Raw genomic sequence first — 72,089 nt, forward strand, 5'->3', positions numbered from 1 at the left:
GGTTTGGAGGAATCCTTTCCCACATTTTTCCTGTGTGCTGCTTGTGTTGTTAGTCAGCGCACACCCTTGTCAGTCCCTGTCAGTAGCAGCTTCACTTGTTCGTTAGGGGTGACCCCCTTTAGTCTCCAGTCCCTAGAGGTCTTATAGGGCATTCCTTCTCCCACTTCCCTCTAGGCCTACGGAATCAGTGAGAGAGGAGCTGTCGGGGTCAGGCTTAGCCTGAGTACAGCCGACCCACACCCGTGAGGCAGGGACCGGGATAGCTAGTGGGAGTAGTGCAGGGCGAGATTCCCTACTGCTATTCCTTAGCCCCGTTGCAGCTACCTGGACTGACATAACAAAATCTTGGAGACGGTTGTGTGAGGAGCGGATGAGAGCAGAGCGGAGTAGGAGGTCTTTGGATGATACTTTAATGTCTGTATAGCTATACTATAGTATACTAATAATATATATAGATATAGATGTTTCCATCATTAGGTCGAGCACTAAGACCCTGGGGCCGCTGCTTACGTTTGATGATACAGAATAACAGTGTTATTTGTGATCCTCTACTGCCATCTAGTGGTCACTGCTGATAATAATCCTTATCTTCTCTGCTGCACTTGTAGGATTTACCTTGTCCTGTAAAGTGAGAAATAATGAAACAATGGGACAATGAACCTGAGACTATATTACACTACCCTATACTATATTACTCTATACTATATTATACTACACCACACTACCCTTTCCTATACTATACTACCGTCTACTACACTCCCCTATACCATGCTACACATTACTATCTTATATATACTATACCACCCTACACTATAGTATTACTGCACTATACTATTCCATACCTCCCAACTTTGAAAGGACAAAAAAGGGACAGAATATGCAAATTTAACCCCACCCACTTCTAAATTGACTCCGCCCATTCCAATCCATTTCTCTTTGTGCTCCCCACACAGTAACTCTAATATTACCCCCACATTATAATGTTCTCCTGTAATTGACCCCACAGTTTAGTGTCCCCCTCCAGCTGACCCAGTTTATACTGGGGGCAACTAGTGTAATGTTTGTACAATTGGTAAATAAAGAATTTGCTAAAATTCCAGCACGAATAGGTGCACATTACATTACCCTAGAACAGAGGAAGGCTAGCCTTTACACCTCAATTGTTCACCAGAAGGGCCTAGTGGCGACTCGCACGCTTCTTGAGTCCTCAGGTAAATCTCCATCGACTATTGAGTACTGCACGGTTGTTTTAGAACTTATCCTTACTAACAATTATTTCCTTTTTCAGGATGATTATCTTCAAATCCAGGGTACTGCCATGGGGTCCAACGTGGCCCCCCCATATGCAAATGCCTACATGGCCCTTTTCGAAGTAAAATTTGTTTATACCAATAATCTGTTTAAAAGCCATTGCCGTTGTTGGAAACGGTATATCGATGACATCTTTTGCATATGAGAGGGCCCGTTGGATTCCTTGGAACAATGCCACTCTTTCTTACATTCCATTTGGACTGAATTACAGTTCACTATTCATTTTCACTCTCAACACATTGACTATTCTGGACAGCACAGTTATTAAACAAATGGACAGCTCTTTACAAACTGATCTCTTCTCAAAACCTAAGGATCGCAATAGTCTCCTTCACTACACAAGTTATCACCCATTAGCCACCAAGAGATCTCTTCCATTGTCCCAATATCAAAGGGTCAACCATATTGTCTCCAATAACATCCTTAAACAGAAACGACTCAGTGAGATGAGATCAAAATTTACTGAAAGAGGTTATCCTCAACACGAGACCACCTTTGACAAATCACATAAGTCTAGACCCTCACTTGACAACAAAGACCGCATACCTTTTATACACACATATCACCCGTTTTCCTATAAAATCCACAGGATCATCAGGATTATCCCTGCACGAAGAACTGCAGGCCCCTCTTTTTTTTTAATGGCCAGTTCTCCGTGCAGGGATAAGTGGGGAGCTGATTGTGACTGGTTACCAACGTATCCCGGCAAGGGAGGCCAAAAACACAATGTGAACACTCCTTTAAAGTGAAAGTCCCACCCCCAAACAGGCTGCGATGCTAGTAACATGGCAGCCTACATCATTATTCATACAAAGCACACATACCTTTGGAGGTATTGTGTGCTTTGTAGTTCTATGAAGCGTGGAGCTCCTCAGCGCTTGGAGTGGCAGTGCAGTTATGAAGTGGGGAGCCCCATTCACATGCACAAGTGCAGTCCTTGTGGTGCGGTCAGCACACAGACTCTGTTGCACGAACTGCACCTTTGTTTTGGCGCCAGCTGTTTGTTGCAATAGAGGTTGTACGTGATTTGAGTTGGTTGACTTTTTTTACACCTATGGTGGAGTTTACGTATAGTTTTAAACATTGTTGCGTATAATTTATCTTCTGGTTACCTGTTATTTATTGGTATTACAAAAAAGTTCAAAAAAAGCAGACACTGTCACTCACCATATAGTGGAAACCAAAGGGTGCACGACCTTCCAAATCTCTGGACTCCAAAGAGAAAAGCTTTCATGTGAAGGTAACAAATTGTTGAGGTCCGCAATACTTTGGTCCAATTAAAATTCAACTTTTAATAAATCTTCTTAAAAATCCATAATGATGTACATGATATAACAGAAGAAAAAATAACAAACAACAAGTAAAAAAAACGCCCGTTTTTTTTACTTGTTTGTTATTTTTTCTTCTGTTATATCATGTAAATCATTATGGATTTTTAAGAAGATTTATTAAAAGTTGAATTTTAATTGGACCAAAGTATTGCGGACCTCAACAATTTGTTACCTTCACATTTATTGGTATTATTGTAAAAACAAATATTTTTCGAGTGTGGTGCAGGAGTATTTTGTCTTTATCCTTTGTGCCATCTTATTGCTGCTTTTAATATTGTTGATGGCAAAATTAATAATATTTTGTTAATTTGGTGTATTTGCACTGTTCTGGTTATTTATATGTATGGAATATGTTGATGTGACTTGAATATATTTTCTGCGTTATTAACACATTGGTCAAAAACTGAGAGGCCACCGAAGAGACATGTGGAATCAGCGCGGCTTTACTACATTTTACTATACTATACTACCCTATACTATACAATGCTACACTTTACTATACTATACTACACTACCCTATACTACAATATACTATACTAACGCCATACTGCACTATACTATACTGCACTCCTCTATACTACACTATACTGCGCTATACTATACTTTTCTATACTACATCATACTGTGCTATACTATGTATATCAACATTCATTTTACATTCATGTCCTCAGATATTCCCGGTCATACCGTTCTCTCTGCTGCAGCTGCTATGTCCTCAGATACACCCCCAGCCATACTGCGCTCTGTGCTGCAGCAAATTTAGCTCCACCCACTTCTAATTGACTCCGCCCATTCCAATCCATTTCCCTTTGTGCTCCCCACACAATAACCCTAATATCACATTCCCCCACATTATAATGTTCTCCTCAAATTGACCCCACAGTATAAAGTCTCCTGGTGCACTCACAGTTTAATATCACCCTCCAGCTGCTCCATAATTTAATGTCTCCCTCATGTGCCCCCCAGTTTATTGTCCCCCCTCCATCTGCCCTCACAGTTTAATGTCCCTCTTCATCTGCAAACTTATAACATAAAACCCCCTGATACTTACCTCTCCTAGTACCCCGGCCGCTCTGTCTCTTGTGCCGCAGCATGTGATGCTTTTTCACTATCTTTTGTACTTGTCACATTTTTATTCATTTTACTTTCACGTTCATCATGTTTTTGATCATGTATTTTTCTATCCACTCCAATTCAGTTATGCACTTTGTCTCTTACCTATATCTTATACACTTGCCATATTCATGTATGATATGTAGACACATCTCTCACACATGTTGTCACTTATTTATTGAGCTGTGTAACTTTCATGACATTGCATGTCTCTTTAATTTAGCATTGGCCATCTTTGTGGTCTTCAATATACCATTTAGCGCTCATTCACATGTAGCGTTTGTTTTTACATGGACTCTAGATGTTATGGACACGATGATCCAGGGTTTTATACTGACAGCCAGATTGGAGTCGAGAGCAAATTTTTTCCTCTGAAATGGGGCCATTGGCAGGAGCCTCATGGGGTGTTTTGCCTTCCCCTGGATCAACACTGTAGGGGATTGTAGGGTTATAGGTTGGACTTAATGGACTGATGTCTTCATCCAACCTCATCTATGTAACATATTTTAGTGTTTTTTAACGCTTTTATACCTTCACATACACAGCAATTTTATTATATTTGGCTCATTATGTGCTCTACTAGGTAATATCATTTTGTGCTGGTGATAATTGTATTGCATGTTCTCCTCCTCTGGCAATCAAGTTCCCTGTTATACTCCATTGCACATGCGCGGTCTATGCTTCTTGAGCTATGCTCTTCTACTCCCGTGCATCTCTTTATCTTCTCTTCTTGTGCGCACTCGCTTTACCAGTATACTTACCGAGTTTTATGATCTTTATTGCGCGCATGCGCGCTTTGTTAATACATTGATGGTATCTCTTTCTTATTTTAATTTATTTTTTAAATGTAGATTGTGAGCCCCATATAGGAATCACAATGTACACATTTTTTTTCATTTAAGTACGTTTTTGTAGAATGGGAGGAAATCCACGCAAACACAGGGAGAACATACAAACTGCTTGCAGATGTTGTTCCTGGCGGGATTCGAACCCAGGACTCCAGCGCTGCAAGGCTGCAGTGCTAACCACTGAGCCACCTTGTTGCCCCGCAATGGTATCTCTTTCTTGTGTGCTCTGGGCTGTTCTCACGTTGCTTTACCGTTCCGCGCATGCACATTGGCACTACATCTTTTTCCCATGTCGGCATCTACAGGTATGCGTACTTTTGATTTTATGGCGTCCATTTCCTACTTGGATGTTTTGCATGATTGTTACTTATGCTCCCTACATATTCCCATGCCTTTACACTTGAGCCTTGTCCCCCTGACAAATCTAAGATGGCGAAATGCGCGTCGGGGCGCGTTTCCATGTGGTAGGTTCTTTTGTATGATTCTTATACATGTTTTCACCTATGTTTAGGGTTCTGGTTGGATTTATTATTTATATAATTGTGGCTGATCTCTTATTATGTTGAGACTTTGTCTCACTAATGCTTGTTTCTGACAGCTTCATGTGCATTACTGTTATCTATACCTCCAGTCGTTTGCATATTTATTACTATGTTTACCGTATCCTCCACGTGCTCTTTTTAGGAAGCATTGGTTCCCCTGTCATGTATTTTGTTGTTATTTTATGGTGAAGAGTTTAACTTACCGTATATCTTGCAATAAACGTTGCATTTTTTATCATTTATGGTGGTTCTATCTGATGACACTGTATTTCTTTATATTGCTTGAATTCACCTATGCAGTGCCTTTGTTTGCATTTGTATATATATTTTTCTTGTGCCACAGTGTTAAGGGAGCTGCAGGCATGATGTGAATCACGTCGTCACATTGCGCCTACAGCTCCTGAAACCGGAGCACATAGGTGTCCACTCCTGCTTCACCACTGTATTCAACTAATTTGTGCCCTCTCCGGATGTAGATGAGTTGAATCCGAGACAGACCTCCCGCTGACTGGGACCGTGGAACAGGACCCCTAATCCGGGACTGTCCCGCAGAATCCCAGACGGTTGGGAGGTATGGATACACCCCTGGCTATACTGTGCTCAGTATGAGGTGCAATTGGGTGAAAAAATGCATTTGCACCAATTTCATATGGGTTTAATTTTTACAGCGTTCACTGTTTGGTAAAAATGACGTTACCTGTATTCTGCGGGTCAGTACGAACCCGACAATACCATATTTATATAGTAGTAGCTTCTGCCTGCGACTTTCTCTGCAGGTTGTTGGAATCGATGATCCGCCTATATTCAGCAAATTGCTGCCGTCGATGGTTTGCCTTCTCTGGCATTGGCGTTTGGGCAGCTTTCAAGCTGGCCTGCCGCTGAACTCATTCCTCGAGCTGTGCCCATGATTGTTCCGGTATCTCAGCAGCTTGCTGGGATGCCATATAATGAGCGTGTTGTTGGTGTTGATGATCCCCATCAGCTTCGCTTGAGGAGAGCTCTGTGACTTCTGGATTCCTTCATAGCTCTCCTTGTTTGTGACAAATTAGAGTTTCTTTTTGCAGGCATGATGAAAATTGGCAAACTGCCAATTTGAATTAACGGTGTTTGCCCATGTCAGTTTGTCAGCAGTGCCTGGACCAGATCAGATAATATGCAAATGCATGAACACAAACCACTAAGGGTTAGCGTGTGTTTACACAGAGAGATAACAGCCCTGGCTTTCTCAGAAGCTGAGATAAGAGCAGTGTAATATAGTATATGAACATAAATTCATAACAGTTGTGAAGCCATGTCATTTACCGAGATAAAAAGTAGCCGATGTTTTAATCGAGGTTACAAACTATCTATGTTCCGAATTTCATTCAAATCCGTTCATGTGATTGAGGAACAAACACACAAACTTTCACCTTTATAATATTAGTAGGATAGGATAGGATTCGTAATGTTTTGATACCTTTTTAAAAATGAAAAACTTTGCAAAATAGAAAAAAAAAATTGTGTTGCCATGTTGTGACACCTGTACTTTTTCGTATTTACATGTGTGGAGCTGGGTGCGGTGTCTTTTTATGTTGGATAAGATTACGTTCTTATTGATACCATTTGGGGAAAGATCTGATGGTTTGATCACTTTTTATTCAATTTTTTTATAGGAGCAAAAGTGTTGAAAAAAACGCTATTAAGCTATATAGAATTTTTTCACTGCTATTCACAGTATGACATAAATATTTTCATATTTTGGGGGGATTTGGGGTGCGGGGATACCTAATCTGTTTATATTTACTTTTTGTTTATTTACTTTTATATCTGATCTAGGGAAAGGGGGTGATTTGAACTTTTTTATTTTTTTATACTTTAAAATTTTTTCTTCTTTTACTTGTATGATCAGACCCCCTAGGGACCTTGAAATCTAGAGGGTCTGATCACTCATATTATTCACTGCCATAATACTGCAGCCGCCATGTCCTCAGGTACACCCCGAGCCATACTGTGCTCCGTGCTGCAGTCACTATGTTCTCAGCTACACTTCTGACCATACTGTGCTCCGTGCTGCAGTCACTATGTTCTCAGATACACCCCGGGCCATACTGTGCTCTGTGCTGCAGCCGCCATGTCCTCAGCTACACTCCGGGCCATACTGTGCTCCATGCTGCAGTCACTATGTCCTCAGATACACCCCGGGCCATACTGTGCTCCGTGCTGCAGTCACTATGTTCTCAGCTACACTTCTGACCATACTGTGCTCCGTGCTGCAGTCACTATGTTCTCAGATACACCCCGGGCCATACTGTGCTCTGTGCTGCAGCCACCATGTCCTCAGCTACACTTCTGACCATACTGTGCTCCGTGCTGCAGTCACTATGTTCTCAGATACACCCCGAGCCATACTGTGCTCCGTGCTGCAGTCACTATGTGTTCAGATACACCCCGGGCCATACTGTGCTCTGTGCTGCAGTCACTATGTTCTCAGATACACCCCGGGCCATACTGTGCTCCGTGCTGCAGTCACTATGTTCTCAGATACACCCCGAGCCATACTGTGCTCCGTGCTGCAGTCACTATGTGTTCAGATACACCCCGGGCCATACTGTGCTCTGTGCTGCAGTCACTATGTTCTCAGATACACCCCGGGCCATACTGTGCTCCGTGCTGCAGTCACTATGTTCTCAGATACACCCCGGGCCATACTGTGCTCCGTGCTGCAGTCACTATGTTCTCAGATACACCCCGGGCCATACTGTGCTCCGTGCTGCAGTCACTATGTTGTCAGATACACCCCGGGCCATACTGTGCTCCGTGCTGCAGTCACTATGTTCTCAGATACACCCCGGGACATACTGTGCTCTGTGCTGCAGTCACTATGTGTTCAGATACACCCCGGGCCATACTGTGCTCTGTGCTGCAGTCACTATGTTCTCAGATACACCCCGGGCCATACTGTGCTCCGTGCTGCAGTCACTATGTTCTCAGATACACCCCGGGCCATACTGTGCTCCGTGCTGCAGTCACTATGTTCTCAGATACACCCCGGGACATACTGTGCTCTGTGCTGCAGTCACTATGTTCTCAGATACACCCCGGGCCATACTGTGCTCCATGCTGCAGTCACTATGTCCTCAGATACACCCCGGGCCATACTGTGCTCCGTGCTGCAGTCACTATGTTCTCAGATACACCCCGGGCCATACTGTGCTCCGTGCTGCAGTCACTATGTTGTCAGATACACCCCGGGCCATACTGTGCTCCGTGCTGCAGTCACTATGTTCTCAGATACACCCCGGGACATACTGTGCTCTGTGCTGCAGTCACTATGTGTTCAGATACACCCCGGGCCATACTGTGCTCTGTGCTGCAGTCACTATGTTCTCAGATACACCCCGGGCCATACTGTGCTCCGTGCTGCAGTCACTATGTTCTCAGATACACCCCGGGCCATACTGTGCTCCGTGCTGCAGTCACTATGTTCTCAGATACACCCCGGGACATACTGTGCTCTGTGCTGCAGTCACTATGTTCTCAGATACACCCCGGGCCATACTGTGCTCCGTGCTGCAGTCACTATGTTGTCAGATACACCCCGGGCCATACTGTGCTCCGTGCTGCAGTCACTATGTTCTCAGATACACCCCGGGACATACTGTGCTCTGTGCTGCAGTCACTATGTGTTCAGATACACCCCGGGCCATACTGTGCTCTGTGCTGCAGTCACTATGTTCTCAGATACACCCCGGGCCATACTGTGCTCCGTGCTGCAGTCACTATGTTCTCAGATACACCCCGGGCCATACTGTGCTCCGTGCTGCAGTCACTATGTTCTCAGATACACCCCGGGACATACTGTGCTCCGTGCTGCAGTCACTATGTTCTCAGATACACCCCGGGCCATACTGTGCTCCGTGCTGCAGTCACTATGTTCTCAGATACACCCCGGGCCATACTGTGCTCTGTGCTGCAGTCACTATGTTCTCAGATACACCCCGGGCCATACTGTGCTCCGTGCTGCAGTCACTATGTTCTCAGATACACCCCGGGCCATACTGTGCTCCGTGCTGCAGTCACTATGTTGTCAGATACACCCCGGGCCATACTGTGCTCCATGCTGCAGTCACTATGTTCTCAGATACATCCCGGGCCATACTGTGCTCTGTGCTGCAGCCGCCATGTCCTCAGCTACACTTCTAACCATACTGTGCTCTGCGCTGCACCTGTCATATATCCGGGGCTCAGGTGTCACATCTGATTATAATGCTTCTAGTCACTACAGTCACATGAAGCCTGCACCTACAGTTGATGTCCTCTATGGATGCAGTACCTGATAGTGTCCTCCAGGGGTCACTGTCCTCCACCTTATGATTAGAGGTCCTGTGTTTGGGCATGTGTTTGTGTATTAGGGAGAGTCATTGCAGGCCTCTGGCAGGGAGAGAGTTAACCCTTTGTGCTCTATTACCCCCCAACCCCCCCCCCCCCCCTCCCTTCTTGAACCCTGTTCCTACATTCCCTGTGGACTCTTCACCCCACATTAAGCATTATCAACATGTAACATGATGACTCTTCCACTGGTCCGGCCAGTTCTGCCGCTTTCCCAGCAGGAGGTTCTCAGGTGTATCGCTGGCCGGGCCGGGCAGTCAGTGGCAGCGACCGTCACTCTCTGGTCAGCTCTCTGATTAACGGACAGGTTATTGGTGCAAATGACAGTCTTGGCTTGTACTGATGGTGATCAGTAATGGTAGCGCCCCCCGCAGGACAGTACTGGACACAATATGGAGGCGCCAAACACCAACATGTGATGTATGCAGATATGGGGGGCATACCTTTTATCCACCATCTTGAATCAATCAGCTCAGAGTAAACTGTGGCCAATTTCTCGGACTCCACAGTGATGGGGTGCGTTCATAGAGTGGAGGCGCGCAGTTATTCAGTGTTGGGGACATCTTCCGTTCTCCTTAGTATTACGCTTTAACCTTTTCTACACAGGGGGCACTGTCCATAGGGATGCTCTGAGATTAGCATGGCTGCCACCTTAATGAGGCCAGTGGATCGTTCTCCCAGCTATCGGTTGGCACTTTGCAGCGTATTTCTGCTGATAATGGCTTCGTTGAGTGGAGCTGAATATTCGGAAGGCTGTAGAGCAAAGTAATGAGTCTTGTAGGGTAGTGATGGCAATTACCAATGAGGGCGGTGGAAGAGATTGTCACCCCAGTAACAGCCAGACCTAAGACATCACTGAGAAATTCACCCAGATGAAGGCGGGTCACTGTCCACCACAGCGTCTACACCCACATTATACATTGTGACACCCCGATATACAAGCTGGGTACTGGAGCCCTTAGGGTATAGCCTGGCATGAAACTGGGGATCACTGGGGTAACCAACCAATACCTAATATGCCAAGATCAAGCAGCAGAACCCCTCAGTCATACTATGTCTACCATCTAGGAGTCCCAGGCCACCCACCATGACCCAGATCCAGTTTTTCCTCCTCCTCCAGTCTCTCATGCATCACCCCAAGGCGATGACGGAGACAAAGAGGTGGGAGCTGCTCCTGCTCTTCCATCCCTCCTTTCATGAGTTTTCTGTAAAATATATATTAAAAGATGACATCGCTGATGCTACAGTTGTCCCCGCTGACAAATTTGGTGGCTTCCTCAAAGGGCTTGAGAAGAGGGCACACTTCGCTCATGAATCTCCGATCACGTATATTGAAGTAAAACATTGCCCCCGTTGTCTGCTGCAAGCAGTAATCATTTTGTCACTGCAAGTCCAGCAGGATGTTTTTAGCCACATAAGAACGGCTGAAATGAGCTTTTCATGCATGCTTGGAAAGACCAAGTTCCTACATTTGGTCCTGCACAGATATGGCTAATTTTCAACTTACAAATTATCCACACTGCAATGGATTTACCATTTCGTAATATACAAAAGAAAATCCTAAACAGGAGATTACCACACGTATTAGCTGCCACCACCACCCAAACTTCTCCTAGGTCTATCCCGGGCAGTTTTATTTTTCATGTTTGGTCTGTGTGTCACTACGAGCACCCTCTTCTTCTGATGTAATCTCATTCTCACCCTGAATTGTTTGCCAGGTTCTATCTGCAACAGAATCATCATCAATAATATCACCATCTTCCCCATTTTTTCTGACTCATCATGGCCATGGGATTCATAATTCCCACCTCTAGATTTCCCCAGAATGCTCCGACCAGTACCTCCCTGCCACTACTATCTCCACCAACAACAACAGTCATGTCTTAGTTTTCTACCTCTTTTACATCAAAACACTGACTAAATTTTCTCATCCAACTCATCAAGAACAGGAAGACTAAGAATAAAAGGAATATCTTTCTCAGCAGGGGCCACCTCACTTCTAGAGATCAGTGTCAGTGAATAAGACATGGTTGACAGTACAGAAAGGCCATTTGTGTTTTTTTTTTTTTATCCCAGAGAGAAGCTTAAGATAACAGATACAGTGTTGGCCATAAGTATTGGCACCCCTGCAGTTCTGTCAGATAATACTCGTTGTCTTCCAGAAAATGATTGCAATCACAAACTCTTTGGTATTAATATCTTCATTTATTTTGCTTGAAATGAAAAAACACAAAAGAGAATGAAAAAAAAGTCACATCATTGATCATTTTACACAAAACTGCAAAAATGGGCCAGACAGAAGTATTGGCGCCCTCAGCCTAATACTTGGTAGCACAATCTTTAGACACAATAACTGCGCACAACCGCTTCCGGTAACCAGCAATGAGTTTCTTACAAGGCTCTGCTGGAATCTTAGACCATTCTTCTTTGGCAAACTTCTCCAGGTCCCCCCTGAGATGTGAAGGGGGCCTTCTCCAAACTGCCACCAAGAGATCTCTCCCCCTCCCCCACAGGTGTTCTATGGGATTCAGGGCTGGACTCATTGCTGCCACTTTACAAGTCTCCAGGGCTTTCTCTCACCACCATTTTCTAGTGCTGACCTGAAGTGTGTTTTGGGTCATTGTCCTGCTGGAAGAGCCCTGACCTCTGAGGGAGACCCCGCTTTCTCACACTGGGCCCTACATTATGCTGCACAATGTGTTGGTCGTCTTCAGACTTCATAATGCCATGCACACGGTCAAGCAGTCCAGTGCCAGAGTCAGCAAAGCAACCCCAAAACATCAGGGACCCTCCGCCATGTCTGACTGTAGGGGGCGTCTTCTTTTCTTTGAAGGCCTCTTTTTTCCTGTAAACTCTATGTTGATGCCTTTTCCTACTTTTGTCTCATCTGACCAGAGAACATTCTTCCAAAATGTTTTTGGCTTTCTCAGGTAAGTTTTGGTAAACTCCAGCCTGGCTTTTTTTTGTCTCTGGGTAAGAAGTGGGATCTTCCTGGGTCTCCTACCATTCAGTACCTTCTCATTCAGATGCTGACGGATAGTACGGGGTGACACTGTTGTACCCTCGGACTGCAGGGCAGCTTGAACTTGTTTGGATGTTAGTCGAGGTTCTTTATCCGCCATCCGCACAATCTTGCATTGAAATCTCTCGTTAATTTTTCTTTTCCGTCCACATCTAGGGAGGTTAGCCACAGTGCCATGGGCTTTACACTTCTTGATGACACTGCGCACGGTAGACACAGGAACATTCAGGTCTTTGGAGATGGAGTTGTAGCCTTGAGATTGCTCATGCTTCCTCACAATTTTGCTATTCAAGTCCTCAGACAGTTCTTTGGTCTTCTTTCTTTTCTCCATGCTCAATGTGGTACACACAAGGCCACAGGACAGAGGTTGAGTCAACTTTAATCCATTTTAACTGGCTGCAAGTGTGATTTAGTTATTGCCACCACCTGTTAGGTGCCTCAGGTAAGTAACAGGTGCTGTTAATTACACAAATTAGAGAAGCATCACATGATTTTTCAAACAGTGCCAATACTTTTGTTCACCCCCTTTTTTATGTTTGCTGTTGAATTATATCCAATTTGGCTTTTTGACAATTCTTTTTGTGGCTTTCCATTGAAGACAAATTAAATGAAAATAATAATACCAAAGAGTTTGTGCTTGCAATCATTTTCTGGAAGAAAATGAGTATTATCTGACAGAATTGCAGGGGTGCCAATACTTTCGGCCAACACTGTATATGTATGCTCAACTGTGTTCAGCTGGGAAAAGTCTCAGTTTGGATCCCCGATCTTTTTTTTATCTTCTACCTGCACAGGAGCTTATTAGTCAATCAGTGACTGAGCAATGAAGCTTTGTTTGAACTGGACATTTCTGCTCAGCCACTGATTGGTCAACCCAGTCCTGTGTGGGTCAAAGAGAGACCAGAGACAAGAAAGGAGATTCTCTGCTACTCTCTAGCAGAAGGGGGGGCTGAGTTCTCTTGCTTCTCTCTGGATTGGCTGAGTTCTCTTGCTACTCTCTGGAGGGGCTGAGTGCTATTGCTACTCTCTGGAGGGGCTGAGTGCTATTGCAGCTCTCTGGAGGGGCTGAGTGCTAATGCAGCTCTCTGGAGGGGCTGAGGGCTGAGTGCTATTGCTGCTCTCGGGAGGGGCTGAGTGCTGTTGCTGCTTTGTAGAGGGGCTTGAGCTGAATTCTCTCATACAGTCACAATGAAACATAATCCATGCTCATCACGCGCCACAGACATCATATGGTTATACCCTTCAACTTTGACTTTTGCCTGATGAAGGGGTTTGATTCTGAAATGTTACGATTATGGATAACCGAATTGTACACCGCTTTCCTTTTCTTGATGTGACTTTTTACCGATAATGCTCTGGAATGTTTCACAAAAATCTTTTATCCGAGTATACATTTTTGGGAGTTTGGTAAGTTCCCTTGGAGAACATGGCAAGTTGTGCCGGTCCAGTGCGCCTTGTACTCCTGCTTGCTGTTTGGAGTTAGACCATGTGATCCTCAGATGTTCTTCCAGTACTGGACACTGAGTCTGGACCATTTGCTGACACTGATGAGGACTGTAGTACCGGACCAGTCACTGACACTGATGGGGACTGTAGTACCGGACCGTCACTTACAGTGATGAGAACTATAGTACCAAACTAGCCACTGAGTCTGATGAAGACTTTACTACCGGACCAGTCACCAACGCTGATGAGGACTGTAGTACTTGACCAGTCTCTGACACTGATGAGGACTGCAATATGGGACTAGCCACTGACCCTGCTGAGGATATGCTAGGGGTAGTAGTCAGGATTCCCTTTTGTTGTCATTCTGCAGTGCTGATGGTGCAGATAAGGTTTGGGTGTTACATTCGGCTCCTTTCCTTGTGTTTGTTTTGCGCCCGGTTCTCTTGAATTGTCTCATTTACCATCTACATTCCTGATGTCTGGTACAGACCGGAGATCTCTGGATTTGTGGGGGGGCTCTCTGAGCACCCCAGTTGTGATCCCAGGAGTGGCCTGTGCTGCTGCAGCTACTGCAGAGGGTTTACAGCTCCTTCCTGCTGATGCAGAATTATCTGTAGGGAGGCGGTAGACATCAATACCGCAGCGCGGTCTGGGGGATCGGCAGGCGCTCGGCTTCCTTGGCTGCAGATCCTTCAGCTCTGGGAACTCTGCAGTGATGAATATTTCATCATGTCCTGCATTATTGAGGAGGGAATCCCCCCTCCCTCCCCAAGTGTGGGCCTGACACATCACTTAATGGACTGCAGAGCATCCCGGGCCATCTGTGCAAGGGCCAACAGTACAGCTCAGGGGCCCCTGCAGGTACAGATGTGGGCCCCTTGTTATCCCACATCTGAGCATAGAGCATCCCCTTCTGGCTCTGATTGTCAGCCATGAAGTCCATCAGCACTGACTGAAAGTTTGTTAACCCTTCAAAATTTTACAGATTTCTGCATGAATGTGAAAAAGATAAAGAGAAATAAATCAAAGAAATGAGTCAGAAATATCAACCTGGAGTCTGTGAGTGGAAAAGTAAGTGACCCCTTTACTATCAGTATCTGCTGTGACCTCCTATATGGGAATAACTACCAGCACCGGGGGTCACAGATGGTAAAGAGGTCTGTACCATGATACTACCAGCTTCGGGGGTCACAGATGGTAAAGAGGTCTGTACCATGATACTACCAGCACCGGGGGTCACAGATGGTAAACAGGTCTGTGCCATAATACTACCGGCACCCAGATTCTGTGGGACATTCCTTGATTCGGGATCCTGTCTCGCAGTCCCAGTCAGCAGGAGGTATGTCCCGGTTTCAACTCATCTGCTTCCGGAGGACGGGGGCAAAGATGAGGGGCGGACATGAAAATGGGGGCAGAGAAGAGGGGGACATGAAGCTGGGGGAGAGATGGAAAGGGAACATGAAACTGGGGGCAGATGAAGGGGGGACATGAAGCTGGGGGAGAGATGGAAGGGGAACATGAAACTGGGGGCAGAGATGGAGGGGGGACATGAAACTGGGGGTAGATGAAGGGGGGCACTTAAACTGGGCGGGATATTAAGGTGGACATTAAACTGGGGACAACTGGAGGGGGACATTAAACCGTGGGAGTAGCTGGAGGGGGACCTGTCTTCCTCCAGCTTCCCCAGTTTCATATCCCTCTCTAGTTTCCCCCAGTTTCGTATCCCCCTCTAGTTTCCCCCAGTTTAAACTGGGGCATCAGGAGAGGGACTTAAATATGGGGACATATAATGTACAAGTGACTGTAGGAGCATTATACTGTGTCAGGGCACATAAAAAATGAATGAGAATGGGTGGAGCCAAATTTGCTGCATATTTTGCCCCTCTTTCTGGTCTTCAAAAGTTGGGAGGTATGATTGTGATGTAGCATTGAGCTCAGTATATTCCTTCTCTGATGCCATCAGTATGTTCTGTATATTTCTATGTGAAGTCATCATTGTATTCTATTTATTCCTCTGTGATGTCATCAGTGTACTATCTGTATTCTCGCGTTGATGTAATTAGTATACTATGTGTATTCTCGCAGTGATGTCATCAGTGTACTGTGAATATTCTCCCTGTATTCTGTATTTGCCCCTGGGATGTAGGCTTGATATTCTGTTTCTTGCTATTGTCTACTGCTCTCATCTATCATCTATCTGTCTGCTTCTCAGATATTTCCAGGACTGCAGATTATCTTAATGCATGTGGTAGACGGTTGGCACAAGTTCAGACTGCAGTACCTTGGGCACAGCAGAGACTAAAAATCTGATGGTCCACCCTCCATCTACACCATACATATGCACTCACTGCTGTTACTACTGTCCAGGACGGATTATTACTAAGTACTAATGGGTTAATTGTACGTAAATACACAAAGTGCCTCTTCCCCCTTCATAGGGCTGTTCTACAACGTAGTCACTTTACCACTGTGTTCTTGGGGTCTCCTGGAGGTCTTCTGGTAGACCAGTCTGACCCTGGAAAAGTTTCTTGCTTACTCTGAGGTTCTGTGAGTGTTCACTGTGTGAACGTGCCCTGAATAACACTCTGTCAGTTAGAGATTTCCATCTACAATGCCAGGTAGAGGGCAATGATGCATAAACTTATACAGGAGCCGGGACCAAGGCGGGACCAGCAAAGTTCTCTGAGGCTTCAGCATGAACTCCCAAAACTTTCCACTGAAGGGCATAGAAAACATCTGGGCCACGTGCGATCCTGTCCTGAAGGACACAGAGATCTTCCCTGGACATAAAACAGACATGAGGAATAAATACATCACGGACTTCAAGTGTCTGGACCATGTCAGGGTAACGTGTCCTTGTGGTTCATAACAACCAACCATAGGTCAGATGTAATATGGATACTAAGAAGTCAATGTACAGTAGAAAACCACTGATCTGACATGTGACTGGACATTAGAAAGGTGATCACATATGACAACCATATCTGACCACAGGTGACATTACCAGGACATCAAGTACAATGACCATAGTGAGCAGGTTGGATGACACCTATACCAGCTGACTGTCCAGCATGATTGAAACTCTTTCATGACCTTAACCATGAAAACCTCAGATCAAGGTGTCTCATGTTTCTTATGGCTCATCTTGTCTGTCTCCGTATTTTTTGTTGTCAACAGACTGGGACCAAAATCTTCAGAAGGTTTGGCAAGAAGAAGCGCTCACCCAATTGGATAACGATATGTTTATTCAAGTGCAATAAATCACCCTTCCCATAGCAGCTGGGAGTCTTAGTGGCTCCGAGTTCAGGCTCAACTCAGGCTCAACATATTGTTATCCAATTAGGTGAGCGCTTCTCCTTGCCAAACCTTCTGAAGATTTTGGTCCCTGTCTGTTGATGCCTCTACGTCCCAGTGATGTTTCTTCCAGCTGCCTCCCTCTCGGTTTCTAACATCTTTTCAACCCCTTAAGGTGAGCGGCTTTCCATTTGCTTACCTTTACTCATACTTGTGCTGAATTTACTACACTAGGGTCAGCTCTGTGCCGTATTTTTCTTCTTCTCTTATTTTTTGTTGGACTGTCTTGGTCTTCTATTGGACAGGATGGGCGGCAACAAAATTTGGTCAAGGTTTTGTTCCCTAATCTCCTTCTGAATATATTGTAATGTACGTTCCTGGATATAATAATCTTCCTGAGTTCTCCCAATTACATGCATTGCCTCAATCTGCTAACTACATTGGGCTGCTTCAGTCTTCTGGCTGTATCAAGTTTCCTCCATCTTGTCAAGGCCATATCATATCTCTTTCTGCCTTCTCCTGGCTGTATCTCTTTTCCTCTGGCCTTCTCATATCTGTTTCAGGTTACCTTCAGCCTTCTCCTGGCTGTTGGGATTCTTCCAGCTGTCTCCTGGCTATACTGGATTTACACCGGTTCCCTGACTGTGTGGGGTCTACTCCAGCCTTCCCCTGGCTGTGTGGGGTCTCTTCCAGCCTTGCCCCAGTCTATGTGGGGTCTCTTGTAGCCTTCCCCTGACTCTGTGGGGTCTCCTCCAACCTTCCCCTGGCTGTGTGGGGTTTCTGTCTACCTTATTTTGGTTGTGTTGAATCTCCTCCAGCCTTCTCCTGGCTTTGTTAGGTCTCATCTGGTCTTCTCTGGGCCTTCTCTTGGCGTGTCTTCTTTCCTATGGCCTTCTTCTGGATGTCTTGGGGTTCCTCCAGTCTTCTCCTGGTTGTTGGGTTTCTTCTAGCTGTCTTCTGGCTGTAATGGGTTTCAGCCGGGCTGTGGGTGGCCTACTCCAGCCTTCTACTGGCTATTTTTGATGTTCTCCAGCCTTCCACTGGCTGTGTAGGATGTTCTCCAGCCTTCTATTGACTGTATAGGGTGTCCTTTGGCTTGGTTGGGTCTATTTCAGCCTTCTCCTGGCTTCGTTAGGTCTTCTTTAGCTTTCTCCTGGCTGTGTGGAGTCTCCCCCAGTCTTCCCATAGCTGTGTCAAATCTCCTCCAGCCTTCTCCTGGCTTTGTTGGATTTCCTCTAGTCTTCTCTGGCCTTCTCTTGGTGTGTCTCCTCTCCTATGGCCCTCTCCTAGCTGTCTTGGGGTTCCTGAAGTCTTCTCCTGGCTGTCGGGTTTCTTCCAGCTGTCTCCTGGCTTTACCAGGTCTCCTCCAGCCTTCTCCTGGGTTTGTTGGGTTTCCTTTGGCCATGTCCTGACTGTGCCAGGTCTGCTGTGGCCTGCTCTTGGCATGTCTTGGGTTTTCTATAGTCTTCTTCTGGCTGGGGTCTCCTCCATCATTCCCCTGGCTTTGTGGAGTCTCGTCCAGTCTTCCCCTGGCTATATAGGGTATCTTCTGACCTTCTACTGGCTCTGTAGGGTGTCCTCTGACTTGGTTGGGTCTTTTCAAGCCTTCTCATGGCTGTGTCTGGTCTCCTCCAACCTTCTCCTGGCTGTGTGTGGTCTCCTTTGGCCTTCTTTTGGCTGTGACAGGTCTCCTCCAGCGTTCTCTGGGCTTTTCTGGGTCTCCTCTGGTCTTCCCCAACCTTTTCTTGGCATGTCTTGTCTCCTGTGGCCTTTTCCTGGTTGTTGGGTTTCTTCTAGCTGTCTCCTGACTGGTCAGGTGGCCTCCGACCTTTCCCTGGCTATGTCAGGTATCCTCAGGCTTTCTAATGGCTGTTTATGGTGTCCTCTGGCTTGGTTGGGTCTCTTTTAGCCTTTTCCTGGCTTTGTTGGGTCTCCTCTGGTCTTCTCCGGCTTTCTCTTGGCATTTCTTGTGTCCTACAGCCTTCCCCTGGCTGCCTTGGGTTTTTTCCAACCTTCTTTTGCCTTTTGGGTTTTTCCAGCTGTCTCCTGGCTGTACTGGGTTTCATCTAGTCTCCTGGCTATATGTGGTCTCTTCCAGCCATCTCTTGGCTGTGTACGGTGTCCTCCGGCCTTGCCCTGGCTGGGTAGGGTGTCCTCTGGCCTTCCCCTGGCTGTATTGGGCCTCCTCTGGCCTTCTGTCTATGTTACTTCTCCTCCGGCCTTCTCCTGGTTCCACCGGGCTGCCTCTGGCCTCCTGGTTCTGTCGGATCGCTTCAGGCCTTCTCCTGACTCTGTCAAGTCTCCTATAACCTTATTCTGGGTCTCTCAGGTCTCTTCCATCCTTCTTCTGGCTCTATAGAATTTCATCCAGCCTTCTTCTGGCTCTGTTGGATCTCCACTGGCTTTCTAATGGCTCTATCAGGTCTCCTCTGGCCTTCTCCTGGCTCTGTTGGGTCCCTCCTGCTTTCACCTGGCTCTGCCGGGTCTCTGCTGGCCTTCTGGCTCTGTTGGGTCTCCTCCAGCCTTCTTCTGGTTAGGTTTAGCTACTTTGGGCTTGATTTTTTGCGTAAATGATCTATTTGTCTGGTCCTTTTAAGGTCCCATAATAGGTAATGATGAATAATTATAATTATATGATTAATAATGAATAATAATTGTGTAGAGGAAAATAGTGAAGAATCTCCAACACTCCTGATGATCAGTGGTCAGATATGCAGTACTATAGTAGATATATTGATCTGGAAATAATCTCATTGTAGTCTGGATACAAGATGAGATACGGCAGGACATGGAGGTATATACAGGTTCTGTATGGTATCCTGCAGTACATCATCCACAGATGTTACAGCTGGATCTGTAGTCTGGATACAAGATAAGATATGGTAAATGTACTGCAGGATACCATACAGAGCCTGTATATACCTCCATGTCCTGCCCTATCTTATCTTGTATCCAGACTACAGGCCCGGCTGTAAAGTGTGGTAAATGTACTGCAGGATACCATACAGAGCCTGTATATATCTCCATGTCCTGCCGTATCTCATCTTGTATCCGGACTACAGGTGTAACATCTGTGGTAAATGTACTGCTATATACCATACAGAGCCTGTATATACCTCCATGTCCTGCCCTATCTCACCTTGTATCCAGATTACAGGCCCAGCTGTAAAGTGTGGTAAATGTACTGCTATATACCATACACAGCCTGTATATACCTCCATGTCCTGCCGTATCTCATCTTGTACCCAGACTACAGGTGTAACATCTGTGGTAAATGTACTGCAGGATACAATACAGAGCCTGTATATACCTCCAGGTCCTGCCCTATCTCATCTTGTATCCAGACTACAGGCCCAGCTGTAAAGTGTGGTAAATGTACTGCTATAAACCATACAGACCTGTATATACCTCTATGTCCTGCCGTATTTCATCTTGTATCCAGGTTAGGGGTGCTAACAGGTTCCCAGAGCTTGTGGGCAATTGTCTAGTGTATCCCCAATACCAGAGGTCCCCAATGTCGGGTCCATGGACCACCTAGTACTGGGCCGGCCAGCTTATTGGGGACCTCTGTGGCTGCTGCTCCTATCCTGAGTGTTATACGCGGCAGTAGACAAAGCACCTGGTCAGTGTCCACAGGACCGCTTGTAAGAGTGATCCATTGTGAGAGTGATCCATTGTGAGAGTGATCCATTGTGAGAGTGATCCATTGTGAGAGTGATCTGTTCATGTAGTCTGTGCCATTAGATCACTGTCCACGTACCTGGTCACTACTGCAGCTCCCAGGACCTTCTCTATGGAGACGCTGGGACGGGGGAGCAGAATAGAAGGTGCGCACATCCTGTGTACAAGGACAGTCCTGGGGGCTGCCATCGTGACCAGGTCAGTGAAATGTAATTGTAGTTATAGTAACAGTATGCGGCAGGGAACTGTTATTACCTGTGGGGGCGCTACTAGGCCTCTATTATAGTTATAGTGCCCCGCACAGGTAGTGTTAGTAACTGGGAGGCGATATTACTGTACCAGAACCCTAGTAGCTCCCCCCACAGGTAATATTCCTCATCCCCCATACACAGGACCTTATAGGGGATCTCTCTCCATACCACCAGTCACCTATACATGATATGGAGAGTATAGGGGGGGGGGGATGTATAATTGTCATCATTAAAGATATTAGGAATAGTACTGTACTGTGTTTTCTCCCCAAACCTGCCCCAGAGCGTCACCAGGCGTCCGGTGTGTCCATCAATCCCGTCCATAAGGAAGCATCTGCTGGGGTCTACCAACTATTGGGTAGTTTTGTTGTTTTGTTGTTTTTCTCTTCTACCGCAGGTGTCCGAATACTTATTGGTAGACAGTGTATATATTCTCAGTATACACAGTGCATCTCTCCCCTATATTAATATATCACTTCTACTTCTCTTGGTCTCTACATCTTCTGATATTACTCTGTTGGTGTATAATTCGGATCCCTCTCCTTCTCGCATACTGTGCTGTCTGTGTAGGTGTCAGTGTTCACTGTACTTCTGGCACTTCATTTATGAACCCGGATCAATAAATGCCTATAGGGGGTTGTATGTACGTGCTCTGAGCAGTCTCGTTACTGTGTAATATGCTCAGGTATACATAAAGCTGCGGCGGCGTGATCGGGGGTACCTATAATTATTACATCTCTGTATTTGGGAACGACCTTGATGAAGGTCACGCGGCTGTATCGGCACCTGAGAGAGTGAGCCAAGGGGCGGAGCCTGAGGAGAGATCTACTAGTAATGACATCAATAAGAAGTGATGATCTCTGCGGGAGCCTCCAGTAGGGAGCGCTGCGGACACGCGAGGCGGGGCGCAGGTATCGCACAGGTTCCTCCTGAGTTACAGGATAACTTGTGTTCATGGTCACAGCGTAATAAGGAAACATTCCGGGAATTCACTCAGCCGGAGTGAAAGATTCACTTCTTCACCTGCCCTTCACCCTGCGCAGCCCCGGGGCCCACAATCCAGCCTTGTCCTTCAGCCTTCAAGGACACGTCCGATCTCCTCCATGTTTCAGGATCCCTCCACTCGACTGTCTCACCCTGTGTAGAAAGACCCACAATGGTGCGATGTGTACAATGAGGCTTATTGTGCTACGTCCGGTATATCACATCTAGAGCGCTATATGGGTTGTCAGAGCAGCCCTGGCATGAGGGAGGGATATGCAGGATATATACATGATGCACAGTATGATATCTTTACACCATTGGTCTTTACATCATGTAATCTGTAATAATCCCAGTAATCTGTAACTTCTGCAGCCATTACTTGTCCTCCTGACAGTGGAGTCCCCAGATGTCACAGCATGGACATTACTTATACAGTGTGACGTGTACATGATGTCACCAACAGCCGTGACATGGAGGTCATTATGTATACCATGTGACATATATGTTGTCAGTACAGTTCAGTTAGTCAGTGCTTAGCAGTATGGTGGCTCAGTGGATAGTAGTATGGAGGTTTAGTGGTTAGTAGTATGGTGGCTCAGTGGTTAGCAGTATGGTGGCTTATTGGTTAGTAGTATGTTGACTCATTGGATCTCAATACAGTGGCTCAGTGATTAACAGTGCAGTGGCTCAGTGGTTAGCAGTACATTGGCTCAGTGGTTAGTAGTACGGTGCTCAGTGCTTAGCAGTACAGTGGCTCAGTGGTTAGCAGTACGGTGGCTCAGTGGTTAGCAGTATGGTGGCTTATTGGTTAGTAGTATGTTGACTCATTGGCTCTCAATACAGTGGCTCAGTGATTAACAGTGCAGTGGCTCAGTGGTTAGCATTACATTGGCTCAGTGGTTAGCAGTACATTGGTTCAGTGGTTAGTAGTACGGTGCTTAGCAGTACAGTGGCTCAGTGGTTAGCAGTAAGGTGGCTCAGTGGTTAGTCTTGCACTACTGAGGGCATGGGTTTGACTCTTATTAAAGACTACATCCATAAGTTGGTATGTTCTGCTCCCTTAAAGGGATCCTATCATTAAACTGCTATTTTTTCTGACTAACACGTTAAGAAAGACTATTCTTCTTCTACCTTTTGATGTCTTCTCCGTGCCGCCGTTCAGTAGAAAGCCCGGTTTTCTTCGGTATGCAAATGAGTTCTCTTGCAACACTGGGGGCGTCTCCAATGCTGCGAGAGAACTCTCCAGCGACTCCTCTATCTTTTTCTGGAACGGCCGCTTCACGCGTCTTCTTCTGGCGCTGGGGGTCAAACTTCTACGCATGTGCAAGTCGGCTCTGCCGTCAGGCCTCAGGCAGAGCCGACTGCACTTGTGGGCGACCATTTTTTTGTGGCCGCTTATGCGAGCATGTGCAGTACGCTCCTGTAGTTCAACAGAGTACAGAAGTGTACTGTGCATGTCCGCATAAGCTGAACTCCCTACAACATACGACTTTCAGTGCCTCATTGCTGAAGTCACAGATACTTGCTGTTCTGAAAACTCCTGAAAAGGAAGGGCCTTCACCACATAGCCTCCAGAAATGAAACTTGGAGAAAGACCATGAGGCCACTTGGTCTTATGTTTATCAGGTACAAGCTATGGTTCTATCTCAGACCTCTGTGGTTAAAGACATCCACCATCCTTTGGAAGATCTTGACATCCGTGGTCCACACAACAACATAAGGGTTAAGGGCCTCCCTGAAACCACTAGACAGGAAGACCTCCATGTTACACTTGATGCTATTTTCAATCTCCATCTGCATGAGCCACCGTCTCACCAGATCAAACTGGACAGAGCACAGAGAGCCTAAGGGAGCAGTGAATACCCTGAGAGATGGAATTTGCTGTGTCCATGACTTAGCATTGAAAGAGGGTAGTATGGCCAAGACCTGGCAAAGAAAGGACTTTGAATTTACAACTCTCCCTGGACCTCTCTTGGAATTCACTTCAGAAGAGACGCCATCTTTGTCCCCTCCTCCAATATATATAGGGACAAACATGATAAGGGGTGTAGACTGTGAACTCTGTATGTGACAGTGACAGCGTTGCAGAATGCGTTGGTGCTATACAAGCAAGAGAAATAAATGTCACCGGTTCTGGTTACACTAACCTACTTATCTGCAGGACTGGGGTGATATGCTGGTTCTGGTTACACTAACCTACTTATCTGCAGGGCTGGGGTGATATGCTGGTTCTGGTGACAGTAACCTACTTATCTGCAGAACTGGGGTGATATCCTGGTTCTGGTGACAGTAACCTATCTAACTGCATGGCTGGGGTGATATGCTGGTTCTGGTGATACTAACCTACTTATCTGCAGGACTGGGGTGATATGCTGGTTCTGGTGACACTAACCTATCTATCTGCAGGGCTGGGGTGATATGCTGGTTCTGGTGACAGTAACCTATCTAACTGCACGGCTGGGGTGATATGCTGGTTCTGGTGATACTAACCTACTTATCTGCAGGACTGGGGTGATATGTTGGTTCTGGTGACACTAACCTATCTATCTGCAGAGCTGGGGTGATATGCTGGTTCTGATGACAGTAACCTACCTATCTGCAGGGCTGGGTGACATACTGGTTCTGGTGACAGTAACCTATCTATCTGCAGGGCTGGGGTGATATACTGGTTCTGGTGACAGTAACCTATCTATCTGCAGGGCTGGGGTGATATGCTGGTTCTGGTGACACTAACCTATCTATCTGCAGGGCTGGGGTGATATACTGGTTCTGGTGACAATAACCTATCTATCTGCAGGGCTGGGGTGATATGCTGGTTCTGGTGACACTAACCTATCTATCTGCAGGGCTGGGGTGATATACTGGTTCTGGTGACAATAACCTATCTATCTGCAGGGCTGGGTGACATACTGGTTCTGGTGACACTAACCTATCTATCTGCAGGGCTGGGGTGATATGCTGGTTCTGGTGACAATAACCTATCTATCTGCAGGGCTGGGGTGATATGCTGGTTCTGGTGACAATAACCTATCTATCTTCAGGGCTGGGGTGATATGCTGGTTCTGGGAGCAGACTCCCTTTAACGCTAACTTCCAAAATCCATTGATGTTCTCCCCCCAACCCCCCTCCCCTCCAAATTACCAGAGTGAGGGTTAAAAATGAATGTATCTTATATCAGTAATGACCATGATCCCTCCTAGGGGAGACCCCAGAAGTATAGTGCTCACTAAGCAGTACAGGATAGAGAACCCTGCCCGAGCAGATGTAATTCCACAGACCTCTTATCCTCCATCTCCAGGCTCAGCTTGTCCTTCAGGATGACCTTCAGTAATTACTCCAGATCTCCAGTTACTGAATGGAAACATTATTAAGTATCTGTCCTTGCCGAGATCACCATCTACATCTCTACTCCAGATCTCCTGCACCGCAGGGGGCAGTATTATAATAGCTGTTACAGGAACGGCTCCTAATGAGCAGGGCTTGTGACAAACTAACCAAAATTTTGGGGTTTTCCCAACATCAAATCATTGTTATACTATGGGGTCTCATCATAATATGGGGTCTGAAAGTGGAGCAAAGTAAAAAAAAAACAAACAAACACTGGTACTCCCCTTCTCTGGGCATCCATTATTCACTCCACTGCAGCCTCTCATGGCCTCTTCCGGCATCTTCTCTGGAATCATGTGCCCAATGTCACTGATGAGTCCAGTCATTCGATCTTAGGGCTAGTTTCTCACGGGGGGCAAGGAGGCAGATTTTGACAGCAGATTTCGCCTCAAAATCCCCCTGCATACAATGGTGGTCTATGGAGACCGCTAGCGTTCGTTTTCGGCTAGCGTTTTTTTGCCACTAGCGGAAAAAAGAAGCGACATGAGCTTTCTTCAGGTGGATTCCGCCTGAGGAAAGCAATAGCAGTGAATGGGAGGCGAAAAGGGAGTTTCTTAGTAATTTCATACTTTTTTTTCAGCGGGTAACCATACACAGTGTGATGGAGCGTTGTTAATCTGAAAAAAAATTTCATTGCTTAAAGGGATCCTATCATAAAAACTCAATTTTTGGTCCCTAACACGTAGGAATAGCCTTAAGAAAGGCTATTCTTCTCCTAACTTTAGATGTCTTCTCCTCGTCGCCATTTGGTATAAATCCTGATTTTCGTTGGTATGCAAATGAGTTGTCTTGCAGCACTGGGGGCGGGCCCCAGTGCTCAAACAGTACTGGGGGCGTCCCCAATGCTGTGAGAAAACTCTCCAGCGCCACCTCCATCTTCTTCAGGAATGGGCTTTCTTCGCGTCTTCTTCCGGCGCTGGCTTCTCAATCTCCCTAGTAAACTTAGAAGGACTTTGGTATCATGTGGAATGACTCTTCTAACGAATGTATACAAATATGACATCTGGTGTTCATTATGATCTTGTTTATTGTTTACCTGGCTAACAACCGATATCTAAGAACCTCTGTATTGAGAGTGGTGGGTTCAACTCAATTGTATTTTGTGGCACTTTTACAATGTGGTAGTGGGAACTCACTAATTTTGTATATTTCTGTATACCATTGTAGAGTCTGATGAAGGCTTAAGTAGAGCCGAAAATGTTTACTGTTACCACATGGTGAATAAAATTCACTTTGACCAAGCATCTATGACTCAGTAGGATCATCTTGTCAAAATATTTTAAGCATTTATCTAGGAAGGGGAAGAGGAAACACTGGTGAAAGAACTAACAATAAGATTGTGGGTGGCAAGAGGAACACTACTGGTTTTAGTGGCATCGCCAGTAGCTGCAGGATTATTACACTTCCTGAGAATGGAGATGAAGTTTTGGATTAGTTAGCTGGTTCATCTCAGTCATAGGAGCAGATTCTATGCAACAGTGATGTGATCTTGAGTCAGGCTTCTGTGTGTTCCATCTAAATAACACATAATTTACCGCTTGGTTCTAGACTGTTAACCCTGTCTCCTTCACAGATCCTTGGTAGTGATGTGGCACCTCCTGAGCAATCTATTTCTCCTAGTCAGAGCAGTCTGCCTCCTCTTTTTAACGAATTGGACAAGAACACTCAGCATTGCATGCAAGAAGAGGAGGAAGACATGATGAGTATTGAAGATGGAGGTTAGTAGTAGTACTACTACTACTGATAGTTGTTCTGCTAGGGGAGCAAGAAGGATATCTGAAGGTCGAAATTCTGCGGGTGTGCATGACCATAATGATGTTTTAGAAAAAAAAAAAAAAAGCAGAGAAGATGATAACGATTCTCTTGTGGATAGGACCTGGCTAGCGTGTCAGATTGACAAAGTGACATCAGATGAAGAGGGTAGTGGCAGTGGTGATAGTAATCCATTGCATCCATCCATCCATTCCGCACGCTCAACATCCAAAAAGCCTGCATAATGGTAGACCTAGGAGAAGCTTGCAGGGCGTGGATGGTGGCACTGGTGGTGGTAGTGGCAGACTTGTTTTCGCTGCTGCTGGGTCATCTCCCTTGTGGGAATTTTTTTTTTTACATTGTTAAACAATAAATCTATTGAAATGTGCAAGATCTGCAAGCAGAAACTAAGCCGTGGCCGTACAGGAAAAAATGTAGGAACGACATCTCTATGTTCTCACATGGAAAGGCATTACTCTTTTATTTGTAAAATTAGCTTGTTAATGGCAGGGGAAGTGAGCGAGGCTTTTCTCCTACTCCTCCCCATGTTCATCCTGTTAGGCAGGCCACATCTACACTTAGCACATGGTCATTGTTATCGCCAATTGTTTCTCCTCTTCCTCCACGCCAATGTCATTCATCCATAAGGGAATGTGTGGCCAGGAGACAGTAATATGTGCCCAGTCATCTGGCGGTTGTGCCAATTAACTCGCACCTGGCCAGGCTGCAGGTGGTGCAGTACAGTATCTGGGTGATGAAGAACCTGAAATTATTCAGCTCTCAGCGCCCACCCAAGCCACAACAGGTAACTAACACCCACTGGCTGCACCAGCAGGTACAGTGCTACTTAGAGTGCACATATAGTCCAGCAGGTACAGTTATACCTAGAGTGTAACTATAGTCCAGCAGATACAGTAATCGCTAGAGTGCACCTACAATCCGGCAGGTACAGGCCTACATAGAGTGCATATATAGTCCAGCAGGTACAGTCCCACCTAGATTGCACCTATAGTCCAGCAGGTACAGTCCTACCTAGAGTGCACCTATAGCCCAGCAGTTGCAGTCCTACCTAGAGTGCACCTATAGTCCAGCAGGTACAGTCCTACATAGAGTGCACCTATAGTCCTACAGGTACAGTCCTAACTAGAGTGCACCTATAGTCCAGCAGGTACAGTTATACCTAGAGTGTAACTATAGTCCAGCAGATACAGTAATCGCTAGAGTGCACCTACAATCCGGCAGGTACAGGCCTACATAGAGTGCATATATAGTCCAGCAGGTACAGTCCCACCTAGAGTGCACCTATAGTCCAGCAGGTACAGTCCTACCTAGAGTGCACCTATAGCCCAGCAGTTGCAGTCCTACCTAGAGTGCACCTATAGTCCAGCAGGTACAGTCCTACATAGAGTGCACCTATAGGCCAGTAGGTGCAGTCCTACCTGGAGTGCACCTATAGTCCAGCAGATAACTCTGACCCCATGAAATTCTAAGCCAGTAGATAAACAGTAGAGAGCCCAATTGGAGTGGGGTCTAACAGACTCAGGTGAGTTCAACTCTTGGGAAGTAAAGATGAGCTTAAGCCTTTTATTTCTATCCAGATGGTTATTAAGAGATTCTCCAACCTCCTGAAGGGTCAAGAGCGATTTAAGTAAATGTGGAGGCATTCAGATAAATCCAGGAAATGTAATCTAGCCTCCTCAGAAGAAGGGGAAGGAAAAAATTGGTTGATATTAAACTTGTGAAGGAACCTAAGGATGAAATCCTGGAAGAAACCTTAACTGTACACTAGCCAGAAAAAGGAAACATAGAAAATGCTTGTAGTTCTCCGATACTTTTTGAAGATGTGATGGCTAGTAAAAAAGGTCAAGTTCAAAGAAAGAAAACTAAAGTCAACACTTTGAAGAGAGAATCACACAACCTTGTAAGAACTGTGGGTAAATCCCATTGAGAGATGGGAGCTGAAAAAGAAAGCCTATACCTCTCGGGCCCCTTCCAGGAACCATCTTTTTTTAGAATGTCCTGAGAAAGATATCTGCCCAAACAAGCAGTGTGGAAAGCGCTAAGACATTTATCTAGGCCATCCTGCAAGATGTTGAGTAAATTGCCGATGGATGGATCGAAGCTGTTGACTTTTTGGAGCATCAAGTAGTGAAAATGTCCCGTATTCTGGCATAACTTCTATTAGTAGGCTCTGCTATTGAGATGGAGTGTGTCACAGGTCTTCTAGCTCACAAAAGGGACAGGTGAACCTCCAGGCAGTCGGGTTGAATCTTCTAAGATCCTGGCAAAACTGCAGTCCCTGAGATACCAGCTTCTAGATTGGGAGAAGCCTCCAGTACATTCTTTGACTCCTCTGAATTAGTTGGGAAATCCAAGCTCTTTTCAGCCAGATCAGAATGATGGTTATAACCGTGGCTTAGTCCTGTCTGATTTTCATCAATACATTTGATATCATGGAAACTGGAGGGAAGATGTAAACCAGCCTGAACCTCCATGGGATGAACAGGTCATCCAGTGCCAAGAGATTCTGTTCCTGATAGAGGGAACAGAACTTCTCCACTTTGGCCACGAATCTGGTTGCCATTAGGTCTATATCCAGGAGACCTGACTTCAAGATAATTTGATGAAAAATCGCACCTGTAGTTGCTGCCATGAATCCCAAACCTTTCATAGCTGTCCATATAGATCACAGGAGAACAGCCAGAAACTTTGCGGCTACAATTATTCTCTCCTTCCGGGCTGGAGGCAAGGAAACTGACATTAGCTGTAATCGAGTACAAAGCCTAGACACTTATTCCGAATTAATTGAATAATGTCTGACTTCGGCCAATTTATGAGCTAACCTAATCGTTGGAGAAAATCCACAGCTATCAGGAGATGGTGACGGAGATTCTCCTCTGACAAGGCTTTTATGAGCCAGTCGTCGAGATAGGGGACGATGAAGAAACCCTGAAGTCTGAGAGCAGGAGCCACAATCTATGTGCTATATGTGGGGAGCAGAACAGATGCCGAAGAGTAATGTCATGAACTGCAAGTGTTTTCTGTGTCTTTCTAAGAAGAATCTGAAGAATTTTTTGTGCAGAAAAAGGGTACATGTAACTAGGAAGTCACCTGGCTGCAAGAAGGCGGTGACAGATTTTATGGTTTCCATTTGGAACCGCGTTTAGTGTAAAAAAAAGACAACAATGCAATACCATAGGTCTATTATCATCCTCCAGTCTCTTGATGGTTTTGGAACCAGGAAGACTGGAGCATAAATTCCCAGACCCTGTTCAGAAGTGGGCACTTCTTTCAAGGCATGGTTCCGCACATAAATTGCTACAGAGAAAATCTTGTTTTCCTGAGGGAAGTCTATGGCGAAACCCACTTTGCATTACTCGGAGAACCCAAGGATCTGGAATGAAATCTAACCAGGCCTGATAGAAAAAGAGAGTCGCAAGCTGTAGGAGGAGGTGTCATAAATTTGTTTTTTTTTTTGGGCATCCCTGGTATTCTTCCATCCCCAGCCTTTGTTCTGGAACCTAGATAATCTCTGGTCACAAGACCTAGGCTGCTGAGAAGCCTGAGGGCATTCACCTATCCTGGTATGTCCCGGAAGGACTGAAGAAGACTCTTTCCTTTTTTATCAGCTAAGCCCTCTATAATCTTTTCCAGCTCTTTAGCAAAGAGCTTACAAGGCTCAAAGGGCAAGGAACAAGTATTATATTTAGATATATTATCTGCACACCAGGGCTTGAACCACAGAGGTCAGGGAGAAGCAGTGGTAGTGACTGATTTTGCAGTCATTTTAACCTCCTGGCTGGTGGCAATAGTAATGAAATCTGCCGTAAGCAAAAAAAATTCATAAAGGATAACAGACCATCCCTGGATATTCCAGATTCAAAATCCTTCTCTGACTGTATCAACTCAAACCTCAGTTTAGAAGTTACTTCACTAGCAGCTATACCAACAGAACAATGGTCAGATGACCACTGCCATATCGAGCGTAGGAGGTGGACACTAGTTGGACACCAGTTGACATATTCGTCTTCTCTAATAGGGAAAAGGGTCTTGAATCGAATCTGGATAAGATGAAGGCCTTTTCAGGAAGTTTTCGTTTTTCCATCATCGCCTACAAAGGCAGAAAAAAACATTTGGGTGGAGGTCTCTTCTCCCCTTCTATAGGGTGGGATAAAGTTTAATTATTTAGATGAAATATTCTGTCTGTCCTACCAGCACACAGTGGCAGAAATACCCCATTATTGTGCAGCTGGTAGGACCTAATGGAAATGTCTTTGTCCTGTGGCTCTGATTCCAGTTCCAGGCATGATGGTATGAGTAGTTACTGGAGCTGCTCTTCCACCTACATTCCAGCACAGGAGAAGATATGTCTATATTAGTGCGGAGCCGGTGGTGAGCTCTGCACTTTGTACTCAGTACAGTCACTACACACCCCCTGGGGTTACATAAGACGGACTCGGAGCTCAGTCTTCCAGAACACTTTATGACCTCTGATCTCTGCATTGTCTTCTAACATCAGGTTATAAAATATTATCACAGGTTTTACTGCCACAAGAGTCGGCATAACTGAATCCTCGCTCTACTGGGTCCAAAGAATTATTATACTGGATGACATTGATGTAATATATATTTATGGTTTCTGTTGTGAATGGGCTAGTAACAATGGGCGAAGAAATTTTAATATGGCCAATCAATAGCTTGTTTTGCATATAGGAGTCTGTTGTCAGCCATGATGGATGATTGTTCATGTATAATTTTATAGTAACAGTTAGCTGAGATGGTTAACATCATCCATTTTACCAACTTTTATCTTGTGTATAGTCGTCTTTGGGTGCTACAAAAGATTCCCGAACTTCCAGCTTAAAGGCTTTACAAATAAACATGAGAGCCCCATAGCAACACCTGGAACGTGGACCCCAGAAATCTGAACACTTCCTCTACACGGAGGCATAACAAGGCGCCATAGGTTGCTTTTAAGGCCAGTAGTTAAGCTACGGAAAATGGTGCCAATGGCCAGACACAGCACCAAGCAATCAGTCTACATCGACACTGCGATCTAGGCTGACTATGAAATCTTTGCCTCGTGAAGGAGACCTGGCGATGACTGGCATAAGAGAAGCCACAGGTCTGAGTACGATCATCGGTGAGGCTGGAAGGTTTTGTCATGTTGATGTTCCAGAGTTCTGCTCACTGCTCTCTTGGTATTGGGTGGTAAACTTGTTGAGGTGTCCTATCCCAGTCTGCTCATCTATGGTAGCCTCCTACCTTCCAATAGTAGAAGACTGGCGCATACCCACCAATGTGGGGGAAAGTTTTTACTATCTTTCAGGCTGTCGGCCACCCCTCTGTTGTATTCCCTTCCAGCAGGTGTCTCTTCCTGCACTTGTTGTGGTTCTTCGCAGTTTCTACTCGCCATGGTGTCTCTGCTCAGTCTCTGTGAGACTCTTCTGTGGCAGTGACGTCAGCAGCACCTGGTGCCAGGAGTCGTTTATGCTGCCAAATATAATTAATCTCCTATTGTTACTGCAGTGCAACAGGTTAACCCTTCATCAGCTGGGTGGGGAGGGAGGGCATTAACCCTTCACCTGCCCATACCTCACTGGAGTCGACTACTGTGTGCTCGCTCCACTACTGGTGTTGCTGAGTTGCTCTGGGGGCCTTGATGTATTATTGAAAGACTTTCCATGAGTCTCTGTAATTCCAGCCGGAGGCGACTTCGCCTACATCCAGGGAGTGAGACCTACATGAGGGCTGGAGACTACGGCTGGGACTATGATACTGCATGGAGTGAAAACACTACTCTGTTCTCATCCCCTATATTACCCCCATGTCTACAGAGCCAGCCCCCTCTCTACCGGATCTGCTCTCCTCTGTCTGCACCTACATCCAGGGAGTGAGAGCTGAGGACTATGGCCAATACTATATAAAGTGGTTATACCCCTCCCTCCCCGGATCTGCTCTCCTCTGTCTGCACACATCACACTCTGGGAATTTTCTCACTCGTCAGGGAGGAATTTTCCACTCTTTGGTGGGAATTGTCACTGTCAGCGTCTGCGGCATCATTATCTGTGGGTCTCTCCAGGGGACAAGGCAGTTTATACTAAAGTAATCCCTCCGTACAGGAACTTCATCGGAGATAATCCTGGTGCTCAGTGCAGGCCTCAGAACTCGTAATGGCGTGTCACGTCATCCCAGCACCTGATCATACATGACACCCGAGTCAGACAGAGAAGATGAGTGTTTATGTAGTGAGAAATTCTGACTGCAGCCTGGACGACACAAAAAAAGCACAATTCACCACAGTCACCAACTGTCCACAACACACCATGCACTGTGGTCACCAACAAAACACGGTCTACCATAATCATTGACTGGCCACCATATGACACGATTGACCATGGTTATTCAACTGTCTCCAATATGGCACGATCCACCAGAGACACTGACTGTCCACAATATGGCACAATCCATCATGGTTATTCACTGTCCACAACATGGCACAATCCACCAGAGTCACTGACTGTCCGCAACATGGCACAATCCACCAGAGTCACTGACTGTCCGCAACATGGCACAATCCACCAGAGTCACCGACTGTCCGCAACATGGCACAATCCAAAAGAGTCACCGACTGTCCGCAACATGGCACAATCCACCAGAGTCACCGACTGTCCGCAACATGGCACAATCCACCAGAGTCACCAACTGGTGGATCGTGCCATGTTGTGGACAGTCGGTGAGTCTGGTGGATCATGCCATGTTGTGGACAGAGTCACCGACTATCCACAACATGGCACAATCCACCAAAGCCACTGACCCTCCTTAATGCCCAGAACTAAGATTCTGCTCAGGAATGTTATAGCCGCCTGTTTTCTATACTGGACACACTGGGTGGAATCACCATTCCCTGTGTCAGTTTTCTGGTGTAGAGGGCTGATATTGTGGTACACATTTAGCACAATCCACGTCTCACTGGCCACTTTGTGAGAGTGTGACAGATTCCTTATAACTCACACCAGGTATTAGATTTCCAATCTGGTGCAGAGCCACGTGACTGATTTATGAAGAGACCACAGCTTCTGCTTCTTCATTCCCTACACCAGTGAAGCCCTTTGTTAAGTACTATTCACCAGCCAGGGGGACGGCTTCAGACTACCTACCCTAGCTTCGCCCACCTGACATAACCTAAGCAACTTAGCATATTATGTACTAAAAATACCACCACTGATTGCTCAGGAATGGTGGGGAGTAGAGTGTGTGCTGGAGTCCCTGGAGGAGAGCTATTAACAGATACTAAGAACTGGAGTTGGTGGAAGGTCCCCTTTATGGCACAAAGTTTATAGTACAGAAGATTTACAGCACTTGCCGCTGATGAAGCTGTGGGGTGTTGTGACGGCACTGTCACCAGTCCACATCTGTCCTCACCAATCATCCATACGTGTTTACTTCCACCCTTCCTGTGACTTCTGAGTGTACGACACACACGCTAGTATGAAGATCACCACCAGCAAAGGAGTCCGAGCAAGACGTATGGCCCTGTCTACGCTGTCCTGCAGGCCACAAAATGCCCACGTAACTGCTGACCTGATCGCTACGATGCCCTGTACAGAACATGTCCTGGTCATTGGGTACTGCGTACCCTTCTCCACCCACTAATGGCATGTGAAGCGTCATAAGGGGTTAAAGGCTCAATTGCGACAGTACTATTAATGTGACCACTGCCTACTTTTGACGTCAACGGTAAATAACCAATGGCAGAAGGCACGTGTCATCAGCCATCTGGGTGCACTCATCATTGTGGAAGGCACGATGGATCAACACCAGTATGCATCTATCCTTGCGGACCATGTTCACCCCTACATGTGAATTGTTTTTCCTCAGGATGATGGCATCTACCAGCAGGACAATGCCACGTGTCATAATGCTCGCAGTGTACGTGCGTGGTTGAAGGAGCACCAGGATGCGTTAACCGTACTCCCTTGGCCAGCAAGTTTCCCGGACTTGAACCCAATCAAGAATCTGTGGGACCACCTCAATTGGGTTGTTCGTGCCATGGATGCTCAACCGTGTAACCTAGTGCAGCTGGCCACGGCACTGGAGTCGGCATGGCTCAACATCCCAGTGAACATCATCACAACATCCCCTCTCTTCCTGCACGTCTCGCAGCAGTCCACTCTGCCAAAGGTGGTTATTCTGGATTTTGATAGGTGGTCACATTAATGTGACTGGACTGTGTATATAGCACACACTGAACACTTAGTACTTGCAGTATGTTGCCAGTTAGCTCCTGCCATGTGCTAGGCCAGAGAGGTGGAGGAGACCCACAGGCCCACGCCTCACCTCATTGGCTCGGGGAGAGGAGGGGGCAAACAAGTCACCCTCTGTTCCCAACCACAGCCATTAACCCCTGAGCTGCCTGTCACCTGGGAGGTGAACAGTCACAGTGTAGAGACAGTCACCCAGTAGATGGCAGAGGAGTGAGCATCATGGACTGCCGCCCATCACCTGCCTTAGTTGCAGACAGTGTACAGACTCCCCACACCCTCCTGGGTAACCACAGAAGTTTCCATCACAGAGACTGTGGCTCTTGCTGTTCACTGAGAACATGGATAGTGAATTAAAGGGCCGGCATCCAGCTTTCTGTAACATGGCAGATTTTGCACTCATATTGCTGGGAGTGAAAGGTTCCCACAGCGCTCGGAATCTTCTCCGCATGTTTTTATTTAATTCCCTGTATAAGCTGATTATTTGCATATTTCGCATACATAGGAGAGTCCAGATCACATGTACAGCTGACCACACCCACCTCTCACCCTTTATGGTGCAAACTCCACCCAATTGTAGATGCAAATTTTTATCCTGTGTAAACAAAATGTTCTCTTTGCAAAGTTCAAAAACGGTTTTACATCCAGAAAACAGCCTGACCTAATCCTGCTCACAGCTGAAGTTTTGTTTCAGTTTGGAAGTCTAATTCTACTGAAGTTGTACTCACAGCAGAGCTATATACCTAGTGTACCCCACAAAACAGATATAGTGGGTGAGATAAGTATTGCATGCAACCTCCAATAGTCCGTCTATTAGTAAAGGTTCTATTGACATGAAATTCTCCCCAGATGTCGGTAACAGCAACACATTCAATCCGCACAGGCAAAGTCATCAGAGCAGAAATGTCCACAGATGACGTCATAATGAGACTCTTGTGGAGATGTACATACCTGATGTCATAATGAGACCTTGGGGAGATGTTCACACATGATGTCATAATGAGACTCCAGGAGAAAGAATTGACCTCACTTAGGGCGGGTTCACACCAGCGCCCGGTCTCCGCTTTGCAGGTTTCCATCTTCTGCCTGAGAAACTGCACAGGAGACGCAAACCGGCAGTCAGTTTTCAAACCCATTCATTTGAATGGGTTTGCAAAGTGACCACCCGTGAGCGTCTTCTGGTCTCCGAAATTTATTTTTTAAAAATTTTTTAACTGGACATAAAGTCAGACATTTTGCCGTGGTGACCAGAAGACGCTCACGGGCGGACACTGACTACCGGGTTTCCATCTCCTGTCCAGTTGCTCAGGCAGAAGATGGAAACCCACAACGTGGAGCCCTAACTCACATGTATGCAGTACAGGCCGCCCCTGTATGGAGACACAAGTGGCGGCAGTGTCAGGTGGGATTGTGGCCCTTCTTCTTCCAGGGGCTCCTTCCATAGATTTTCTATTGGATTCAGATCTGGGGATGGCCGGGCTATTCTAGAGCTTTATTTTCTATCTTCCTCACTGTGTGTTTGGGGTGTTGTTTCGATGAAATGTCCACCCTCGTCTCATCTTTATCCTCCTTTTAGTGGCAGCAGATATTTATGCAGGATGTCTCGGTACATTTTTCCATTCATCCTTCCTTCAATTCTATGAAATTTGCTCATGCGGTCTGCTGAAGAACAGCCCCACAGCATGATGTTCCCTGTCGTCCTTACCAGCGGCACAATGTGGGGTATTTCGTGCCCCTGTGTGCTGGTAGGACAGGCGGAATTTTAATTAGCCATGTATTAATTTCACATGGCTTGTTCCCTTTAAGAGGGCACAGATACCTCCCCCCTGTGCGTTTTTTTCTGTCCTGTGTAAAGGATCGGACAGGTGGGGAGGACTCTGTGTCCTCCTAAAGAGAAAGAGTAAAGAAGAAGTTTCAGGTACTTACCTGTTCAGGTGTCTTCAGTGATGCACTCTGCCCCATTGGACTTCTGTGTCGGTCCTGCAAAGAGAATGGGTAAGATTAAGGTTACCTATTTACCCACCTCCCTCCCGCAATCCTACCTCCTGTTCCCCGACATCCAGTCCTGCTGGGCTTCGGGAGCAGCGCGCAGCCAGCCGGCATGTACGCACGGCTCCATGAGGGAACTTCCGGTTTCGCGGAACCTTTCCTCTGCCTAGGAGGGTTCCGGCCGGTCGTTCAATAGTGTGACACCGGCAACTTCCGGTTTTCGGCATTCGCCGCTCCGGGACCACGCGAACAGCAGCGTTGTACACTAGAGGTCCTCAGGATCTTAAAGGTAGGTGCCAAAAGTAGTTAGCTCGGGGGGGGGGGAGCGTGCCTTGAAAGGGCTAGGAGTGTTTTTTAGGGCAAAAGGAACGGAGCTCGCTTTTTTGGCTAAGGCCACGCCCCTTCCGGGTATGGGGCTGTAAAAGGGGGCAGGTTGCATCCCTCATTGCCTGCTAGTTTAATCCCTAGCTGGTTCTGCGCTGTGGCTTGTGGTTACCGCTTCAATTGCATTTATTCTACTGCAAACTCTGCTGAAGTTTGGTAAGTGGTCTGCAGAAGCTGGGTGAGTCTCCTTATATGGTTCCTTGAATGTACTCCTCTGATGTTCTCCGTATCCTATGCTTAGGTATCTCTGAAAGCTAGTTTCTATTTGTCATGTCTTCCTCTTCTACCCCTCCCGGGGATCAAGTGAGACGGAAGAAGTCTTCTAAAAGGAGACACCTGGCTTGCATTGAATGTGACGTTCCACTACCTGATGGTAGGTGCGGTTTTTTTCGTCTGCTAATTCTCCCAATGGTGGGAGTATCCTGAATGTCATTGTTTTGCCTTTAGGCTATGACTGGTCACGCTGCCAGCAATGCAGGGGACCTCTGCGGGAGGAACCCGTTACCAGTGATATGGTAGCATGGGTCAAGGAGTACATGGTGAGTACGGTTGCCGCAAAGAGGGGAAGGGTCCCCTCTGGCTTCTAAGTATCCTTGTGTTTTTTGCAGGATGATTCTTTAAAGGATATCCGTACTTCACTGGCTCAGCTCACCAAGAAGCAGCGCGTGGAGAGGCGTTCTGCTTCACTGCCCTCCCTGGAGCGGCTCCAGGTGGAGGATGTGTCCATATCATCGGACGATCAGTCCTCCTGTACCAGCAGACCAATTTTCCACCGGGAGAAGACTAATAAGCTGCTGAAGGCCATCCGGTCGTGGGACCAGGTTGGCGAGGGGGAAGCCTCTGCGTCCACCTCTGGAAAGTGGAGGGTTTTTCAAGTGGACGCCTCCATGGCCAGCCTAATGGAACAAGAGTGGAAGCAGCCGGAGAAGGCTTATGTCACCACCAGGGCTTTCAAAGCAGTGTATCCGATTGATTCCTCCCAGCTGGACCGCTGGGGTCCGCCACCCAAGGTTGATTTAGCCATCTCTAAGCTTTCCCGTCGCACTGTCGTGCCCATCGATGACGGGTCAAACCTTCAGGATTTGCTTGATAGAAGAGTGGATTCAACGCTCAAGAAAGCGTATTCGTCTGCTTCAGCCCAGGTGACGGTGGGCATCGCCTCAACGGAAGTAGCTGATAAGCTTCAAGCCCGGTTGGACCGCCTGGAACGGGATATCGACTCCGGGGTCAACAGGGATGACATCCTGGCATCCATGGGGGAGATCCGTCTCGCTACGGATTTCTTGAGAGAGTCAGCAAGACAGCAGGTGAAGCTGGCTTCCAAGGCCATGGCCCTGAATACCGCCGCCAGGAGGCCCTTGTGGCTCAAACCTTGGCGGGCTGATGTCGCCTCCAGGTTTTCTTTGTGTTCCCTCCCCTTTCAACCTGGGAAGGTTTTCAGCCAGGGGCTGGACGACCTGATGGAGGGGCTGGCTGATGGTAGAGGCAGGTCACTACCACAAGCGACCAGAGGAAGAAGGCCTCCCCCTTCTAGGGGTCGAGGCTCCACTTCTCAATACAGGCCTCAACAGGGTAACCAGATACGCACCAGATACCGTCCGAAAGGGGCGGGTCGGGGGATCCCCAAGGAGGACCCTAAGAAGAAGGGGTTTTGAGGAGACGCCGCTCTCTGTGACCAGCTCTCCCGTACGAGGGCGCCTTTCAAATTTCCTTGTGGCATGGCATCTTCACATTCTGGACCCATGGGTCCTTCAAGTTGTTCAGCGAGGATACGCAATAGAGTTCTCCCATCCTCCTGTGGATCGTTTCATCACTACGCGGGTTTTACCAGCCCTACAACAAGACTGCCTGGAGGCTTCCGTCGCAGAATATCTCTCAAAGAGGGCCCTGGAAAGGGTCCCTCCTTCAGAAGTGGGACAAGGAGTTTATTCACCCGTGTTCTTGGTTCCAAAGTCCACAGGAGGGTGGCGGATGATTATAGATCTTCGATTCCTCAACCTCTTCATAAAGAAAAAACCTTTCAGGATGGAGTCCATAGACTCAGTAACCAGCTTCCTATTGCGCGACGAGGTCATGGTCACCCTGGACTTGAAGGATGCCTACTTACACATTCCCATCTTCCCGCCTCACAGGAAATATTTACGTATAGCCGTTCTTATGGCTGGTCACAGAGAGCACCTCCAATTCACTGCTCTGCCATTCGGCATATCGTCAGCTCCGTACGTATTCACCAAGATGGTCGCACCAGTTGCCGCCGCCCTCAGACTGCAAGGCCTCTTCATGGTTCCCTACCTCGACGACTGGCTTATAAAAGCTCAGTCTACTTCAATTCTCCATCACCACCTCCAGATAGCCATCGCCTTCCTCCAGGAGTTAGGTTGGCTGCTCAATTGGGAGAAGTCAGAAATAGTGCCATCCACCCGGAAGAAATTCCTAGGGTTTGTTCTGGATTTCCAGAGCATGCAGATTTTCCTATCTCGTCCAAGGCGAGCAAAAATAGAAGCTTCGGTTCGGGGGCCTTCTCAGGTCCCGATGGATCACCATTCGCACCGCCATGCGGGTCCTAGGCCTGATGTCTTCTTCAGCCAAGGCGGTCCCTTGGGCTTTATGGCACTTGCGTCCCCTTCAGATGGAGGTGTTGAGAGCCTGGAACGGATCTCCACGGGGACTGCACAGGAAGATCTGCCTTTCTCCCGTTACCCGTCTTTCCCTCAGATGGTGGAGACACCTGAAAGACGGAAGGTCCTCGGTTCAACCTCGTTGGACCCTGTTGACAACAGATGCGTCCCATTCGGGATGGGGAGCCCACCTAGACAGCAGGACTGTCCAGGGTCTGTGGAGGAATCCAGAGGTAGGAACCTCCAACCTGAAGGAGCTAAAAGCAGTTTATCTGGCGCTGAAGTACTTCGCCCCCTTTCTCGGAGGGAAGGCAGTCAAGGTCCGGTCAGACAATATGACGACGGTAGTATACTTGAACAAACAAGGCGGCACCAGGGTTCCAGCCCTACTGAGAGAGGCGAACTTGATCTTAACGTGGGCAGAGAAGAATCTGACCCACCTATCCGCTGTTCACATCAAGGGCTCCCTGAACATAGTAGCGGATCAGTTGAGTCAGGGTATCCCTGTATCAGGAGAATGGTCTCTCAATCAAGACATATTCCATCAGATTGTCCAAACATGGGGCCTTCCAGATGTCGACCTCATGGCAACCTGACTCAACGCCAAGGTGGAAACCTTCTGCTCTCTGTACCAGGAGGACAATGCCTTGGCAGTGGATGCCCTGTCCATCCCATGGAGGTTCAGGCTGATATACATTTTCCCTCCAGTTTCCATCATACCCAAGGTATTGATGAAAATCAGACAGGACCAAGTCTCGGGAATTGCCATAATCCCGTTCTGGCCGAAAAGGACTTGGTTTGCCCAGCTCATGTGGATGAGTCAAGGCAGGTATTGGAGGCTTCCCCCCCTCCCAGATCTGGTGACACAAGGAGAGCTGAGACACCACGATCTGAGGAGATTCAATCTGACAGCCTGGAGGTTGACCAGTCCCTATTAAGGAATAGAGGACTGTCTCAAGGTGTCCTAAGGACTTTAGCCAGCGCCAGAGCCACCTCGACCAATAAGAATTACCGTAGAATCGGTAATATTTTCCAGGCCTGGTGCACGGATCACGAAGTGGACTCCTCCGATCCCCCTGTGAGGGCGATCCTGGATTTCCTTCAGGACGGCCTAGACAGAGGGCTTGCAGCTTCTACCCTGAAGGTACATGTAGCCGCTTTGTCCGCCTATCTGGGGAGGCGGTTGTCTCAGGATCCTTTAGTGAGCACCTTTATCAAAGGGGCAACTAGGCTGAGACCAGCAGTTTCTGCTCCTGTCCACCAATGGGACCTCAACAAGGTCCTAACGGCACTTTGTGTTGCTCCATTCGAACCTCTGGAGGAGGTGGATCTAAAGTGGCTGACCTATAAGGTATCTTTTCTCCTCGCTATCACCTCGGCAAAAAGAGTAGGGGAGCTTCAAGCACTCTCATCAGAAGCTCCTTACATTGCCTTCTTTGAAGACCGTGTTCAGTTGAGATTTCTGCCAGGATTCAGGCCGAAAGTTTCTTCTAGGGCGAATGTGAGTCAGCTCATTTGCTTGCCAACCTTTTTTCCCGTGCCCACTTCCCCTGAGGAGAAGTGGCATACCCTAGATTTAGTCCGGAACCTGCAGATTTATCTTCAGCGCACACGCGCTTTCAGGAGATCTGAGAACTTGTTAATAAATTATGTAGGGGGCCATAAAGGCCTCAAGGCTTCTAAGGCCACCATCTCTCGCTGGGTAAAGGAAGCAATCAAGTTGGCGTTTGTGAGTCAGAACTTACCTCCGCCGACCGTCCTAAGGGCCCATTCGACGCGGGCAGTATCGACCTCTTGGGCAGAAGTCAAGGCTCTCACCTTGGACCAAATTTGTGCAGCAGCATCCTGGTCTTCAGAATTGACTTTTGTGAAGCACTACTGACTTGATCGGTATGGCTCAGAAGCTACTGCCTTCGGGTGCACTGTATTACATTCTGCTTGTGTTTAATGTCCCACCCTTATGGGGATTACTTGCTATTTCCCCACATTGTGCCGCTGCTAAGGACGACAGGGAACGAAGGATTATGTAGATAATCTTGTTTCCCTTAGTCCTAACAGCGGCACAAGGATCCCCCCCTATTGTTGTTTATTTTGGAATGTATGTATTATTACTTGTTATTTACGCACAGGGGGGAGGTATCTGTGCCCTCTTAAAGGGAACAAGCCCTGTGAAATTAATACATGGCTAATTAAAATTCCGCCTGTCCTACCAGCACACAGGGGCACGAAATACCCCACATTGTGCCGCTGTTAGGACTAAGGGAAACAAGATTATCTACATAATCCTTCGTTCCCACCTCAAAGCTAGTGTTTTTGGGGTGATAGGCGGGGTCTTTTGGACTTCATGTATGGTATTACGGCATCCATAGAGTTCCATGTTGGTCTCCTCTGAGCAGACTATATTCTAGGAATTTACAGGCTTGTCCTGAACCTGCTTTTTGTTCAGCCATGGAGTCTTGTGTGGTGAATGTGCCTACAGGCCATTACTTATTGTATCTGCTGACTCCAGGTCTTTCTGAAGCTCTCATCAGCTGGTTTTTGGACAACTCTGCTGAGAAATCTTGCAGGGAAGCTCCTGGTCGTGACCTCTTTATGGTAAAATGATGTTCTTTCCACTTCAGGATTATGGACCCAACTGGAACCTTCAGTGGTTTAGAGATTCTTCTGTAACAAGGCCATCAGTATAAGGTTGTGAAGGTCATGAGACAGCTCACTGGTTTTACCCATCATGAGAGGTCTCATGTGAGGCCCCTTAGTAACGAGCCCTCTTTATAGGCCATCAGTTGGACCCGCTGATATGATCTGTCATTCCATGTCAGGATTACTCCAATTCCTGATAGACTTCGGCTGTTGTCAGAACTTTTTTGTTCCTCTCTCTTCCTTCATGTGGTCAATCCCCCCCCCCCCAATCATAAGATGCTGAACAAACAGAACCTCATTGTACGGCACATTCTCCAGGCTCATCTAATATGCAGCAGCCACCCCCAGCATAGAAATCCACAAGACCTGCACGTGTCTCCAAATACCCACTATATACAGCTGCTCCTTAGGGGCCCCAAGTCCACAGAGCCCATATTCACAGACCATACAAACAGTCACCACGTAACAGGTCAGATCCTTCACATAGCAGGATCAGTATTAGCTCACATCTGCTCCAGTCACATCCAGATCGGATCTCATTTTTCCCGTACTTACTAATGACCCCTGTGGTCCAAACCAACAACGCCATTACAAGAGACAGACAAGGGGAGACCTCAGAAACCCAACTTTATTGTAAAAATGCAGATATATATATATTTATAAAACATCTCTGTGGACGTGCGCCCTTACAAAAACTAAACCAGAGAAGGCACAATGAGAACTCTGAACAGGACGCACACAGGCGACTCTGCGCCCCTCGCCAAAATGCATCTTCTTTCACGGGAAACAGGCCGGACGGGTGCACGCAGGTTACAAGGGTGTGCAGGCAGGCGGAAGGGAAGGAGGGCAATGTGTGAAATGTCAGGACATACCGCGCGCTTAATAATAGGTTTCTCTTTCCACCCAGCCTAGAAAACAAGAGAAACCAAATCAGCAACTGCAACAGTGTAGACACAACCGGAAGGCATTGAACGCTGTGACAACACCACACTCACCGCCAGGATTGCGTCTGATGATCAGTTTTCGGATTTCATCGTATATGAAGATGAGCAGAGAGTATGGGAAGGCACAGAACCACCATGTTGGCCTGAAATACACAAGAAGTGATTAGACATTGCCCCTAGTACACAAGCGAGCTGATCAGACCAATAGCCGACACTTACTTCAGTGGGTACATGCGGAGCGCCACATCCATGCCCGGGCAGTATGACAGGAAGGCGGCCAGTGCAGTCTCCTCAAACAGGCCAAAGATCAGGATCTTGTTCCTATAACAGGACAGCACTGTTACATCCCTACAGCTCAGCAGCAGCACTCCCCCATACCGACAAACACACCCCAACCTTCTGATAATACAACTTTGGTTGCCACTCACTTCATGCCCTGCTGGAACACAGAATTCCTCCTGGTCTTACAGATGATCAGATCAGCCCATTGCACAATGACAATGCTGACGAAGAAGGAGGTGTGACAGGTGAACTCTACGATCTTCCTCTGCTCGTAGGTCTGTCAGGAGACAAAAGTGTGAGGATCCTGGGGTATGGTGCCTAACACACCTACTTCAAGGAACAGAGAAGTATACTCACCCACTGCTGCCCGTAGCTGTCCTCCACATCATTTAACCAGCGGTCATCCCAGTTCACCCTGATGCCGAGCAGCGTACTTGGCAGAAAACCATTCTCCGCCAAGATTACAAAGTAAGTGAAGAACCCACCAAGGGCCTGGATCATACCTGTGAGAAGATGAAGGAGATGAGAGCTGGAAGAGAAACCAAAGACCAGAACACCAGACCAGACATGCAGGACACGCACCGATCTGCCCGTACGCCATACTGATGAGACGTTCATTCACCAGCTTGTCTGTCTTGGGGTTTCTGGGCTGACGCTTCATGATGTCGCTTTCTGCTTGTTCATAGGCCAGGGAGATGGCAGGGACCTAACGAAATAAGGTGATCAGTGACCCTGGAACTTCTACATCACCACCCCAACATGGAGAGTGATGGCTACATACCATGTCAGTGCCCAGATCAATACAGAGGATGGTGACTGTGCCCAGGGGCAGGGGGATGTTGGCAATGATGAAGATGAGGAAAGGAGTAATCTCAGGGATGTTACTGGTCAGGGTGTAGGCAATAGATTTCTTCAGGTTATCGAAAATCAGACGTCCTGGAAGAGAAGGGAAAGGTAAGAGGAAGGCAAGAGGAAAAAGGGGGCAAGAAGGAGGGTTCACGGTCACGATGGAGCACTTACCTTCCTCCACACCAGTCACAATAGAAGCAAAGTTGTCGTCCAGCAGAATCATATCTGCAGCCTGTTTGGAGACATCAGAGCCCGCAATACCCATAGCAATTCCAATGTCGGCCTTTTTCAGAGCGGGGGAGTCGTTCACACCATCACCAGTCACGGCCACAATGGCTCCCTGCAGGACAACCATATTCAGGATTAGCCACTGTCACCTCCTATCCGGGTCTGTATGAACGACCAGATTATTCATTTATGTACCTGTCTCTGACAACCCTCCACAATGATAAGCTTCTGCTGAGGGGAGGTTCTGGCAAATACAATTTCTGTGTGGTGTCGGAGGATGTCATCAATCTGTTCCGCGGACATGTCCTTCAGGTCTGAGCCGTGGATCACACATGCTTTAGCATCCCTGAGGGAAAGACAGGAAGCAATGAGTCCCCAGTGTGGACAAAAGAGGGGTCAGGACAATGTAAGCAAGCCTGCCTCACCACATACCTGGGGTTCACTTGGTTTACTGGGATGTTGAGGCGGGCTGCAATGTCTTCTACGGTCTCGTTGCCCTCAGAGATGATACCTACTCCCTTGGCGATAGCCTTGGCAGTGATGGGGTGGTCACCGGTGACCATGATAACCTGTAAGACACAGAAACATGGATGTTAAACCAACACAAAGGGCATCACATGTCTACAGCAGCATCAGCACAAAATAAGGTCACCCCACCTTGATTCCGGCACTTCTGCATTTGCCGACTGCATCAGGCACAGCAGCACGGGGAGGGTCAATCATGGAGATCAGGCCAACAAAGCACAGGCCCTCTGTGGGGAAATTCACTTCTTCTGTATCAAAGTTGAAGCCTTCAGGGAACTGATCGTCATTGAGGACCAAGTGGCAGAAACCTGCGGAGAGAAGGTATCAGATAAGATGGCTGCTGGCAGATAACAGGACAGGAGGGGGGGGCTGGAGAAGATGATTGGAGTCTCACCCAGGACTCGCTCCCCAAGGCCTCCGAGCTCCAGGTAAGCATTCTGGAAAGCATCCTTCAGCTCCTCATCCAGGGGTTGCTCCTTGCCTTGTAGCAGGATGGTAGAGCAACGGTCCAGGATCCTTTCAGGGGCACCCTTCATAACCAGGAGGTATCGGGACTCTGAGGAGTTGGCATTCTTGTGTATGGACAACTGTGGACAGAGAGAATGGGGTAAGAGTCTCCCTCCTCTGAATATACCTATAGAGGTCAGCCCCTCTATACAGATTAAGCCCTACAGTCAAGCGTGGCCACTGAAGACACAAATCACCAGCTCCTACTGGACAGGATAAGCCTCGAGGAATGTCCAAACCAGAGCCTTAAATCCACAGCAAGCAGCTTATTACTGAGAGCGCAGGAGAAAGCGGCCTAATGAGATTAAGACACCCTGCTGGCAAGTGTAAAACGCACCACACGGCCAGGGGTCTACAGGACTGCATCGCCACCCAGGCAGCCTAAATACACAGTGTGGTGCCTCAGAAGCCCGGAGTAATCCATACAGAGTGCAGGGCCCCAGAGTAATCCATACAAAGGTAAATTCATCCTGCTGGTTCTGTCATTCACATACAGGAATCAGTAGATTATTGTTGGTCAGTGGTGCAGGATCGCTGACCACGTGAGCGGACTGCAAGTGCTCTTCACATGTGCGGGGAGGCAGTGTACGAGCTCAGCTATGCCGACATTACAGCCTCAGCTCCACTTAAGATTACAGATTATTTTAAGCAGACTTGACAGACGCAGTCCGACCCCCTCCTGCCCTCACTGGCCTTTATCAGACTCCACAGCAACATTCATCACATCTGAGGCCTACAGCAAAGCAGCAACACCTCCTGACACTACCAACTAGATCGCATACACCATACCTAAAGACTATAGAGCATTGCCTGACACTACATACAGATTAAAGAATATCTTCCCCAGGGCTCACCTGGTATTTGTTGGTGGAGTTGAAGGGGATCTCTGCCACTTTATGGTTCTTTTCTCTCATGTCCCTGACAGATCCACAGCAGAGCTCAATACACTTCAGCAGAGCAGACTCAGAGGCATCTCCGGCCACATCCCTCTACACAACAGAAGGCAAGAGTAAGGTGCTGCAAAGTCAAAAAACCTACAGAACAACAGGCCAGGAACCAGAGGAACTCACCTTCAGAATAGGAGTGTTCTCCTGACCTGCCTGGAACACTGCACGGTTACAGAGACCAGCAATACGAGCCAAGGCTGTCCAGGTGGGGGAACTCTTATCAAAGGAGGCACCTGTGGGGAAAAACAGAAGGATGAGACCCCCCTTCCAACACCCATAGACCCCAGGATCCCCATCCCTTAGAGAGAATCGTACCGCTCTGATTCTCTGTGGTGTCTGCTTCATGAATCTGGTTGTCAAACCACATGTGTGCTACGGTCATGCGGTTCTGAGTCAGGGTTCCGGTCTTGTCAGAGCAGATGGTCGAGGTAGAGCCAAGGGTTTCCACTGCTTCCAAATTCTTCACCAAGCAGTTTTTACGAGCCATCCTCTTGGCGGTGAGTGTAAGGCACACCTATGGGACAGAATCACTGTAAGATATGCTGAGAGGGCATCACAGTAACCCCCTAGCCCAGGCTACTTACAGTGACTGTAGCCAGGAGACCTTCAGGCACGTTGGCGACAATGATACCGATGAGGAAGATGACGGCTTCAAGCCAAGTGTACTGCAAGATGAGTGACAGGATAAAGAAAGAGACACCCAGGAAGACTGCCACACCGGTGATGATATGGATGAAGTGCTCAATCTCAATGGCAATGGGGGTACGGCCGCCTTCAAGACCAGAAGCCAAGGTTGCAATACGTCCCATAACAGTGCGGTCACCGGTGTTGATGACGATACCACGAGCTGTTCCTGTTGAGAGGGCAATGAAGTGTCACACCAGACTCTTAGAATCTCCCAGACTGCAACTGACAAGTCCCAGCAGACACTTACCTTCCACACAGTTGGTGGAGAAGAAGGCGATATTACGGGTCTCCAGAGGGTTCTCATTGGTGAAGTCTGGAGATCTGGTCTGGGGCTCAGACTCACCAGTCAGGGAAGAGTTGTCCACCTAGTGGGATTGAACAAAGCGTGTGAATAGGTTGACACAAGTGCTGAACCAGCTATGGGGTTTGTATGCGGCTCCCCTCACCTTACAGCCATGGGCAGAAATGATTCGGAGATCGGCTGGGATCCGGTCACCACCCTTGACTTCTACAAGATCTCCCAGGACAACCTCTTCTGCATTGATACTAAGCTTTTCGCCATTACGGATGACCAGGGCTTGCTGCAGGAGAACATAGACAGGGCTGTATAATAAACAACTACAAGATAAGACGCGTCACCTGTGCACAGTCTGCTAAGGGACGCACCTGAGGCACCATGTTCTTAAAGGACTCCATGATCTTTGAGCTCTTTGCTTCTTGGTAGTAGGAGAAGCAGCCAGTGATGATGACGACAGCGGACAGGACAACACCGAGGTAGAGCTGAGGAGGGGAGAAGACCACATGTCACACAGAGAACAGAGCACCATGGACGTGTATCTTAGGGTGGTGGTGCTGCTGCTACTCACATTATCGTTCTGTGGTTCCTCCTCTGTTGCAGCCTGAATACCATATGCCAGAAAGCAGAGAATGGCCCCGATCCACAGCAGCATAGAGAAGCCTCCAAACAGCTGGCGACAGAACTTCACCCATTCTGGGGTGGTGGGAGGTGGGGTCAGGGCATTAGGACCATCTCGTGCCAGGATTTCGGCTGCCCGGGCTGTGGTATGCCCCTGTAAGAAGAACATGTGTGTTATATGACTAGATAAAGCGATGACAACTGTATAGCCATCACAGTGACAGCAGCCATCTTACCCGGGTCAGATCGGTTCCATACTTGCGATGCAGCTCATCTAGGGTCATCTTATGGTCATCCTGTATAAAGAGGAGAGCAGTTGAGCGGCAGCATGGAGGGATAAGAGCCATACAAGGGTAACAAGATCTACCATCTAACCACCATGGTGTCTTCTCTTACCAGTGCCACTTCCTTCTTGAGCTCATCCATATCCTTATCCTTTTCCTTCCCTTTGCCCTTCTTCTTGCCGCCATGTTCAGAAGTGGCTGCGGGCTCATACTTATCACGTCCGGCCTGCGGAGAAACAAGATATGTAAGAGGACCGCAGGATATGCAGCTACTGGTACTCATCAGATTATACACAACGAGGGTGCCAACATTGAGGATTACAGCTGGCAGGGTCCACCAGTCCCCAGACATATGAGTCGTCCTGCCGCACTGCTATGGGTCACCTCGCCTGGCGCTGCCCATTAACAAGGTGACAAGTGACAGCAGAGCAGAGCGCCAGCCAGCAGCAACACTATCCAGCATCATAGCCGCTGCCAGCTCCGCACCAGTTTCTATAGCAACTCCCTGGCAGTCACTCAGGACCCTCCATTATGTGCGGAATGTGCAGTGAGCAGGCCAACACTTCACAGCCAGCCAGCGCAGGGTTAATGCTGCACAACATCCCCCTCCCCCATCACGTGCTGCAGAAACAATGTGCCATAGATAAAATACCATTGAGAAACCGGACCTGGGGGGGGGTTAGACAGCTGATCCGGGGGAGACAGGCTGCAGCAGCTACCTAGTCAGCAGAGCAGCCTCACAGAGTTGGCGGTGTATGAGTCATGCAGCCATGTGAGCACTGACAGGGTTAATGTCCTGCCCCTACCCCCAGCCTTGCACAATGCTGCAGTCACACAGTACAGGGAGGGCAGTTTTTCCGTAATCTGCAGCCACTGTTTCCATGACTCTGCTCCTACCAGGGCTCCCCAGCGAAGACACGGCATGGAGACTCCGCGGGCTAAGGAGTGCAGTAACCCTTTCTCTGACAGCACCCAGTACAGTCCCTGGGCATGTACTGGAACGGTGACGACTGTTGGTAATACCAATCCAGTACATCTCGGCAAGCTATAGGGGAGTCATTACAGCTACAGGGCCGGCGCTGCCAGGACTTTGGGTGGTTTCAGCCCAGAAAGTTACAGTTAACAGATTGTCATCTCCGGGGCTCAAGACGAGTCGAGGGTGGTGAAGACGACCAGACAATGGTCAAGGTGATGGCATACACACATGGCAGGTTTTTCTCTAAAACTTCTATGACCTCGCCATTCACATGTACGGAATAGATTTTATTTACTTGTAGAAGCAAATCCCCAACCTGTGAACAAACCCTTATACTATGGTGGCCATGACACCTGAGGAGTGCACCTTGAGAACAGCACACGCCTTCCGTCAGTCTTCAGACTCCGCCCATTATAAACTTAATAACTTAATCATTACAGGAATACGACTCTCAGACAATGCCCTGAGGTGCTGACTCCAACAACGACCTTGTCCAAGGTCACAGGTAGGACGGCACACCCCACATGCCACCAAAAATATGATGAGAAGATGGTGCCAGCCCTGAGGCAGGCAAGTCTCATCACGATGTACAACCCAAGTGTGGTAATCTCACGGGACATGTACCTGCACATCACCCAGCGAAGAACGGGAGGGGAGCCCATGGACATGCACACGAGGGGTTACCAGATCTACCTGCACATTACCCAGCACAAAGATGCCCATGTACTGACTCACCACCTTGCACAGGGGGTCATGTACCTGCACATTATCCAGCAGAAAATGGCAGAGGAGCCCATGTACCTGCACATGACAGGATAGGTATGGGAGGTACCTGTACATGATGGGGGAGGTGAGGAGGACATGTGACCATCAATGGTGCATAGAGTCTTGTAATCTGATCATCTTCCCAGTGTCATAAGAACAAAATACTTGATGGAAACAAACTCCACTATAGACAAAAGTTAGGCCCTGTGCCTGTAGACGCCCCAGGTGAGGTGCCCCCTGTAGCGACCACCATGTTTGTCACCCCCCTTTTCCTGTCAGGCTGGTTTTACACGGCCGTAATGCAAGGCCACAAATGGTCCGCAACTGAGGGTTTTCAATTGCGGACCATTTGCGGACACATTATATTCAATGTGGCCTCTTACACCACCGGATTTTATCCGTGGTGTGGCCGCGCCGTAACCGTGGTCCGCAACTTATAGAACATGTCCGTAATGGCCGTGAAATGCGGTACTGCACGGACTCACCCAACGAACTCTATGGGTGAGTGCGGCAGTTTACGGGCATCTGCGGTGTCTATGTTGCTGATCAACAACTTGCGGACCGTAAAATCATTACAGACGTCTAAGACCAGCCTTAGTCTATTCACACCCCAGCAGTACAGTGTGCCCAGTTGTGCATTGGTGGAGGACGCAGCACTGGACATCACTGCCATTCAGGGCGGATAAGGGGGTACTTCAGAGCTTTTCTCTCCAGAGGACGCCTCCAGTCATAAGAACAAGCACATCCTGAAGCCAGAGGTGAGGTGGCTGCCAGGCCTGAAACACCCTCAGGGCACAGGAGCAATGCCAGGCGCACACACCCTGGGAACAGAACATACCTACGGGAATATTTCACAACCTCAGACATTAACCCTTTATTGTGTACCAGTACTGCTGATGTTTGGGCCGTCAACACCCCCGTAGGTGACAAGAAGCACTTTACTGAAACAAAAATATACACAAAAAGTTATGTGCCAGCTGCAAATATCTGCACCAGCTCTGCAGTGCCCATCCCACACAGCAGCTGTACAGTACAGGATGGGCTGGAGCCATAGAGGGCCCATAAAATTCTTCTCTACAACCAGGGGGCACAGTGGGCTTACAGGTGGGAATAAGAAAGGGGGCACAACAGGAAAACAGACAGCAATACAGTAGGAACAAAGCAGGCAGAATACAGCAGGAACAGGAAAAATTACAAGAGGGTGTAAAATACAAAGGCCTCAAAAAGAAGAGGGGGCACAAAAGCATGGAATCGGACAGACAAGACAACAGGGGGCCAAATGAGCAGGCACTCAGGGCGGCATTGGAGAGAGGGAATGGGGCCTGGGACCAGGAGACAGGAATTTGCAGGAGATCCTGGTGCCCACTCAGGGGTCACTCCTTTTAACTATGTGAGGCCCTTACACATTGGCACAGAGCCCTCCACCGCTGCAGGATCAACTGCAGTACAACCTGTTGATACCCCAGGAGGCCCCTCTACTAAGTAACATGGCAAAGACACAACAAGGTCAAGTAGCCCTGTATTCATGGGCCATCCAGGAGAAGACCACCTACCCCAGGGAATGACGAGCACAAGTGTGTGTGTGTAGACCCCACCTCCCCTGAGCTAAACATAGAAACTCCCCAACCCCCCAGTATGCAGGTAACACTAATGTAAAGGCCTTAACCCGTTCTGAACAGGATTCTCCCGCAAGACTGGCCTGCCTGCATCACACACGGTAAATAAGTATGTGCCCCCCACTGAGCACGCCAGAAGCACACACCACTGTATGCTACAGCCGCAGGGACACGTGGCCCCAACAGCTGCCAGTGTCAGGGGCCAGCCGAGGTGCCAACACTAATTTACAAGTGAAAGCAGTAGAGTGAGTGGCACACGCTCCGTCCCTGGCATCACTGCCGCATCCTCAGAGCCCAGACGTCAGCCCACCCCCCCTTCACAATGCAGACTCTTCCTGCCACCGGAGGCCACTATGCCAACGCTTATCCCATTCACTGCCAAGATGACAGCAATGGAGAGGACCCAACAACTCTACCCAGAGCTATAAGAGGAGCCAATAACGGGAGGGGGCACCGCATCAATACAGACAGATGGGAAAACCAACCCAAAGTGAGCCAATACCTGCCAAGCACCATAAATTCCACAAGACTTCACCAATCCTGCACCAGTTACCCCAACACCTACTGCCCCACTACAGGCAGCCTGCCCCGTGCCTTCTGCCCCCACTACAGCCAGCCTGCCCCGTGCCTTCTGCCCCCACTACAGCCAGCCTGCCCCGTGCCTTCTGCCCCCACTACAGCCAGCCTGCCCCGTGCCTTCTGCCCCCACTACAGGCAGCTTGCCCCGTGCCTACTGCCCCCACTACAGACGACCTGCCCCGTGCTTTCTGCCCCCACTACAGACGGCCTGCCCCGTGCCTACTGCCCCCACTACAGACGGCCTGCCCCGTGCCTACTGCCCCCACTACAGACGGCCTGCCCCGTGCCTACTGCCCCCACTACAGACGGCCTGCCCCGTGCCTACTGCCCCCACTACAGACGGCCTGCCCCGTGCCTACTGCCCCCACTACAGACGGCCTGCCCCGTGCCTACTGCCCCCACTACAAGCGGCCTGCCCCGTGCCTACTGCCCCCACTACAGGCGGCCTGCCCCGTGCCTACTGCCCCCACTACAGGCGGCCTGCCCCGTGCCTACTGCCCCCACTACAGGCGGCCTGCCCCGTGCCTACTGCCCCCACTACAGGCGGCCTGCCCCGTGCCTACTGCCCCCACTACAGGCGGCCTGCCCCGTGCCTACTGCCCCCACTACAGGCGGCCTGCCCCGTGCCTACTGCCCCCACTACAGGCGGCCTGCCCCGTGCCTACTGCCCCCACTACAGGCGGCCTGCCCCGTGCCTACTGCCCCCACTACAAGCGGCCTGCCCCGTGCCTACTGCCCCCCACTACAGACGGCCTGCCCCGTGCCTACTGCCCCCACTACAAGCGGCCTGCCCCGTGCCTACTGCCCCCCACTACAGACGGCCTGCCCCGTGCCTTCTGTCACCCTGTCCCATTCCCTCTGTCTAGTCCTTTCCCTATTGCCCCTCTAAAGTCACCATGTCCGGTCCCTATTGCCCCATTATTATATCACCAACTGGTCTTACCCCGTATCCCATGCTGTCGGCTCTTTTGGTTTCCTCCTCTCCCGGGACCGCGCTCTACCTCAGCCTGACTGAGAAAGCAATGCGCTGCCCCCCGGCACTTTATACACACCCAGCAACGACGTCATTGTCACCGCGGCGACAGGCCCCGCCTCTACCCGAGAGCGCGCGGAGGGAGGCGCAAGGAAAAGTGCGCGACACCAAGACAGTGAGGAAAGGAGGGTAAAAGTCCCGTATACAGAGGGGTATATATACTATATACAGGAGGTGAGGTATATATACTATATACAGGAGGTGAGGTATATATACTATATACAGGAGGTGAGGTATACAGAGGGGTATATATACTATATACAGGAGGTGAGGTATATATACTATATACAGGAGGTGAGGTATACAGAGGGGTATATATACTATATACAGGAGGTGAGGTATATATACTATATACAGGAGGTGAGGTATATATACTATATACAGGAGGTGAGGTATACAGAGGGGTATATATACTATATACAGGAGGTGAGGTATATATACTATATACAGGAGGTGAGGTATACAGAGGGGTATATATACTATATACAGGAGGTGAGGTATATATACTATATACAGGAGGTGAGGTATACAGAGGGGTATATATACTATATACAGGAGGTGAGGTATATATACTATATACAGGAGGTGAGGTATACAGAGGGGGATATATACTATATACAGGAGGTGAGGTATATATACTATATACAGGAGGTGAGGTATACAGAGGGGTATATATACTATATACAGGAGGTGAGGTATATATACTATATACAGGAGGTGAGGTATACAGAGTGGTATATATACTATATACAGGAGGTGAGGTATATATACTATATACAGGAGGTGAGGTATACAGAGGGGTATATATACTATATACAGGAGGTGAGGTATATATACTATATACAGGAGGTGAGGTATACAGAGGGGGATATATACTATATACAGGAGGTGAGGTATATATACTATATACAGGAGGTGAGGTATACAGAGGGGTATATATACAGGAGGTGAGGTATATATACTATATACAGGAGGTGAGGTATACAGAGGGGGATATATACTATATACAGGAGGTGAGGTATATATACTATATACAGGAGGTGAGGTATACAGAGGGGTATATATACTATATACAGGAGGTGAGGTATACAGAGGGGGATATATACTATATACAGGAGGTGAGGTATATATACTATATACAGGAGGTGAGGTATATATACTATATACAGGAGGTGAGGTATACAGAGGGGTATATATACTATATACAGGAGGTGAGGTATATATACAGGAGGTGAGGTATACAGAGGGGGATATATACTATATACAGGAGGTGAGGTATATATACTATATACAGGAGGTGAGGTATACAGAGGGGGATATATACTATATACAGGAGGTGAGGTATACAGAGGGTGATATATACTATATACAGGAGGTGAGGTATATATACTATATACAGGAGGTGAGTTATACAGAGGGGGATATATACTATATACAGGAGGTGAGGTATATATACTATATACAGGAGGTGAGGTATACAGAGGGGGATATGTAATATATACAGGAGGTGAGGTATACAGAGAGGGATATATACTATATACAGGAGGTGAGGTATACAGAGGGGTATATATACTATATACAGGAGGTGAGGTATATATACTATATACAGGAGGTGAGGTATACAGAGGGGTATATATACTATATACAGGAGGTGAGGTATACAGAGGGGTATATATACTATATACAGGAGGTGAGGTATATATACTATATACAGGAGGTGAAGTATACAGAGGGGGATATATACTATATACAGGAGGAGGTGAGGTATATATACTATATACAGAGGGGTATATATACTATATACAGGAGGTGAGGTATATATACTATATACAGGAGGTGAGGTATACAGAGGGGTATATATACTATATACAGGAGGTGAGGTATATATACTATATACAGGAGGTGAGGTATATATACTATATACAGGAGGTGAGGTATACAGAGGGGTATATATACTATATACAGGAGGTGAGGTATACAGAGGGGGATATATACTATATACAGGAGGAGGTGAGGTATATATACTATATACAGGAGGTGAGGTATACAGAGGGGGATATGTAATATATACAGGAGGTGAGGTATACAGAGGGGGATATGTAATATATACAGGAGGTGAGGTATACAGAGGGGGATATGTAATATATACAGGAGGTGAGGTATACAGAGAGGGATATATACTATATACAGGAGGTGAGGTATACAGAGGGGTATATATACTATATACAGGAGGTGAGGTATACAGAGGGGGATATATACTATATACAGGAGGAGGTGAGGTATATATACTATATACAGGAGGTGAGGTATACAGAGGGGTATATATACTATACAGGAGGTGAGGTATACAGAGGGGGATATATACTATATACAGGAGGTGAGGTATACAGAGGGGGATATATACTATATACAGGAGGAGGTGAGGTATATATACTATATACAGGAGGTGAGGTATACAGAGGGGGATATGTAATATATACAGGAGGTGAGGAATACAGAGGGGGATATGTAATATATACAGGAGGTGAGGTATACAGAGGGGTATATATACTATACAGGAGGTGAGGTATACAGAGGGGGATATATACAGGAGGTGAGGTATACAGAGGGGGATATATACTATATACAGGAGGTGAGGTATACAGAGGGGGATACACAATATATACAGGAGGTGAGGTATACAGAGGGGGATATATACAATATACAGGAGGTGAGGTATAGAGAGGGGTATATATACTATATACAGGAGGTGAGGTATAGAGAGGGGTATATATACACTATATACAGGAGGTGAGGTATACAGAGGGGGATATATACTATATACAGGAGGTGAGGTATACAGAGGGGGATATATACTATATACAGGAGGAGGTGAGGTATACAGAGGGGGATATATACTATATACAGGAGGTGAGGTATACAGAGGGGTATATATAATATATACAGGACGTGAGGTAGAATAATGTCAGTATACAGAGGGGTATATATAGTATATACAGGACGTGAGGTAGAATAGCGTCAGTATACAGAGGGGTATATATAATCTATACAGAACGTGAGGTAGAATAATGTCAGTATACAGAGGGGTATAGCTAATATATACAGGACGTGAGGTAGAATAGTGTCAGTATACAGAGGGGTATATATAATATATACAGGACGTGAGGTAGAATAGCGTCAGTATACAGAGGGATATATAATATATACAGGACGTGAGGTAGAATAGCGTCAGTATACAGAGGGGTATACAGTCCTATGAAAAAGTTTGGGCACCCCTATTAATCTTAATCATTTTTAGTTCTAAATATTTTGGTATTTGCAACAGCCATTTCAGTTTGATATATCTAATAACTGATGGACACAGTAATATTTCAGGATTGAAATGAGGTTTATTGTACTAACAGAAAATGTGCAATATGCATTAAACCAAAATTTGACCGGTGCAAAAGTATGGGCACCTCAACAGAAAAGTGACATTAATATTTAGTAGATCCTCCTTTTGCAAAGATAACAGCCTCTAGTCGCTTCCTGTAGCTTTTAATCAGTTCCTGGATCCTGGATAAAGGTATTTTGGACAAACAATTCAAGTTCAGTTAAGTTTGATGGTCGCCGAGCATGGACAGCCCGCTTCAAATCATCCCACAGATGTTCAATGATATTCAGGTCTGGGGACTGGGATGGCCATTCCAGAACATTGTAATTGTTCCTCTGCATGAATGCCTGAGGATTTGGAGCGGTGTTTTGGATCATTGTCTTGCTGAAATATCCATCCCCGGCGTAACTTCATCTTCGTCACTGATTCTTGAACATTATTCTCAAGAATCTGCTGATACTGAGTGGAATCCATGCGACCCTCAACTTTAACAAGATTCCCGATGCCAGCATTGGCCACACAGCCCCAAAGCATGATGGAACCTCCACCAAATTTTACAGTGGGTAGCATGTGTTTTTCTTGGAATGCTGTTTCTTTTTGGACGCCATGCATAACGCCTTTTTTTTATAACCAAACAACTCAATTTTTGTTTCCAAAATGAAGCTGCCTTGTCCAAATGTGCTTTTTCATACCTCAGGCAACTCTATTTGTGGCGTACGTGCAGAAACGGCTTCTTTCTCATCACTCTCCCATACAGCTTCTATTTGTGTAAAGTGCGCTGTGTTGTTGACCAATGCACAGTGACACCATCTGCAGCAAGATGATGCTGCAGCTCTTTGGAGGTGGTCTGTGGATTGTCCTTGACTGTTCTCACCATTCTTCTTCTCTGCCTTTCTGATATTTTTCTTGGCCTGCCACTTCTGGGCTTAACAAGAACTGTCCCTGTGGTCTTCCATTTCCTTACTATGTTCCTCACAGTGGAAACTGACAGGTTATATCTCTGAGACAACGTTTTGTATCCTTCCCCTGAACAACTATGTTGAACAATCTTTGTTTTCAGATCATTTGAGAGCGGGCTGTCCATGCTCGGCGACCATCAAACTTAACTGAACTTGAATTGTTTTGTAGAAAGAAATGGTCCAAAATACCTTCATCCAGGATCCAGGAACTGATTAAAAGCTACAGGAAGCGACTAGAGGCTGTTATCTTTGCAAAAGGAGGATGTACTAAATATTAATGTCACTTTTCTGTTGAGGTGCCCATATTTTTGCACCGGTCAAATTTTGGTTTAATGCATATTGCGCATTTTCTGTTAGTACAATAAACCTCATTTCAATCCTGAAATATTACTGTGTCCATCAGTTATTAGATATATCAAACTGAAATGGCTGTTGCAAATACCAAAATATTTAGAACTAAAAATGATTAAGATTAATAGGGGGGCACAAACTTTTTCATAGGACTGTATATAATATATACAGGGTGTGAGGTAGAATAGCGTCAGTATACAGAGGGGTATATATATAATATATACTGGACGTGAGGTAGAATAGTGTCAGTATACAGAGGGGTATATCTAATATATACAGGACGTGAGGTAGAATAATGTCAGTATACAGAGGGGTATATATAATATATACAGGACGTGAGGTAGAATAGCGTCAGTATACAGAGGGGTATATATAATATATACAGGACGTGAGGTAGAATAGCGTCAGTAAATAGAGGGGTATATATAATATATACAGGACGTGAGGTAGAATAGCGTCAGTATACAGAGGGGTATATATAATATATACAGGACGTGAGGTAGAATAGCGTCAGTAAATAGAGGGGTATATATAATATATACAGGACGTGAGGTAGAATAGCGTCAGTATACAGAGGGGTATATATAATATATACAGGACGTGAGGTAGAATAGCGTCAGTATACAGAGGGATATATAATATTTACAGGACGTGAGGTAGAATAGTGTCAGTATATAGAGGGGTATATATAATATATACAGGACGTGAGGTAGAATAGCGTCAGTATACAGAGGGGTATATATAATATATGCAGGACGTGAGGTAGAATAGCGTCAGTATACAGAGGGGTATATATATAATATATACAGGACGTGAGGTAGAATAGTGTCAGTATATAGAGGGGTATATATAATATATACAGGACGTGAGGTAGAATAGCGTCAGTATACAGAGGGGTATATATAATATATACAGGACGTGAGGTAGAATAGCGTCAGTATATAGAGGGGTATATATAATATATACAGGACGTGAGGTAGAATAGTGTCAGTATACAGAGGGGTATATATATAATATATACAGGACGTGAGGTAGAATAGCATCAGTATATAGAGGAGTATAAACGTGAGGTAGAATAGCGTCAGTATACAGAGGGGTATATATAATATATACAGAACGTGAGGTAGAATAGCGTCAGTATACAGAGGGGTATATATAATATATGCAGGACGTGAGGTAGAATAGCGTCAGTATACAGAGGGATATATATAATATATACAGGACGTGAGGTAGAATAGCGTCAGTATATAGAGGGGTATATACAATATATACAGGACGTGAGGTAGAATAGCGTCATTATACAGAGGGGTACAGTCCTATGAAAAAGTTTGGGCACCCCTATTAATCTTAATCATTTTTTGTTCTAAATATTTTGGTGTTTGCAACAGCCATTTCAGTTTGATATATCTAATAACTGATGGACACAGTAATATTTCAGGATTGAAATGAGGTTTATTGTACTAACAGAAAATGTGCAATATGCATTAAACCAAAATTTGACCGGTGCAAAAGTATGGGCACCCTTATCATTTTATTGATTTGAATTCCCCTAACTACTTTTTACTGGCTTACTGAAGCACAAAATTGGTTTTGTAACCTCAGTGAGCTTTGAACTTCATAGCCAGGTGTATCCAATCATAAGAAAAGGTATTTAAGGTGGCCAATTGCAAGTTGTTCTCCTATTTGAATCTCCTCTGAAGAGTGGCATCATGGGCTACTCAAAACAACTCTCAAATGATCTGAAAACAAAGATTGTTCAACATAGTTGTTCAGGGGAAGGATACAAAAAGTTGTCTCAGAGATTTAACCTGTCAGTTTCCACTGTGAGGAACATAGTAAGGAAATGGAAGACCACAGGGACAGTTCTTGTTAAGCCCAGAAGTGGCAGGCCAAGAAAAATATCAGAAAGGCAGAGAAGAAGAATGGTGAGAACAGTCAAGGACAATCCACAGACCACCTCCAAAGAGCTGCAGCATCATCTTGCTGCAGATGGTGTCACTGTGCATCGGTCAACTATACAGCGCACTTTGCACAAATAGAAGCTGTATGGGAGAGTGATGAGAAAGAAGCCGTTTCTGCACGTACGCCACAAATAGAGTTGCCTGAGGTATGAAAAAGCACATTTGGACAAGGCAGCTTCATTTTGGAAACAAAGATTGAGTTGTTTGGTTATAAAAAAAGGCGTTATGCATGGCGTCCAAAAAGAAACAGCATTCCAAGAAAAACACATGCTACCCACTGTAAAATTTGGTGGAGGTTCCATCATGCTTTGGGGCTGTGTGGCCAATGCCGGCATCGGGAATCTTGTTAAAGTTGAGGGTCGCATGGATTCCACTCAGTATCAGCAGATTCTTGAGAATAATGTTCAAGAATCAGTGACGAAGTTGAAGTTACGCCGGGGATGGATATTTCAGCAAGACAATGATCCAAAACACCGCTCCAAATCCTCAGGCATTCATGCAGAGGAACGATTACAATGTTCTGGAATGGCCATCCCAGTCCCCAGACCTGAATATCATTGAACATCTGTGGGATGATTTGAAGCGGGCTGTCCATGCTCGGCGACCATCTAACTTAACTGAACTTGAATTGTTTGTCCAAAATACCTTTATCCAGGATCCAGGAACTGATTAAAAGCTACAGGAAGCGACTAGAGGCTGTTATCTTTGCAAAAGGAGGATTTACTAAATATTAATGTCACTTTTCTGTTGAGGTGCCCATACTTTTGCACCAGTCAAATTTTGGTTTAATGCATATTGCACATTTTCTGTTAGTACAATAAACCTCATTTCAATCCTGAAATATTACTGTGTCCATCAGTTATTAGATATATCAAACTGAAATGGCTGTTGCAAATACCAAAATATTTAGAACTAAAAATGATTAAGATTAATAGGGGTGCCCAAACTTTTTCATAGGACTGTATATATAATATATGCAGGAAGTGAGGTAGAATAGTGTCAGTATACAGAGGGGGATATATATAATATATATAGGACGTGAGGTCACGCATTGGTAACATACTGAATTTCCCCATGGTCATACTATTAAAGGATGTTTTATTTTACAGGAACTGAGGTAGATTAATGTCAGTATACAGAGGGATATATACAGGATATAAGGCAGAGTAGCGTCAGTATACGGAGGGATATATATACAGGATATAAGGCAGAACAGCGTCAGTATATATAATATACACAGGAGGTGATGTATACAGAGGAATCTATAATATATATATAGGATGTGAGGTAGAATAGTGTCAGTATACAAAGGGGGATATATAATATACACAGGACGTAATGTATAAGATATATACAGGATTTGAGGTAGAGTAGCGTCAGTATACAGAGGGGGATATATAATATATACAGGACATAAGGTAGAATAGTATATACAGAGAGTATATATAGGTGGTGAGAAGTGGTAATACACTGCAGATTGACTGTATCAGACCATTAGCATCCTCTTCAGCTCTGCAGGTAGGGGGCAATGTGGTAGTACTGGAGGCTGTGATCCTGCTCCCATGAGCTCAGGCTCTGCACTGCTTTGATCTAGTTAAGTGAATTAACCTGTAACAGGAGGAGTTTTTAATTGTATTCATAGATGTTTAGGAGAGCGCCCTCCCCCCAGCTCTGCCTCAGAGCCAGTAAGTCCACATCACTGGCCATTGTGTATTGTAGGTACTGTGAGAACTCACTAATAGCTGCCATTGTTAAGCCCAGATCTAAGACAAGTGTAAAGGCTGAGACCCCCACCACAGATATCAAGGTGACCACACCAATGGGATCTTCCTGGAATCATCATATCCAGCATGTAGACCCCACTGTATACCTACATCATATGGAGAAATGGCTCCTGTCACTTTAAGTGCTCATGCAAGTAGCTGATTATGTGTACACATTCTGTAAGGCTATGTTCACACTTACTAAATCTGTGCTCAGGCCTCGTACAGTGATGTATGCAATTCCTCCCCAATGTTAGAATGCAGTGTAATGTCCAGAGATCGCTCCCTCGCATTGCATCTAGAGAGCGAGTGTGATCATCTTACAAGTTATCGTCATCTCAGTGGTTTTTATATCGCAGTCTTTACAACTTCAGAGCCAGAGCGCAACAAAATTTTCTCTGTTTCTTTAGGTGTGATGTACGCAGGATCGCACAGTAATGTCTGGCTCTACATACACTAGCCGTACACAATGTAGTGGTAGTCTTACGATAACCATACACATTAGATTTACTTTCGTCAAAATGGTAGATTTTGGGCAACAGTCGACCATGAAAATACCCCAAACATTAGTTCTCTGTGCCACAAGACAAAAATAGGTTCACCGTGTGAGGAATGAAGGATCCCATCACTGATCAGACTCCTCTCAGTCGTCCAAAATACGTACGTGTCCAGTTCATGCTATATTCACACCATTGTAACGTAAATCATCCATGAAAATAGGACAGGGCCTGTTCATGTGGGGCATCAAAGAAACAGACATGTGAATAGGCCCTTAGGAATGCCTTCATTTTAGGTCAGCCATGTGATGGCTAATTTTGACATTAGTGTGAATAAAGCCTCAGAGAGGGGGGGGGACACACACTCGATACCTTTGCAGTGTTTTGTTGGCCCAATGTTGGGGGACGTGTTCATTCTTCTGCTGGTAACTGTCCATGAATGTGCGGCTCTTGTGCACTAACATACACACCTGCTCATTGACTGTTCACACAGCCAGACCCAGGTGATCGTACACAGAGTATATTGTGCGTCACGCTCTTCAGCCTCACGCACATGACCCAATAGCTTCTCAAGGCATCTACGTGTCCTTCCACGCTCCATTAATATAATTAGGGGGGGGTTTCAAGGATCAAGACCTGCTCTGTAATGATAAGGATCGTCCCTTTCATACACAGTCACACGCATGAGGTCTGGGGCTGCGTTCACGCAGTTAGTGTTTTGCTTAAATGATTGTAGGCCAAAAGCTGGTGCCGTGCTGTTCCTGAATGGTGTTTCAACCCTATTTGGTCCATGAACCACACACGACATAGGCTGAATGTGGCCAAAACCAGGAGTGGATTCAGAACAGGGGCAGCTATCTGCACTTCACCTGTGCTATCTGCACTGCTGCCGTTCTTCACCTGTGTGCTATCTGCACTGCTGTTCTTCACCTGTGGGCTGGCTGCACTGCTGCCGTTCTTCACCTCTGTGCTGTCTGCACTGCTGCCTGTTACTTTATAGTATTTATGAAGCTACTTGCGCCTTTCTAGGTCATGTCCCATTTTCACAGACTCCTCCATACACTCATATATGGGAGATCTGTGACCACTGGAGCAAGGAGGCTTTCAATAGATGTTTTTCACCTTGGTTGTGTGAACGCAGCCCTAGGCTGTGGCCACACATTGCAGAAAAAAATTAAATGTTTTTTTTTTTTAAGCCAAAGCTAAGAGAGGCTCCAAAAGAAACGGGAGACATAAAGGAGGCCCTTTGGGCATGCCCCTTCTCAAAAAATAAAAAACAAAAGAATCTGCAAAACAATAAAAAAAAAGCAGCTTTTCCAGAATAGGTGGCCTCCGCCTAAGGCAGGGTTCACATTGGCATTGTGGTCTCTGCATGGAATCAGTTTCTGTGATCAGTCTAAAGATTATAAAACTGATAAGATGGGTCATTGACTTTAGTGGGTTTTTACAATGTCTTATATCCAGATTTACCTGCTGCATATACCCCTGATATTAACCCTTGTTACTCCGCAGCTCTTCTGCGTTACTTTCTGCCTCTGCTCCACATCTTACACCAGAGAAGTCATGGCTGCTCTACAGTCTGCAGGTCATCTGCTAGACAAGGTACAATCCAGATTTACCTTCTGCAGACTTTGTATATGCTGCACAGATTAAGGCCTTAAGGAAACGCAGCATTTTGGGGCATTGCGCAAAAAACGCTGCGTTTTACAGTACCAGCATAGTGAATGCAATTTTATCTAATCCTAGCCCGACACTGCGGGAAAAAAAAGCTGTGCAAACGCAAACATTTTTGAAAAACACAGCGTATCAATTATAGTTGCGGAAACGCTGAGTAACACCCCCATAGATTTCTATGCAAAGTTTGAAAACCGAAGCAGTGCTTTGAACAGAAAGTTCACAGAGTTTTCCTCCACAGACTTTCTCTTACAATTATATCTATGGGAAAGCTGCCGGCGTCTCCATAGATATAATTGACATGCTGCGATTTTCAAAATAGCAACGGTTTTAGAAATTGCGGCGTGTCCGCTCTGCGATTTTTTACGCAAAGTGGGTATGGGATTTGCATGAATACCATCATCTTTGCAAGTACTGTAAAAGGCGTCGTTTACGGCCTGTGAGGCCCCGGACTAAATAGCAGAGGACCGTAATTCCTTAGGATTTTATACATAGCCTTTAAATTACCTTTATTGCACATGAGAAACTGGAGCAAAAACGCAATGAAAAACTCAGCTGAAAACTCATATGAATTTCCGCAGCACAAAACTGAAAAACACGATGAAAAATGCATGTACATGCGCGTTTTTTTTCGCGACAGAAAACGCTGCGTTTCTTTGCTGCGTTTCCACCCAGTGGGGCCTTAGCCTAACGCTTTTTTGGCCAAACCGTGTTGCTGTGGTTTGCTTCATACCTTTAAGGCAGTGGCGTAACTACCGTGGTAGCAGCTGCCACAGGGCCCGGGACATTAGGGGCCCGGTGGCAGCCGCTACCGCTGCGTTTTTTGTTTTTTTTTAATAGGCCGTTACCGGCTGGAGTTACTCCAGCCGCTAACGGGCCCTATATACTTACCGATCCTGGCAGGGGCCGGGATCGGTAAGTGACACTGCGGGCCCCACAAGCACTATTATACTCGGAGGGGTCTTTTCGGACCCCCGAGTATAATGATCGGAAGTGCAGGAGAGGTAACTGAACATAAAAAACTGTGTTACTTACCTCTCCAGGCTCCGCGCAGGCTTCGGCCTACTTGTGTGATGTCTCAGACGTCACATGATCGGGGCCTGCGTCCTTATGTGTCGCGACGCAGGCTCCCGGTCACATGACGTCCCTGACGTCATTGAAGATGGCCGCCAGCGGGGAGACAGGTAAGTTACAGTGTTTTGGGTTTTTTTTATGTTGTTCATCCCCATGGTCTCCGATTATTATACTCTGGGGTCTGAAAAGACCCCAGAGTATAATAATTGTTAATGGGTGTCCACAACGGGGCATAATAGTGGGTGAAGGGGCCACAATGGGGGATAATACTGTGTGCAGGGGCCACTATGGGGCATAATACTGTGTGCAGGGGCCACTATGGGGCATAATACTGTGTGCAGGGGCCACTATGGGGCATAATACTGTGTGCAGGGGCCACTATGGGGGATAATACTGTGTGCAGGGGCCACTATGGGGGATAATACTGTGTGCAGGGGCCACTATGGGACATAATACTGTGTGCAGGGGCCACTATGGGGTATAATAATGTGTGCAGGGGCCACTATGGTGCATAATAGTGTGTGCAGGGGACACTATGGGGTATAATATTGTGTGTAGGGGCCACTATGGGGTATAATAATGTGTGCAGGGGCCACTATGGGGTATAATAATGTGTGCAGGGGCCACTATGGTGCATAATAGTGTGTGCAGGGGCCACTATGGGGTATAATATTGTGTGCAGGGGCCACTATGGGGTATAATAATGTGTGCAGGGGCCACTATGGTGCATAATAGTGTGTGCAGGGGCCACTATGGGGTATAATATTGTGTGCAGGGGCCACTATGAGGTATAATAATGTGTGCAGGGGCCACTATGGGGTATAATACTGTGTGCAGGGGCCACTATGGGGTATAATACTGTGTGCAGGGGCCACTATGGGGTATAATACTGTGTGCAGGGGCCACTATGGGGTATAATACTGTGTGCAGGGGCCACTATGGGGTATAATACTGTGTGCAGGGGCCACTATGGGGTATAATAATGTGTGCAGGGGCCACTATGGGGTATAATAATGTGTGCAGGGGCCACTATGGAGCGTAATAGTGTTCGTAGGAATGCGGGGGGTGGGGTCGTGCAGGGTTTTCGGCGTTGGTTGGGGTTTTCGATGTCGGGGGGGGCCCATGTCAAAGGTTCGCCACGGGGCCCCGCCATTCCTAGTTACGCCACTGCTTTAGGGTTAATGAGTGTATAACCCATGTGAACTAAATAGACTGGCTTCTCTCGCATCACATGTGGAGCGTTAATGGTGACTACAAAGCTGGACTCCACAAGAACTTGTTCTCTTCTGATCTGATAGACATCAGGCTGATCTGTGACCACTTTTATCTCCTCCAGCACAATCTCTTTGTCCTTATTCGTATGGACAATTTTAGCCTCATTTTACTTTATTAACAAGCGGAAAGGAACAAGAATCTTCTCTTTCCAGAGAATGAAGTCCTTGTCCTGGTCTAAGTTTAATCTCCTCATTTTTACATTTGGCCGCCCATAATGTGAAATCTGATTGGCTCATTTACAGAATAAAGTGAATTTTCTGGTCTTGCCACAATGGAGTCTCCTGCTGTATAGGAATATGAGACAATGGAATGGATCCCTAACCAAAGTTCTATTGTCTCTTATGGTCATCCTTACATCAAGGTGTAGATGGTGAGATCTTCCAGTTTAGCAGGACTTTCCCTTCCAGCAAGGGCTGGTCATTCTCATGTAAACCATCTTCAAATATCTTCAAGTCACTAATCTATTCTGAGACTTGGTATCTTTGCACAGTTAACGGTGAAGAGTTCCAGACTCATCTCAGAGCCATGCGTTACAAATACGTACATAACAACGACCTGGCATCACCTTCAGCGATAACAGTGGGGATAGCCTGACATGGAAGATTTATTCTTGGACAGCACAGTATTATTAAACACTTCAAGGGATGCCACCCAAATTATCACTGCTTTACCAAAATCTTCATTTCCTGTAGTCCGGAGGTAGCACAGCGTTACCCACCCTTAGGGAGCTGGCACACAGAGTTACACTCCGCTCATTCTGAATGTAAAACTCGCTCAGAATGAGCGCGTAAAAACCAGATCTCATTTATTTCTATGGGTGCTGGCATACGCGTGCTACCCATTGAAATCAATGGGAGGGTTTTCCCCTATTGCTTTCAATGTGATACACACGTATGCCGGCACCCATAGAAATCAATGGGATCTGGTTTTTACGTGCTAATTCTGAACGAGTTTTACGTAACTCCGTGTGCAAGCTCCCTTAGATACATTATTCATTGCTAAATACAGTGTGGTGAGGTCTCTCCAGATTTATATAGGCAGTATATGGTTAATTAATTGATCTTAATAGCTGCTTATTGACCTGTCTCTTCTAATTGTTCCCAGGGAGCTATTAACCCATTTGTGTTGCCTCCGGACTACAGAATGTGTAAATTGTATTGTCCCATAAACTGTTTTGTAGTCTATGGCACATTAGCTATGATACTATTGAGGTTGTTCATAGACCGATCATAGGTCAGCTTCAATAGTAATATTACTATTTCAGGACTGAAAGCCTTCAGAAGGCTTTCGGCTGCTTAAGAAACAGAATGGCTGCTGTGATCTCGCCACCCGGGAGCTGGTCATTAACAAGGAAGATATGGGCTCTTTTTAGACTTTGGGGGGTGGGTTGATCCACACAATGCCCTACTACTCGTGGGTGTTAGTGTCGGATCTCCGCTGCATGTTACAGCTTCAGAGCAGCTGCCATCTTTAAAAACCCAACATCCACCATAGTAGTACGGTGGATGTTGGGAAGGGGTTAAGGGTTCAGTAAATCATAGTTACATAGTTGATGTGGTTGGATAAAGAAATTAGTCCATCAAGTCCAACCTATAACCCTACAATCCCTACAGTGTTGATTCAAGGGAAGGCAAAAAACCCCATGAGGCTCATGCCAATTGCCCTGTTTCAGGAGAAAAAATTCCTTCCCGACTCCAAATCTGACAGTCAGTAAAAAACCCTGGATCAATGTGTCCTTAATCTAGAGTCCATAACCTGTTATATTTTTCTCTTCAAGAAAGGCATCCAGGCCCTCTTTGAACTTGTTTAATGAATCCGCCATCACCACTTCCTGGCAGAGAGTTCCAGAGCCTCGCTGTTCTTACTGTGAAGAATCCCCTTCTATGTTTCTGGTGAAACCTTCTCTCCTCCAGACGTAGAGGACGTCCTCTTGTCACTGTCACTGGCCTAGGAGTAAAAATATCCTTAGAAAGTTCTTTGTATTGTCCCTTCATGTATTTGTACATTGTTATTAGATCTCCCCGTAGACGTCTTTTCTCTAAACTGAATAACCCCAAGTTTGTTAATCTATCGTTGTACTCAGACATTGCATCCAATAGCTATTCCAGCAAAATTTGCCCTCCAAAAGCCAAATAATACTCTTTTCCTTCTAAGCGTCATTGCGTGCTCATTGCACAGTTTAAAATTTCCCACTAATGTGAAGGCCAAGAAAACATAGGTAAGTCAAAAAAACTCAAAAGTCGGACAGATAAGATTTTAAAAATGTAATTTATGGTGATTTTAGGCTATGTCCCCTATCCTATGAGTCTATAACTTGCAGATCAGTGGGGGTCCGGCCACTCAAACCCTCCTCATTAGGAGAAAGGTGCACTTTTGTCCCCCATTCTGAATGGAGTGGTGGTGAGTCAGCTTATGCACCACTCCATAAAGGTCAATGTGAGCGGTGGATATAGGCAAGGTACAGCGTAGTTCTGTTCTGTGTGTTCGGACCCTCACTGATCTGCAAAGTATCACTTATCCTATGGACAAGGGATAACTAGTTCTGTGAGAAACCCCCTTTACATTGTGTTATTAGGAAATGCAGTCTGGAAATAAAATGAATAAAAAGTTATGCTTATTATGTGAAGTGAACACCTCAGCGTCCCTGCATTATACAGGAGCCCGCCCACTTGTACACCAGTGAGTGTCTCTGTGGTGACATCAGTAGTCTTGATTGGTTGCCAATGGATATAACCATCGATTCCGGCACTTTCTATATTCTGAAACTCCGCCTTGATTTCGGTATTGTGGCTAGGTTATCTTCTTGTGCATGCAAGGACCTTTCACAATATAAAATTCCAAAAATGTCAGGAAGTTGTGTAAAGAAAACAAGAATCCAATGATGTGAAGTCTCATCTGTCTAGTTTGTTCACACTATATGACACATCAAGTTTCTCCATTTCGTTAGAAAAAAATTAACTCTTAGAAATTGTTGGCAGTGACACCTCTCAGAAAACATGTACCAAAGAAAAACAGCACGAGGGTCAATGGTCAACTACGTCACATGACTGTGTATCGTGTTAGAGAGGTGGAGTCTGTCTGAAACAAAGATTCACCAACATCTAAAGATTGTTGACTATACCAACCATCTACAGTACATAATATAAAAAAAAAAGACTCGTGGAGAAATCCATGTGGACAAGGTCCACGGTCAATAGTGGGTGATTGTCATCTCCGAGCCCTTAGGGACCGTCGTCTTATAAACTGGCATGAATCGGTAATGCAGATCACGGCACGGGCTCAGGAAAATTCCCAGAATCATTGTGCAAACCACAAATGTAAGCTAAAGAGGCATCAATGCAAAGAAACAGCTGTACACTGTATCACCACAATCTAGAAATGCCACCATCTTGTATGGGCCAAAGCTCATTTTAATAGACTGAGGCAAAATGGAAAACTCCCGTGGTCAGAGGAACCAAATCGTTTTATTACTGGATAACCGAGGAAGCCATGTCCTGTTGACTTCAAGAGGAAAAGGACCATTCAGCTTGTTATCAGCGCTTCCCTCTACACTGTGTGCAAAATTATTAGGCAAATGAGTATTTTGATCACATCCTCCTTTTTATACATGTTGTCCTACTCCAAACTGTATAGGCTTGAAAGCCAACTAACAATTATGTAAATCACGTGATTTGCATCTGTACTGAGGAGGGGTGTGGTCTAATGACATCAACACCCTATATAAGGTGTGCTTATTTATTAGGCAACTTCCTTTCCTTTGGTAAAATGGGTCAAAAGAGAGATTTGACGGACTCTGAAAAGTCAAAAATTGTGAGATGTCTTGCAGAGGGATGCAGCAGTCTTGAAATTGCAAAACTATTGAACCGTGATCACCGAACAATCAAGCGTTTTGTGGTAAATAGCCAACAGGGTCGCAAGAAGCGTGTTGATAAAAAAAAAAAAGGCGCAAAATAACTGCCCATGAATTGAGGAATATCAAGCATGAAGATGCTATTTGCCACCAGTTTTGCCATATTTCAGAGCTGCAACGTTACTGGAGTATCAAAAAGCACAAGGTTTGCGATACTCAGGGACATGGCCACGGTAAGGCTGAAAAACGACCAAGAAACATAGGATAAAACATCAAGACTGGGCCAAGAAATATCTTAAGACTGATTTTTCTAAGGTTTTGTGGTCTAATGAAATGAGAGTGACTCTTGATGGGCCAGATGGATGGGCCCGAGGCTGGATCAGTAAAGGGCAGAGAGCTCCACTCAGACTCAGATGCCAGCAAGGTGGAGCTGGGGTACTGATATGGGCTGGTATCATCAAAGATAAACTTGTGGGACCTTTTCGGGTTGAGGATGGAGTAAAGCTCAACTCCCAAACCTACTGCCAGTTTCTGGAAGATACCTTCAAGCAGTGGTACATGAAGAAGTCAGTATGATTTTTATGCAGGACAATGCTCCGTTTCATGCATCCAAATACTCTGCAGCATGGCTGGGCAGTAAAGGCCTAAAAGAAGAAAAAATAATGACATGGCCCCCTTGTTCACCTGATCTGAACCCCAAAGACAACCTGTGGTCCCTCATAAAATGTGAGACCTACAAGGAGGGAAAACAGTCCACCTCTCGGAACAGTGTCTGGGAGGCCGTGGTGGCTGCTGCACGCAATGGTGATCGTAAACAGATCAAGCAACTGACAGAATCTATGGATGGAAGGCTTTGGAGTGTCATCGTAAAGAAAGCTATAATGGTCACTAGGTTTTGTTTTTGAATGTCAAATGTTTATTTCTAAATTGTTTGTTCTATTGGTTTACC

The 72,089-nt window shown here is 46.5% G+C and overlaps 1 protein-coding gene across 1 annotated transcript; it reads right to left on the reverse strand.

Annotated features, from left to right (window-relative positions):
• Positions 1-43,835: 43,835 nt before the first annotated feature.
• LOC142194315 (sodium/potassium-transporting ATPase subunit alpha-1) lies at positions 43,836-54,384 on the reverse strand. Its single transcript, XM_075263366.1, has 23 exons — positions 54,274-54,384; positions 49,507-49,620; positions 49,347-49,406; positions 49,061-49,264; positions 48,861-48,974; positions 48,641-48,775; positions 48,442-48,559; positions 48,092-48,360; positions 47,823-48,021; positions 47,631-47,740; positions 47,415-47,549; positions 46,448-46,640; positions 46,186-46,361; positions 45,961-46,097; positions 45,724-45,874; positions 45,472-45,640; positions 45,233-45,387; positions 45,034-45,157; positions 44,809-44,954; positions 44,598-44,728; positions 44,389-44,490; positions 44,221-44,312; positions 43,836-44,133 (listed from the first exon to the last, which is right to left on the reverse strand). Exons 1-23 carry the CDS (start codon positions 54,283-54,285, stop codon positions 44,105-44,107), a joined length of 3,075 nt encoding a protein of 1,024 aa, XP_075119467.1. The 5' UTR covers positions 54,286-54,384; the 3' UTR covers positions 43,836-44,104.
• Between the last annotated feature and the right edge of the window lie 17,705 nt (positions 54,385-72,089).

This window comes from Leptodactylus fuscus, chromosome 2 (genome assembly GCF_031893055.1).
Source record: "Leptodactylus fuscus isolate aLepFus1 chromosome 2, aLepFus1.hap2, whole genome shotgun sequence".
Taxonomy (NCBI): Eukaryota; Metazoa; Chordata; class Amphibia; order Anura; family Leptodactylidae; genus Leptodactylus; species Leptodactylus fuscus.

Excerpts from the sequence above, each read along its gene's own strand:
- LOC142194315 (XM_075263366.1), bottom strand. Across the intron at positions 48,776-48,860 it reads TTAAGAACATGGTGCCTCAG|CAAGCCCTGGTCATCCGTAA; the intron begins GTGCGTCCCTTA and ends GTTCTCCTGCAG. Across the intron at positions 47,550-47,630 it reads AGAACACTCCTATTCTGAAG|AGGGATGTGGCCGGAGATGC; the intron begins GTGAGTTCCTCT and ends TCTGTTGTGTAG.